This window comes from Oncorhynchus tshawytscha, unplaced genomic scaffold (assembly GCF_018296145.1).
Source record: "Oncorhynchus tshawytscha isolate Ot180627B unplaced genomic scaffold, Otsh_v2.0 Un_scaffold_328_pilon_pilon, whole genome shotgun sequence".
Lineage (NCBI taxonomy): Eukaryota > Metazoa > Chordata > Actinopteri > Salmoniformes > Salmonidae > Oncorhynchus > Oncorhynchus tshawytscha.
In genome coordinates this window covers 1-66,091 of record NW_024609553.1, presented here as the reverse complement: position 1 = coordinate 66,091, position 66,091 = coordinate 1, and the positions used below count along the sequence as shown (strand labels likewise).

General features: G+C 42.2%; 54 non-coding genes across 54 annotated transcripts; all 54 read right to left on the bottom strand.

Moving 5' to 3' along the window:
• Positions 1-14,887: 14,887 nt before the first annotated feature.
• Positions 14,888-14,994, bottom strand: LOC121845084. The gene has a single exon (XR_006082337.1). It is a non-coding gene; the product is annotated as a U6 spliceosomal RNA (small nuclear RNA).
• Positions 14,995-15,849: 855 nt separating this feature from the next.
• Positions 15,850-15,956, bottom strand: LOC121845083. The gene has a single exon (XR_006082335.1). It is a non-coding gene; the product is annotated as a U6 spliceosomal RNA (small nuclear RNA).
• An 855-nt stretch (positions 15,957-16,811) lies between these two features.
• LOC112240712 lies at positions 16,812-16,918 on the bottom strand. The gene has a single exon (XR_002952106.2). It is a non-coding gene; the product is annotated as a U6 spliceosomal RNA (small nuclear RNA).
• Positions 16,919-17,775: 857 nt separating this feature from the next.
• Positions 17,776-17,882, bottom strand: LOC121845134. The gene has a single exon (XR_006082387.1). It is a non-coding gene; the product is annotated as a U6 spliceosomal RNA (small nuclear RNA).
• Positions 17,883-18,739: 857 nt separating this feature from the next.
• Positions 18,740-18,846, bottom strand: LOC121845133. Its single transcript, XR_006082386.1, has one exon. It is a non-coding gene; the product is annotated as a U6 spliceosomal RNA (small nuclear RNA).
• Positions 18,847-19,701: 855 nt separating this feature from the next.
• LOC112240713 lies at positions 19,702-19,808 on the bottom strand. The gene has a single exon (XR_002952107.2). It is a non-coding gene; the product is annotated as a U6 spliceosomal RNA (small nuclear RNA).
• An 856-nt stretch (positions 19,809-20,664) lies between these two features.
• LOC121845132 lies at positions 20,665-20,771 on the bottom strand. The gene has a single exon (XR_006082385.1). It is a non-coding gene; the product is annotated as a U6 spliceosomal RNA (small nuclear RNA).
• An 855-nt stretch (positions 20,772-21,626) lies between these two features.
• On the bottom strand, positions 21,627-21,733 carry LOC121845131. The gene has a single exon (XR_006082384.1). It is a non-coding gene; the product is annotated as a U6 spliceosomal RNA (small nuclear RNA).
• Positions 21,734-22,589: 856 nt separating this feature from the next.
• LOC121845129 lies at positions 22,590-22,696 on the bottom strand. The gene has a single exon (XR_006082382.1). It is a non-coding gene; the product is annotated as a U6 spliceosomal RNA (small nuclear RNA).
• An 854-nt stretch (positions 22,697-23,550) lies between these two features.
• LOC121845128 lies at positions 23,551-23,657 on the bottom strand. Its single transcript, XR_006082381.1, has one exon. It is a non-coding gene; the product is annotated as a U6 spliceosomal RNA (small nuclear RNA).
• An 855-nt stretch (positions 23,658-24,512) lies between these two features.
• Positions 24,513-24,619, bottom strand: LOC121845127. The gene has a single exon (XR_006082380.1). It is a non-coding gene; the product is annotated as a U6 spliceosomal RNA (small nuclear RNA).
• Positions 24,620-25,474: 855 nt separating this feature from the next.
• LOC121845126 lies at positions 25,475-25,581 on the bottom strand. Its single transcript, XR_006082379.1, has one exon. It is a non-coding gene; the product is annotated as a U6 spliceosomal RNA (small nuclear RNA).
• An 856-nt stretch (positions 25,582-26,437) lies between these two features.
• On the bottom strand, positions 26,438-26,544 carry LOC121845125. Its single transcript, XR_006082378.1, has one exon. It is a non-coding gene; the product is annotated as a U6 spliceosomal RNA (small nuclear RNA).
• An 854-nt stretch (positions 26,545-27,398) lies between these two features.
• On the bottom strand, positions 27,399-27,505 carry LOC121845124. The gene has a single exon (XR_006082377.1). It is a non-coding gene; the product is annotated as a U6 spliceosomal RNA (small nuclear RNA).
• Positions 27,506-28,358: 853 nt separating this feature from the next.
• Positions 28,359-28,465, bottom strand: LOC121845123. The gene has a single exon (XR_006082376.1). It is a non-coding gene; the product is annotated as a U6 spliceosomal RNA (small nuclear RNA).
• An 855-nt stretch (positions 28,466-29,320) lies between these two features.
• Positions 29,321-29,427, bottom strand: LOC121845122. The gene has a single exon (XR_006082375.1). It is a non-coding gene; the product is annotated as a U6 spliceosomal RNA (small nuclear RNA).
• An 857-nt stretch (positions 29,428-30,284) lies between these two features.
• LOC121845121 lies at positions 30,285-30,391 on the bottom strand. The gene has a single exon (XR_006082374.1). It is a non-coding gene; the product is annotated as a U6 spliceosomal RNA (small nuclear RNA).
• Positions 30,392-31,247: 856 nt separating this feature from the next.
• LOC121845120 lies at positions 31,248-31,354 on the bottom strand. Its single transcript, XR_006082373.1, has one exon. It is a non-coding gene; the product is annotated as a U6 spliceosomal RNA (small nuclear RNA).
• An 859-nt stretch (positions 31,355-32,213) lies between these two features.
• LOC121845118 lies at positions 32,214-32,320 on the bottom strand. The gene has a single exon (XR_006082371.1). It is a non-coding gene; the product is annotated as a U6 spliceosomal RNA (small nuclear RNA).
• Positions 32,321-33,175: 855 nt separating this feature from the next.
• Positions 33,176-33,282, bottom strand: LOC121845117. The gene has a single exon (XR_006082370.1). It is a non-coding gene; the product is annotated as a U6 spliceosomal RNA (small nuclear RNA).
• Positions 33,283-34,135: 853 nt separating this feature from the next.
• On the bottom strand, positions 34,136-34,242 carry LOC121845116. The gene has a single exon (XR_006082369.1). It is a non-coding gene; the product is annotated as a U6 spliceosomal RNA (small nuclear RNA).
• An 856-nt stretch (positions 34,243-35,098) lies between these two features.
• Positions 35,099-35,205, bottom strand: LOC121845115. Its single transcript, XR_006082368.1, has one exon. It is a non-coding gene; the product is annotated as a U6 spliceosomal RNA (small nuclear RNA).
• Positions 35,206-36,066: 861 nt separating this feature from the next.
• LOC121845114 lies at positions 36,067-36,173 on the bottom strand. The gene has a single exon (XR_006082367.1). It is a non-coding gene; the product is annotated as a U6 spliceosomal RNA (small nuclear RNA).
• An 854-nt stretch (positions 36,174-37,027) lies between these two features.
• LOC121845113 lies at positions 37,028-37,134 on the bottom strand. The gene has a single exon (XR_006082366.1). It is a non-coding gene; the product is annotated as a U6 spliceosomal RNA (small nuclear RNA).
• An 854-nt stretch (positions 37,135-37,988) lies between these two features.
• LOC121845112 lies at positions 37,989-38,095 on the bottom strand. The gene has a single exon (XR_006082365.1). It is a non-coding gene; the product is annotated as a U6 spliceosomal RNA (small nuclear RNA).
• An 857-nt stretch (positions 38,096-38,952) lies between these two features.
• LOC121845111 lies at positions 38,953-39,059 on the bottom strand. Its single transcript, XR_006082364.1, has one exon. It is a non-coding gene; the product is annotated as a U6 spliceosomal RNA (small nuclear RNA).
• An 856-nt stretch (positions 39,060-39,915) lies between these two features.
• LOC121845110 lies at positions 39,916-40,022 on the bottom strand. Its single transcript, XR_006082363.1, has one exon. It is a non-coding gene; the product is annotated as a U6 spliceosomal RNA (small nuclear RNA).
• An 859-nt stretch (positions 40,023-40,881) lies between these two features.
• Positions 40,882-40,990, bottom strand: LOC121845085. Its single transcript, XR_006082338.1, has one exon. It is a non-coding gene; the product is annotated as a U6 spliceosomal RNA (small nuclear RNA).
• An 855-nt stretch (positions 40,991-41,845) lies between these two features.
• LOC121845109 lies at positions 41,846-41,952 on the bottom strand. Its single transcript, XR_006082362.1, has one exon. It is a non-coding gene; the product is annotated as a U6 spliceosomal RNA (small nuclear RNA).
• An 854-nt stretch (positions 41,953-42,806) lies between these two features.
• Positions 42,807-42,913, bottom strand: LOC121845107. The gene has a single exon (XR_006082360.1). It is a non-coding gene; the product is annotated as a U6 spliceosomal RNA (small nuclear RNA).
• Positions 42,914-43,768: 855 nt separating this feature from the next.
• On the bottom strand, positions 43,769-43,875 carry LOC121845106. The gene has a single exon (XR_006082359.1). It is a non-coding gene; the product is annotated as a U6 spliceosomal RNA (small nuclear RNA).
• Positions 43,876-44,731: 856 nt separating this feature from the next.
• On the bottom strand, positions 44,732-44,838 carry LOC121845105. Its single transcript, XR_006082358.1, has one exon. It is a non-coding gene; the product is annotated as a U6 spliceosomal RNA (small nuclear RNA).
• An 855-nt stretch (positions 44,839-45,693) lies between these two features.
• On the bottom strand, positions 45,694-45,800 carry LOC121845104. Its single transcript, XR_006082357.1, has one exon. It is a non-coding gene; the product is annotated as a U6 spliceosomal RNA (small nuclear RNA).
• Positions 45,801-46,655: 855 nt separating this feature from the next.
• On the bottom strand, positions 46,656-46,762 carry LOC121845103. The gene has a single exon (XR_006082356.1). It is a non-coding gene; the product is annotated as a U6 spliceosomal RNA (small nuclear RNA).
• An 856-nt stretch (positions 46,763-47,618) lies between these two features.
• LOC121845102 lies at positions 47,619-47,725 on the bottom strand. The gene has a single exon (XR_006082355.1). It is a non-coding gene; the product is annotated as a U6 spliceosomal RNA (small nuclear RNA).
• An 856-nt stretch (positions 47,726-48,581) lies between these two features.
• On the bottom strand, positions 48,582-48,688 carry LOC121845101. Its single transcript, XR_006082354.1, has one exon. It is a non-coding gene; the product is annotated as a U6 spliceosomal RNA (small nuclear RNA).
• Positions 48,689-49,543: 855 nt separating this feature from the next.
• Positions 49,544-49,650, bottom strand: LOC121845100. Its single transcript, XR_006082353.1, has one exon. It is a non-coding gene; the product is annotated as a U6 spliceosomal RNA (small nuclear RNA).
• An 856-nt stretch (positions 49,651-50,506) lies between these two features.
• On the bottom strand, positions 50,507-50,613 carry LOC121845099. The gene has a single exon (XR_006082352.1). It is a non-coding gene; the product is annotated as a U6 spliceosomal RNA (small nuclear RNA).
• An 859-nt stretch (positions 50,614-51,472) lies between these two features.
• LOC121845098 lies at positions 51,473-51,579 on the bottom strand. The gene has a single exon (XR_006082351.1). It is a non-coding gene; the product is annotated as a U6 spliceosomal RNA (small nuclear RNA).
• An 856-nt stretch (positions 51,580-52,435) lies between these two features.
• LOC121845096 lies at positions 52,436-52,542 on the bottom strand. The gene has a single exon (XR_006082349.1). It is a non-coding gene; the product is annotated as a U6 spliceosomal RNA (small nuclear RNA).
• An 856-nt stretch (positions 52,543-53,398) lies between these two features.
• On the bottom strand, positions 53,399-53,505 carry LOC121845095. Its single transcript, XR_006082348.1, has one exon. It is a non-coding gene; the product is annotated as a U6 spliceosomal RNA (small nuclear RNA).
• An 853-nt stretch (positions 53,506-54,358) lies between these two features.
• Positions 54,359-54,465, bottom strand: LOC121845094. The gene has a single exon (XR_006082346.1). It is a non-coding gene; the product is annotated as a U6 spliceosomal RNA (small nuclear RNA).
• Positions 54,466-55,321: 856 nt separating this feature from the next.
• On the bottom strand, positions 55,322-55,428 carry LOC121845093. Its single transcript, XR_006082345.1, has one exon. It is a non-coding gene; the product is annotated as a U6 spliceosomal RNA (small nuclear RNA).
• An 856-nt stretch (positions 55,429-56,284) lies between these two features.
• Positions 56,285-56,391, bottom strand: LOC121845092. Its single transcript, XR_006082344.1, has one exon. It is a non-coding gene; the product is annotated as a U6 spliceosomal RNA (small nuclear RNA).
• An 855-nt stretch (positions 56,392-57,246) lies between these two features.
• Positions 57,247-57,353, bottom strand: LOC121845091. Its single transcript, XR_006082343.1, has one exon. It is a non-coding gene; the product is annotated as a U6 spliceosomal RNA (small nuclear RNA).
• An 855-nt stretch (positions 57,354-58,208) lies between these two features.
• LOC121845089 lies at positions 58,209-58,315 on the bottom strand. Its single transcript, XR_006082342.1, has one exon. It is a non-coding gene; the product is annotated as a U6 spliceosomal RNA (small nuclear RNA).
• An 858-nt stretch (positions 58,316-59,173) lies between these two features.
• Positions 59,174-59,280, bottom strand: LOC121845088. Its single transcript, XR_006082341.1, has one exon. It is a non-coding gene; the product is annotated as a U6 spliceosomal RNA (small nuclear RNA).
• Positions 59,281-60,135: 855 nt separating this feature from the next.
• Positions 60,136-60,242, bottom strand: LOC121845087. The gene has a single exon (XR_006082340.1). It is a non-coding gene; the product is annotated as a U6 spliceosomal RNA (small nuclear RNA).
• Positions 60,243-61,102: 860 nt separating this feature from the next.
• Positions 61,103-61,209, bottom strand: LOC121845086. The gene has a single exon (XR_006082339.1). It is a non-coding gene; the product is annotated as a U6 spliceosomal RNA (small nuclear RNA).
• An 859-nt stretch (positions 61,210-62,068) lies between these two features.
• LOC121845130 lies at positions 62,069-62,175 on the bottom strand. The gene has a single exon (XR_006082383.1). It is a non-coding gene; the product is annotated as a U6 spliceosomal RNA (small nuclear RNA).
• Positions 62,176-63,032: 857 nt separating this feature from the next.
• LOC121845119 lies at positions 63,033-63,139 on the bottom strand. The gene has a single exon (XR_006082372.1). It is a non-coding gene; the product is annotated as a U6 spliceosomal RNA (small nuclear RNA).
• Positions 63,140-63,992: 853 nt separating this feature from the next.
• Positions 63,993-64,099, bottom strand: LOC121845108. Its single transcript, XR_006082361.1, has one exon. It is a non-coding gene; the product is annotated as a U6 spliceosomal RNA (small nuclear RNA).
• Positions 64,100-64,959: 860 nt separating this feature from the next.
• Positions 64,960-65,066, bottom strand: LOC121845097. Its single transcript, XR_006082350.1, has one exon. It is a non-coding gene; the product is annotated as a U6 spliceosomal RNA (small nuclear RNA).
• Positions 65,067-65,925: 859 nt separating this feature from the next.
• Positions 65,926-66,032, bottom strand: LOC121845082. Its single transcript, XR_006082334.1, has one exon. It is a non-coding gene; the product is annotated as a U6 spliceosomal RNA (small nuclear RNA).
• Positions 66,033-66,091: the final 59 nt, after the last annotated feature.

The following is a 66,091-nucleotide window of genomic DNA, read 5'->3' as shown; positions in this document are numbered from 1 at the left end:
ATGGGGTTAGTGGATACCAGCAGTAAATAGGACCTGATGGGGTTAGTGGATACCAGCAGTACATAGGACCTGATGGGATTAGTGGATACCAGCAGTAAATAGGACCTGATGGGATTAGTGGATACCAGCAGTAAATAGGACCTGATGGGATTAGTGGATACCAGCAGTAAATAGGACCTGATGGGGTTAGTGGATACCAGCAGTACATAGGACCTGATGGGATTAGTGGATACCAGCAGTAAATAGGACCTGATGGGATTAGTGGATACCAGCAGTAACTAGGACCTGATGGGGTAACAATATATTGTGTGGTGTGTTCAATAAGACACTAATGCCTGTTTGTCCTTCTGTAAACAAGAACCTGATGCCAGCTCCAACCGGAAGGTCGTTAACCCCCCCCCCACCCCTGAAATTCAGCCGTCCATGTTGGCCCCCAGTTCTGAAGAAGATGGCCATGGATCTTTTGTGCAGGGCCCCAAACAAAAACAAAAAAACATTTTACGTGTGCTTTGATCTTGTGTATTGTGAACTATGTAACTCCTATCTTCTGATAATTTCAACATAATCTCCCAGATGTCTTCTTTCCAAATATACCAAGTTTTTGCATGTCAGAATGATGTAATTACACATATATAGAAGTTACTTTTGGGTATATCTATTTAGGTTGGAAAATCTACATTTTGCCACTTTCTCTCGTGATTTCAGGCCCTCTGGAAATGTTTTTCCACAATGAGAGCAGTGGTATGTCTTTTCCTGTCTGTATTTTGTCATGCTCTTTCAAGTCCCTTATCTGAACAAAACTCTTTTCACACTGGGAGCAGAGGTGAGGCTACCCTCCTTTATGTGTCACCTCATGCGTTTTCAGGTTCCCTAACCTGGTAAAACGCCTTCCACACTGAGAACATTGGAATGGCTTCTCTCCTGTGTGTGTCATCTCATGCGTTTTCAAGTTCCCTAACCGGGTATGTCTCTTTCCACACTGCAAGCATTTGAATGGCTTCTCTACAGAGTGTTTTCTCTCGTGCTTTTTAATGTCCCCTAATGATAAATAGGTATTTTCACACTGGGGGCAATGATAGGGCTTATCTCCTGTGTGTGCATATATCTTATGTGATTTAAGGGACCCCAACCTTGTAAAACTCTTTCCACACTGGGAGCAGTGGTAAGGCTTCACCCCGGTGTGTGTTCTCTCATGCTCGTTCAGTTGTCCTGACCAGCTAAAACTACTTTTACAATGGGAACAGTGATAAGTCTTTTCCCCTGTGTGTGTTCTCTCATGGGATTTCCGGTCCCCTGATCGAGAAAATGTCCTTCCACACTGAGAGCATTGGAATGGTTTTTCTCCTGTGTGTGTTCTCTTATGCTCGTGCAGATGTGTTGACTGGATAAATCTCTTTCCACACTGGAAGCAATGGTAACGCTTGTCTCCTGTGTGTATTCTTTTATGTATTTCAAGGCTCCCTAACCATGTAAAACTCTTTCCACACTGAGAGCAGTGATAAGGCTTTCCCCTGTGTGTGTTCTCTCGTGTGATTTCAGGTTCCTTGATAGGGAAATCTATTTTTACACTGGGAGCATTGGAAAAGCTTCTCCCCCGTGTGTGTCATCTCATGCTTTCTCAGATTCCATACTTGGGTAAAACTCTTTCCACATGGAGAGCAGTTGTAAGACTTCTTCTCTGCATGTGTTCTCTTATGGTTTATCAGGCTCCATAAACGGGTATAACTCTTTCCACACTGGGAACACTGGTGTCGTCTCACTGGTTCAGACGTCTCTGGTTCCTCTGAGTCGGGTCTCTCTTCTGCCAAAGACAAACAGAGTGGTTAAAACAGGGAGACCTGCATGGAATCTCCACATACATTTTAGTAATTTAGTCAGACCCTCTTATCCAGAGAGACTTACAGTCAAGTGCTCTTAGCATGTGATGCATGTGCTCCATTGTCTCTTAGCATGTGATGCATGTGCTCCATTGTCTCTTAGCATGTGATGCATGTGCTCCATTGTCTCTTAGCATGTGATGCATGTGCTCCATTGTTTACATGACCCATGTACTTTACACTGTGTGGCTTTAACCTCTAGCGACGAGCAATCCCGTATCCGGGAGCGTAATCATAGACTCAAGCGCATTACCATAACGCAACGTTTCCTATTCATGAAAATCGCAAATGAAATGAAATAAATATATTCAAACACAAGCTTAGCCTTTTGTTAACAACACTGTCATCTCAGATTTTCAAAATATGCGTTACATCCAACGCTAGACAAGCATTTGTGTAAGTTTAGCATGGCATAATGCTATGTAAGGGATTACCCCCCTGAAATGGACAAAAATGAATGGGAAGTCATTGGCATTGGACAAACCATATACACGGTGTCCAATACCACCCAATTCGGCGTTGATTCATGCAAAGTTTATTGCAAATGCCATATGGCAAATGCCAGTTGTAACACTTCAAAAATCCAACAGGTGGCGAGTCCGCTCCACCATGGTTTTTCATATTGGAAATGTCACCCAAGTCAACATCCAAAAGCAAAATTTTGAAAAAATGATTTTTTTTGTCAAAAACTTACCACCCGTTAAAAAAGTGCTTTCTGGACCGTTTTTCGAAATTCTTTCGATTTTTTTGTCAATTACACATGTGTAAGAACTGTATGAATATACTTTTGTCCAATTTTATCATCATATTTTTTTTTTTTTTTACATGCGCATAAGTAATATGTTTTGTCCATTTTCAATATGATTTCATAGGAAGTCAAAAGTCAAAAGTCAAAAATGTCAAAATTTTGTAAAAAACTTCACACACCCTTAAAAAAGTGCTTTCTGGACCGTTTTTCGAAATTCTTTCGAATTTTTTGTCAATTACGCATGTGTAAGAACTGTATAAATACACTTTTGTCCAATTTTATTATCATATTTTTTTTTTTACATGCGCATAAGTAATATGTTTTGTCCATTTTCAATATGATTTCATAGGAAGTCAAAAGTCAAAAGTCAAAAATGTCAAAATTTTGTAAAAAACTTCACACACCCTTAAAAAAGTGCTTTCTGGACCGTTTTTCAAAATTCTTTCAAATTTTGTGTCAATTACACACGTATAAGAACTGTATCAACATACTTTAGTTGTATTTTATTATCATAATTTTTTTACTTGTGCATAAGGAATATGATTTGTCCATTTACAATATGATTTCATAGGAAGTCAAAAGTCAAAGTCAAAAGTCACTTTTTTTGGGGCCAAATGCCATAAGAAATTTGACATGCTCAAAAATCCTGCAGAAATGCAAAATTGACTGGCCTGATGAACACAGGATGGCCTGGCAGTGATAGTTGCTCCCTTTCAACGCTCGTTGGGTTGACTTCATCATGTCCATTTTGTGATGTTTTTTCACTGTTGAATCATATTGCAAGTGCACGTGCATTTGCAATATGGTTCAATGGGCATTTACCATATGAAATTTGACATGCTCAAAAATGCAAAATTGACTGGCCTGATGAACACAGGATGGCCGAGCAGTGATAGTTGTTCCTTTCCATCACTCGTTGTGTTGATTTCATCATGTCCATTTGGTGATGTTTTTTCACTATACAATCATATTGCAAGTGCACGTGCATTTGCAATATGTTTCAATGGGCATGTACCATCACGAATTTGGCATGGTCAAAAATCCTGCAGAAATGCAAAATTGACTGGCCTGATGAACACAGGATGGCCGGGCAGTGACAGTTGTTCCTTTCCATCACTCGTTGTGTTGATTTCATCATGTCCATTTGGTGATGTTTTTTTCACTATTGAATCATATTGCAAATGCAGGTGCATTGTTGTGCAACTGGTAACCCAAAAATAAAAATATGGTGATTTCATTATGTCCATTTGTTTATGTTTTCTTACTTTTGCAAAGTCACTGTGCATTTGCAATATGGTTCAATGGGCAGGTACCATCACGAATTTGTCATGCTATAAAAATCCTGCAGGAATGTGAAATTGATTGGCCCGATGAACTCGGGATGGCTGGGCAGTGATTCTGGTTCATCTCAATCGCTCGTTAGGGTTGATTTCAGAATGTCATTTTGGTGATGGTACCTCACTGTTTAAACATATTGCAAATGGACAAGAGTCACCAGCAAGTCACCGTCCATTAGTCAATTAGATATCATTCTGACACCAAACTGATACAAACTGACACCAAACCCACTTTTTCCAACTCGTTTAGTAGCCAACTATCACATACTTCAGAGCTGGCCCAAAATTCACAATGCCTTCGGTTCAAACCATAGAAAAACCATAAAACACATAGTTACGTTCTAGCTGCGGGTCCATTTCTTATGTTATGTGTAGGCCTAGCTGAGGCGACCCCGAATCCCAAGTTTCGGCTCGATCGGTCATTTGGTGTCCGAGCAAAACCCTAATTGGTGCTGAAAATCCACTTTTTCCATGACTTGCTACGGGGTCCTTGAATGAGCTATCGGACAGAAACGTTGGGGTCCGTCTCTATGGGCCGAGACGGTCGCAATGCACCTAGTCTTGTGTCTCTGAGACTTTTCTAAATGTCGTCATTTTCGTAATGGTCAAAATGAATTGAAGTCATTGCAAATGTACGAGGCTGTTTCTCGGTCCGAGAACCTTCTAGAGCCACGTAACTCACCACGCACTATCGACCGGAGGTCTAGAACAGGATTCTACAGTTTCGGAACTCTAGGTCTGACGGTTCTTTTTTAGCTCGAACAAAGCTATCTATTGCAGTCACTGTGTGTCTCTACGCACCCGAATACGTCCCTCCTTCCAAATCAAATCAAATCAAATCAAATTTTATTTGTCACATACACATGGTTAGCAGATGTTAATGCGAGTGTAGCGAAATGCTTGTGCTTCTAGTTCCGACAATGCAGTAATAACGAGCAAGTAATCTAACTAACAATTCCAAAAAAAACTACTGTCATACACAGTGTAAGGGGATAAAAAATATGTACATAAGGATATATGAATGAGTGATGGTACAGAGCAGCATAGGCTAGATACAGTAGATGATATCGAGTACAGTATATACATATGAGATAAGTATGTAAACCAAGTGGCATAGTTAAAGTGGCTAGTGATACATGTATTACATAAGGATGCAGTCGATGATATAGAGTACAGTATCAACGTATGCATATGAGATGAACAATGTAGGGTAAGTAACATTATATAAGGTAGCATTGTTTAAAGTGGCTAGTGATATATTTACATCATTTCCCATCGATTCCCATGATTAAAGTGGCTGATGTAGAGTCAGTGTCATTGACAGTGTGTTGGCAGTAGCCACTCAATGTTAGTGGTGGCTGTTTAACAGTCTGATGGCCTTGAGATAGAAGCTGTTTTTCAGTCTCTCGGTCCCAGCTTTGATGCACCTGTACTGACCTCGCCTTCTGGATGGCAGCGGGGTGAACAGGCAGTGGCTCGGTGGTTGATGTCCTTGATGATCTTTATGGCCTTCCTGTAGCATCGGGTGGTGTAGGTGTCCTGGAGGGCAGGTAGTTTGCCCCCGGTGATGCGTTGTGCAGACCTCACTACCCTCTGGAGAGCCTTACGGTTGAGGGCGGTGCAGTTGCCATACCAGGCGGTGATACAGCCCGCCAGGATGCTCTCGATTGTGCATCTGTAGAAGTTTGTGAGTGCTTTTGGTGACAAGCCGAATTTCTTCAGCCTCCTGAGGTTGAAGAGGCGCTGCTGCGCCTTCCTCACGATGCTGTCTGTGTGAGTGGACCAATTCAGTTTGTCTGTGATGTGTATGCCGAGGAACTTAAAACTTGCTACCCTCTCCACTACTGTTCCATCGATGTGGATGGGGGGGTGTTCCCTCTGCTGTTTCCTGAAGTCCACAATCATCTCCTTAGTTTTGTTGACGTTGAGTGTGAGGTTATTTTCCTGACACCACACTCCGAGGGCCCTCACCTCCTCCCCTGTAGGCCGTCTCGTCGTTGTTGGTAATCAAGCCTACCACTGTTGTGTCGTCCGCAAACTTGATGATTGAGTTGGAGGCGTGCATGGCCACGCAGTCGTGGGTGAACAGGGAGTACAGGAGAGGGCTCAGAACGCACCCTTGTGGGGGCCCCAGTGTTGAGGATCAGCGGGGAGGAGATGTTGTTGCCTACCCTCACCACCTGGGGGCGGCCCGTCAGGAAGTCCAGTACCCAGTTGCACAGGGCGGGGTCGAGACCCAGGGTCTCGAGCTTGATGACGAGCTTGGAGGGTACTATGGTGTTGAATGCCGAGCTGTAGTCGATGAACAGCATTCTCACATAGGTATTCCTCTTGTCCAGATGGGTTAGGGCAGTGTGCAGTGTGGTTGAGATTGCATCGTCTGTGGACCTATTTGGGCGGTAAGCAAATTGGAGTGGGTCAAGGGTGTCAGGTAGGGTGGAGGTGATATGGTCCTTGACTAGTCTCTCAAAGCACTTCATGATGACGGATGTGAGTGCTACGGGGCGGTAGTCGTTTAGCTCAGTTACCTTAGCTTTCTTGGGAACAGGAACAATGGTGGCCCTCTTGAAGCATGTGGGAACAGCAGACTGGTATAGGGATTGATTGAGTATGTCCGTAAACACACCGGCCAGCTGGTCTGCGCATGCTATGAGGGCGCGGCTGGGGATGCCGTCTGGGCCTGCAGCCTTGCGAGGGTTAACACGTTTAAATGTCTTACTCACTTCGGCTGCAGTGAAGGAGAGACCGCATGTTTCCGTTGCAGGCCGTGTCAGTGGCACTGTATTGTCCTCAAAGCGGGCAAAAAAGTTATTTAGTCTGCCTGGGAGCAAGACATCCTGGTCCGTGACTGGGCTGGGTTTCTTCCTGTAGTCCGTGATTGACTGTAGACCCTGCCACATACCTCTTGTGTCTGAGCCGTTGAATTGAGATTCTACTTTGTCTCTGTACTGGCGCTTAGCTTGTTTGATAGCCTTGGGAGGGAATAGCTGCACTGTTTGTATTCAGCCATGTTACCAGACACCTTGCCCTGATTAAAAGCAGTGGTTCGTGCCTTCAGTTTCACACGAATGCTGCCATCAATCCACGGTTTCTGGTTAGGGAATGTTTTAATCGTTGCTATGGGAACGACATCTTCAACGCACGTTCTAATGAACTCGCACACCGTATCAGCGTATTCGTCAATGTTGTTGTCTGACGCAATACGAAACATCTCCCAGTCCACGTGATGGAAGCAGTCTTGGAGTGTGGAGTCAGCTTGGTCGGACCAGCGTTGGACAGACCTCAGTGTGGGAGCTTCTTGTTTTAGTTTCTGTCTGTAGGCAGGGATCAACAAAATGGAGTCGTGGTCAGCTTTTCCGAAAGGGGGGCGGGGCAGGGCCTTATATGCGTCGCGGAAGTTAGAGTAACAATGATCCAGGGTCTTTCCACCCCTGGTTGCGCAATCGATATGCTGATAAAATTTAGGGAGTCTTGTTTTCAGATTAGCCTTGTTAAAATCCCCAGCTACAATGAATGCAGCCTCCGGATAAATCGTTTCCAGTTTGCAGAGAGTTAAATAAAGTTCGTTCAGAGCCATCGATGTGTCTGCTTGGGGGGGATATATACGGCTGTGATTATAATCGAAGAGAATTCTCTTGGTAGATAATGCGGTCTACATTTGATTGTGAGGAATTCTAAATCAGGTGAACAGAAGGATTTGAGTTCCTGTATGTTTCTTTCATCACACCATGTCACGTTGGCCATAAGACATACGCCCCCGCCCCTCTTCTTACCAGAAAGATGTTTGTTTCTGTCGGCGCGATGCGTGGAGAAACCCGCTGGCTGCACCGCTTCGGATTGCGTCTCTCCAGTTAGCCATGTTTCCGTGAAGCAGAGAACGTTACAGTCTCTGATGTCCCTCTGGAATGCTACCCTTGCTCGGATTTCATCAACCTTGTTGTCAAGAGACTGGACATTGGCAAGAAGAATGCTAGGGAGTGGTGCACGATGTGCCCGTCTCCGGAGTCTGACCAGAAGACCGCTTCGTTTCCCTCTTTTTCTGAGTCGTTTTTTTTTTTTTTGGTCGCTGCATGTGATCCACTCGGTTACACTGGTTGTAAGGCAGAACACAGGATCCGCGTCGCGAAAAACATATTCTTGGTCGTACTGATGGTGAGTTGACGCTGATCTTATATTCAGTAGTTCTTGTCGGCTGTATGTAAAGAAACCTAAGATGACCTGGGGTACTAGTGTAAGAAATAACACGTAAAAAAACAAAAAACTGCATAGTTTCCTAGGAACGCGAAGCGAGGCGGCCATCTCTGTCGGCGCCGGAAGTAAGTTGTTCCAAGTTGTGTTTTAGTGTGATTTATTTTTCCTTTGAAATTTTATGGGAAACATGACTGATTTACAGTTCATGGGGGTTGCCTAATCACATATATGAAGTTTTGGAAAGATCTGACTTTTTTAACCCCTCGAAACAGCCCCTGAGACACCAATTATGGCACTTCCGGTTGTCACAGGAAGCTATAAGTCAACACATATCCTCATTGGGGTATGCCTTTACAGAATCCTGAGTTTTAAGTCTTTACGTTAAGAATTGACTGATTTACACAGGGTTGAATGCACTATGTCTATCAAACTGCAGGCAGGGTATGGATATACACTTTTAGGGCGATTTTAACCACTTCCGGTTGCTCAAGGAAGCTTAGAATCAACACAGGTAGACCTCATAGTGGCCTGATGGACTGTTACGGAAGACAGGTTCATACGGCATTCATAACCCATATAGACTTCAGGTTGAATTTAGGGGTGCAGGCAATGTATTCCTATGGGGAGAGAAGTCAATGCAAACTGTTTGATGTAAACACCTTCTTTTAACTGTTAAGGGTTAATGCCACACGGTCAAGGTTAGGCTTGCACGGATCGGAAGGACCTTAGGAACATTCCTGTGGTTGAATTTTCCTTCTAAACCTAACGGTTCTGCCGCTGTCACCCAAAAGCAAATGACGTTGTGGGGCAGGCTTCATATTGGGCCTACTTTTCAAATGGTCGCTGCGCTCAGACCGAGCGAGCTACGGTCAAGCGGGATATCTCGTTGAACTCGGCACGGCCTAGGGATTATGGTAATGCCATTGCCTGCTCTCTGTGTCTTTAAGCACCGCACTTTGTCACTCCATCCTTGCTGTGTGTGTGTATGAGAGCTTTTCTTTGACATCTCCTGGGGGAAATTACTGATTTACAGTTTAGGAGGGTTACCTAGTCACACATATGAAGTTTTGGAGAGATGTGACTTTTCTAACCCTTCAAAACAGACAGTGTGACCCAATTAAAGGCACTTCCGGTTGGCACAGGAAGCTATAGGTAAACACATGTCTTGACTGAGGTAGCCTCTTACAGAATCCTGAGTTTTAAGTCTTTAAGTTAAGAATTGACTGATCTACACAGGGTTGAATGGACTCATTTTCACCTTTGAAGGTGATGTACATCAAAACACCTTTTGGGTCAATTTAACCACTTCCGGTTGCTCCAGGAAGCTTAGAATCGACACAGGTAGACCTCATAGTGGTCTGATGGACTGTCATAGAAGACAGGTTCATAAGGCATTCATACCCCACATAGGCTTCAGGTTGAATTTAGAGGTGCAGGCAATGTATTCCTATGGGGAGAGAAGTCAAAGCAAGCTGTTTGAAGTAAACACCTTCTTTTAACTGTTAAGGGTTAATGCCACACGGTCAAGGTTAGGCTTGCACAGATCGGGAGGACCTTAGGAACGTACCTGAGGTCGATTTGTGCTTCTCACCCTAACGGTTCTCTCACTGCCACCCAAAATCCAATGACATTGTGGGGCAGGCTTCATTTTGGGCCTTCTTTTTTTCAAGGTCGCTGCACTCAGAACGAGATACGGTCAAGCGGGGCGTCTCGTTGAACTCGGCACAGTCTGGAGACTATGGTGATGCCATTTTTTGTGTTGATTTCAGAATGCCATTTTGGTGATGGGCCCTCTCTGTTTAAACACATTGCAAATGTACAAAAGTCAACTAGCAAGTCAGTGTCCATCAGTCAATTAGATGTCATTATGACACCAAACTGATATCAATTGACACCAAACCCACTTTTTCCTACTCATTTAGAAGCCAACTATCACATATGTCAGAGCAGGCCCATAATTCACAGCGCCTTCGGTTTAAAACATAATAAAAACGTAAAACACATAGTTACGTTCTAGCTGCGGGTCCAGGTCGGACATTATGTGAAGGCCTATGTGAGGCGACCCCGAATCCAGAGTTTCGGCTCAATAGGTCCTTCGGTGCCCGAGTAAAACCCTAATTGGTGCTGAAAATCCACTTTTTTCCATGCCTTGCTACGGGGTCCTTGAATGAGCTATCGGACAGAAACGTTGGGGTCTGCCTCTATGGGCCGAGCCGGTTTCAATGCACCTAGCCTTGCATCTCTGAGACTTTTCTAAATGTCGTCATTTTCGTAATGGTCAAAATGAATTGAAATCATTGCAAATGTACGAGGCTGTTTCTCGGTCCGAGAACCTTCTAGAGCCACCTAACTCACCACGCACTATCGACCTGAGGTCTAGAACAGGTTTCTAAAGTTTTGGAACTCTAGGTCTGACGGTTCTTTTTTAGCTCGAACAAAGCTAACTATTGCAGTCACTGTCTGTCTCTACGCACCCCAATACGTCCCTCCTTCCAAGTTGTGAATTAGTGTGATTTATTTTTCCTTTGAAATTTTATGGGAAAAATGACTGATTTACAGTTCATGGGGGTTGCCTAATCACATATATGAAGTTTTGGAAAGATCTGACTTTTTTAACCCCTCGAAACAGCCCCTGAGACACCAATTATGGCACTTCCGGTTGGCACAGGAAGCTATAAATCAACACATATCCTCATTGGGGTATGCTTTTATAGAATCCTGAGTTTTAAGTCCTTACGTTAAGAATTGACTGATTTACACAGGGTTGAATGCACTATGTCTATCAAACTGCAGGCAGGGTATGGATATACACTTTTAGGGGGATTTGAACCACTTCCGGTTGGTCCAGGAAGCTTAGAATCAACACAGGTAGACCTCATAGTGGCCTGATGGACTGTTACGGAAGACAGGTTCATACGGCATTCATAACCCATATAGACTTCAGGTTGAATTTAGGGTTGCAGGCAATGTATTCCTATGGGGAGAGAAGTCAATGCAAACTGTTTGATGTAAACACCTTCTTTTAACTGTTAAGGGTTAATGCCACACGGTCAAGGTTAGGCTTGCACGGATCGGACGGACCTTAGGAACATTACTGTGGTTGAATTTTCCTTCTAAACCTAACGGTTCTGCCGCTGTCACCCAAAAGCAAATGACGTTGTGGGGCAGGCTTCATATTGGGCCTACTTTTCAAATGGTCGCTGCGCTCAGACCGAGCGAGCTACGGTCAAGCGGGATATCTCGTTGAACTCGGCACGGCCTAGGGATTATGGTAATGCCATTGCCTGCTCTCTGTGTCTTTAAGCACCGCACTTTGTCACTCCATCCTTGCTGTGTGTGTGTGTGAGAGCTTTTCTTTGACATCTGTTGGGAGAAATGACTGACTTACAGTTTATGGGGATTGCCTAATCACACATATGAAGTTTTGAAAAGATCTGACCTATTTAACCCTTGGAAACTGCCACTATGACATCATTTAAGGCACTTCCGGTTGGCACAGGAAGCTATAAATAAACCCATATCCTGATTGGGGTATGCCTTTACAGAATCCTGAGTTTTAAGTCTTTACGTTAAGAACTGAGTTATTTACGGAGGGGTTAGTGAGTGTGTGTTATTTCAGAAAATCACAGAAATCTCGCAGAGCTCCGCAGCACACTTTAAAAAGATTTGTAAGAACACCCTGCAACTGAATCTGTAACCGTTGAAAAAAAAACACCTATCCGTGAACATCACCAATCTGTCATTGTACGATTTCTCTTAAATGACGATAGATAAATGGCTGGTTCTTTTTTTATTGACACCGGAGGCTCCTTGACTTTGACATGAAGTGGCAAAATAATTTCTCTATTTTCATTTTGGACCTTTAATCCCAGATAAATGGCCATAACTCAAAAACCGTTGAGGCCTAGACGCCATCTTGTTCGGGGCCAACTGCCCATTATGCCAAACCTACGCTCACCGAGTTTCGGCTTCGAAATATTTTCAGTTTTCGAGATAATCCCCCGTCGTGATTCGTGATATTTTGTCCAATTGCAATATGATTGCTTATGCCCTCTTGTGGGATTTTCCGGGACAGCGGAAAAATGACCAAAATTTCATTATTTTATAAAACGGAAACCGAATGTCCGACAAAGTTCATTTGATGACTTCCCGGTAGGTCCGGCCCTGCCGCTCGGCCCGACGCCGTCCGCAAATTTTACAAACTTTTTCGGACGTCTAGTAAGGGACCGTACATTTGCAATATGGACTTTCTCACTAACCATACAGCAAATGTCAAAATGTTCCCTTAAGATATGCTAGGCTGTGCTGGCAGCAGGCAACATTTTCACAAAAATAAGAAAAGCAACCAAATTAAATCATTTACCTTTGAAGAACTTCAGATGCATTCACTCAGGAGACTCCCAGTTAGATAGCAAATGTTCCTTTTTTCCAAAAATAATATTTTTGTAGGCGAAAAACGTCACGTTTGTTCATCCTGCTTGGCTGAGAAATCGACAGAAAAATACTTCAACTATAATGCATTAGCATAACGCAACTTTTTCTATTCATGAAAATTGCAAATGAAATGAAATAAATATATTGAAACACAAGCTTAGTCTTTTGTTAACAACACTGTCATATCAGATTTTCAAAATATGCTTTTCAACCAAAGCTACACAAGCATTTGTGTAAGATTATTGATAGCCTAGCATAGCATTAAGCCTAGCATTCAAAAAAAGAAAATTCATTCATTACAACGCCGAACGTTTTTCCAAATTAACTCCATAATATCGACAGAAACATGGCAAACGTTGTTTAGAATCATCCCCAAGGTGTTTTTCACATATCTATTCGATGATAAATCATTCGTGGCAGTTGGGTTTCTCCTCGGAAGCAAATGGAAAAATACACACAGCTGGAGATTACGCAATAATTGCAACGGAGGACACCAAGCGACCACCTGGTAAATGTAGTTTCTTATGGTCAATCTTCCAATGATATGCCTACAAATACGTCACAATGCTGCAGACACCTTGGGGAAAACGTGGAAAACGTAAGCTGACTACTAGCTCCTCCACAGCCATATAAGGAGTCATTGCCATGAGGCGGTTTCAAAAAATGCGGCACTTCCTGATTGGATTTTTATCTGTTTTTTTTCTGTAACATCAGTTCTGTGGCACTCACAGACAATATCTTTGCAGTTTTGGAAACATCAGAGTGTTTTCTATCCAAAGCTGTCAATTATATGCATAGTCGAGCATCTTTTCGTGACAAAATATTTTGTTGGGAACGTTTTTCATCCAAAAGTTAAAATAGCGCCCCCTATATCCAACTGGTTAAGGGAATAGTATGGTCACTATCCAGAGCAACTTGCAGTTAGTGCTTCCATCAGGTTAAGGTAGCTTGGTGAGACAACCACAACAGTGATAGTAAATACAGTTTCCCTCAGTTAGTGCATCCATCTTAAGGTAGCTCAACTCAATTTGGTTGAAACTAAGTTTGGCTATTGAGCAATTAAGCTGGCTAGCTAACGCTACCTTACCCGAAAATATCCGATGGCGGAGTGAAGAAAAAACGTTGGAACAGTGACACATCAAGCTCTTCAACATTCCAATAATCCTTCACAAGGTTTCTCAGTTGGTACCAAATTGGGACACTTACCGACCAGAGCCTACTGGACAAAATATGTTTCAGAGGACATGAAAATTCTAGTCTCCCCTCCCATCAACAATATAAATCCAAAGTATAACATTTTCCCACCATCTGCCATGTAGTTGCCTTCCTTGCCATAACCCAAAACCTTGCAACACCATCAAAGTCGGTACGCCGTTTGCCCAGCTGAAGCCACCTGACACCTGAGTTCGGCCTCATCCCTGGTGCCAGCTGGGAAACCTACCAAGGAGACCACCACCATAGTTTATATAATACAAGCGCAGCTAACTGTGTTCTGAGGTCAAGTGTTAAAAATATTACAAAGAAAATTTCCACCACTTTATACTATAACCAGTTAAACTACAACTCCCAGACTGCATTGCAATGCCCCACTGGAAAATATTAGTCCAACTGACTAAAACATAACTAAAATCAAAGGACATCATGACAACTGCAGGCAGGGTAGCCTAGTGGTTAGAATGTTGGACTAGTAACCGCAAGAACGAATCCCAGAGCTAACAAGGTAAAAATATGTCGTTCTAACCCTGATTAAGCCAACTAACCCACTGTTCCTAGGCCATCATTGAAAATAAGAAATTGTTCTTAAATGACTATTATCTTTCTCTCCTTTTCTCTTTCAGTCTCTGAGTTTGACTTTGATATGTCTGTTTAAAATGTTGTGACATTCAAGTTTGTTATGTTTAATACAACTGGACTAAAATTGAACCCAAGTCTCTCTCCAATTCATTTGTAGATATTGAATAAAGTTGGACTCAGAGTGCAACCTTGTCTCACTCCCCAATTCATTTCTAAACTTTGAATAAAGTTGAACTCAGACTGCAACCGTGCCTAACTCGCCAATTATTTGTCTACATGTTGAATAAAGTTGGTCTCAGGCTGCAACCTTGTCTCACTCCCCATTTCAAAATAAGGAAGGCTTCACAAATGTTCCTGTCATTCTACTGTAGACTGAGCTTCTCTCATCCAGCATTTCCCCTCCTCCTTAGACTAGACTGAGGGGAATGGACAATTTATTATCCCCGGGTCACTACCGCCCAATCTTCTCTGTATGGTTCCAATTTCTCTGTGTCTCAACGTGTGAGGAAAATAAGGAGCGCTTCACGGATTTGCGTGTCATCCTTTCGCAGGGGCCATGCTAATCTTCTCTGTATCGATCCAATTTTAGTATATGTGCTGCCAAAGCGAGCACAACACAAAGCTATGAGAGGCCCTCATATATAGATCACATCCCCTCTGAAGGTTCTGGTCATGGTTGGGGTCAAACAGAGTTCAGACCCTCAAAACCACCCCTAGAATATTGCTGTGATGTTTCAACTTTATTTGGAGATGTAGAACTTGAAATAGAATTGACTTTAGATTTTTTTAAAGATTGATCTTAGACTAAAATATAGTTTATAAAAACAAAGCCTTTTATGATTCAGGACTCTTGGTCTGTAACCCCTCCTTCACCTGCTGCTTTTAGTTGCTCCTCCCCAAGTCTTTGTTCCCCTGCCCCGACCACTTCCCACCCTTCCCCCGTTTTCTGCAACATGGCCTGGCCAAGGATACTTATAACTAACTCCCCAATTAGTAGAGGGAGAGAGAGTCTGAGTCTGACTTTGATATGTCTGTTTAAAATGTTGTGACATTCAAGTTTGTTATGTTTAATACAACTGGACTAAAATTGAACCCAAGTCTCTCTCCAATTCATTTGTAGATATTGAATAAAGTTGGACTCAGAGTGCAACCTTGTCTCACTCCCCAATTCATTTCTAAACTTTGAATAAAGTTGAACTCAGACTGCAACCGTGCCTAACTCGCCAATTATTTGTCTACATGTTGAATAAAGTTGGTCTCAGGCTGCAACCTTGTCTCACTCCCCATTTCAAAATAAGGAAGGCTTCACAAATGTTCCTGTCATTCTACTGTAGACTGAGCTTCTCTCATCCAGCATTTCCCCTCCTCCTTAGACTAGACTGAGGGAATGGACAATTTATTATCCCCGGGTCACTACCGCCCAATCTTCTCTGTATGGTTCCAATTTCTCTGTGTCTCAACGTGTGAGGAAAATAAGGAGCGCTTCACGGATTTGCGTGTCATCCTTTCGCAGGGGCCATGCTAATCTTCTCTGTATCGATCCAATTTTAGTATATGTGCTGCCAAAGCGAGCACAACACAAAGCTATGAGAGGCCCTCATATATAGATCACATCCCCTCTGAAGGTTCTGGTCATGGTTGGGGTCAAACAGAGTTCAGACCCTCAAAACCACCCCTAGAATATTGCTGTGATGTTTCAACTTTATTTGGAGATGTAGAACTTGAAATAGAATTGACTTTAGATTTTTTAAAGATTGATCTTAGACTAAAATATAGTTTATAAAAACAAAGCCTTTTATGATTCAGGACTCTTGGTCTGTAACCCCTCCTTCACCTGCTGCTTTTAGTTGCTCCTCCCCAAGTCTTTGTTCCCCTGCCCCGACCACTTCCCACCCTTCCCCCGTTTTCTGCAACATGGCCTGGCCAAGGATACTTATAACTAACTCCCCAATTAGTAGAGGGAGAGAGAGTCTGAGTCTGACTTTGATATGTCTGTTTAAAATGTTGTGACATTCAAGTTTGTTATGTTTAATACAACTGGACTAAAATTGAACCCAAGTCTCTCTCCAATTCATTTGTAGATATTGAATAAAGTTGGACTCAGAGTGCAACCTTGTCTCACTCCCCAATTCATTTCTAAACTTTGAATAAAGTTGAACTCAGACTGCAACCGTGCCTAACTCGCCAATTATTTGTCTACATGTTGAATAAAGTTGGTCTCAGGCTGCAACCTTGTCTCACTCCCCATTTCAAAATAAGGAAGGCTTCACAAATGTTCCTGTCATTCTACTGTAGACTGAGCTTCTCTCATCCAGCATTTCCCCTCCTCCTTAGACTAGACTGAGGGGAATGGACAATTTATTATCCCCGGGTCACTACCGCCCAATCTTCTCTGTATGGTTCCAATTTCTCTGTGTCTCAACGTGTGAGGAAAATAAGGAGCGCTTCACGGATTTGCGTGTCATCCTTTCGCAGGGGCCATGCTAATCTTCTCTGTATCGATCCAATTTTAGTATATGTGCTGCCAAAGCGAGCACAACACAAAGCTATGAGAGGCCCTCATATATAGATCACATCCCCTCTGAAGGTTCTGGTCATGGTTGGGGTCAAACAGAGTTCAGACCCTCAAAAACCACCCCTAGAATATTGCTGTGATGTTTCAACTTTATTTGGAGATGTAGAACTTGAAATAGAATTGACTTTAGATTTTTTAAAAGATTGATCTTAGACTAAAATATAGTTTATAAAAACAAAGCCTTTTATGATTCAGGACTCTTGGTCTGTAACCCCTCCTTCACCTGCTGCTTTTAGTTGCTCCTCCCCAAGTCTTTGTTCCCCTGCCCCGACCACTTCCCACCCTTCCCCCGTTTTCTGCAACATGGCCTGGCCAAGGATACTTATAACTAACTCCCCAATTAGTAGAGGGAGAGAGAGTCTGAGTCTGACTTTGATATGTCTGTTTAAAATGTTGTGACATTCAAGTTTGTTATGTTTAATACAACTGGACTAAAATTGAACCCAAGTCTCTCTCCAATTCATTTGTAGATATTGAATAAAGTTGGACTCAGAGTGCAACCTTGTCTCACTCCCCAATTCATTTCTAAACTTTGAATAAAGTTGAACTCAGACTGCAACCGTGCCTAACTCGCCAATTATTTGTCTACATGTTGAATAAAGTTGGTCTCAGGCTGCAACCTTGTCTCACTCCCCATTTCAAAATAAGGAAGGCTTCACAAATGTTCCTGTCATTCTACTGTAGACTGAGCTTCTCTCATCCAGCATTTCCCCTCCTCCTTAGACTAGACTGAGGGGAATGGACAATTTATTATCCCCGGGTCACTACCGCCCAATCTTCTCTGTATGGTTCCAATTTCTCTGTGTCTCAACGTGTGAGGAAAATAAGGAGCGCTTCACGGATTTGCGTGTCATCCTTTCGCAGGGGCCATGCTAATCTTCTCTGTATCGATCCAATTTTAGTATATGTGCTGCCAAAGCGAGCACAACACAAAGCTATGAGAGGCCCTCATATATAGATCACATCCCCTCTGAAGGTTCTGGTCATGGTTGGGGTCAAACAGAGTTCAGACCCTCAAAAACCACCCCTAGAATATTGCTGTGATGTTTCAACTTTATTTGGAGATGTAGAACTTGAAATAGAATTGACTTTAGATTTTTTAAAAGATTGATCTTAGACTAAAATATAGTTTATAAAAACAAAGCCTTTTATGATTCAGGACTCTTGGTCTGTAACCCCTCCTTCACCTGCTGCTTTTAGTTGCTCCTCCCCAAGTCTTTGTTCCCCTGCCCCGACCACTTCCCACCCTTCCCCCGTTTTCTGCAACATGGCCTGGCCAAGGATACTTATAACTAACTCCCCAATTAGTAGAGGGAGAGAGAGTCTGAGTCTGACTTTGATATGTCTGTTTAAAATGTTGTGACATTCAAGTTTGTTATGTTTAATACAACTGGACTAAAATTGAACCCAAGTCTCTCTCCAATTCATTTGTAGATATTGAATAAAGTTGGACTCAGAGTGCAACCTTGTCTCACTCCCCAATTCATTTCTAAACTTTGAATAAAGTTGAACTCAGACTGCAACCGTGCCTAACTCGCCAATTATTTGTCTACATGTTGAATAAAGTTGGTCTCAGGCTGCAACCTTGTCTCACTCCCCATTTCAAAATAAGGAAGGCTTCACAAATGTTCCTGTCATTCTACTGTAGACTGAGCTTCTCTCATCCAGCATTTCCCCTCCTCCTTAGACTAGACTGAGGGGAATGGACAATTTATTATCCCCGGGTCACTACCGCCCAATCTTCTCTGTATGGTTCCAATTTCTCTGTGTCTCAACGTGTGAGGAAAATAAGGAGCGCTTCACGGATTTGCGTGTCATCCTTTCGCAGGGGCCATGCTAATCTTCTCTGTATCGATCCAATTTTAGTATATGTGCTGCCAAAGCGAGCACAACACAAAGCTATGAGAGGCCCTCATATATAGATCACATCCCCTCTGAAGGTTCTGGTCATGGTTGGGGTCAAACAGAGTTCAGACCCTCAAAAACCACCCCTAGAATATTGCTGTGATGTTTCAACTTTATTTGGAGATGTAGAACTTGAAATAGAATTGACTTTAGATTTTTTAAAGATTGATCTTAGACTAAAATATAGTTTATAAAAACAAAGCCTTTTATGATTCAGGACTCTTGGTCTGTAACCCCTCCTTCACCTGCTGCTTTTAGTTGCTCCTCCCCAAGTCTTTGTTCCCCTGCCCCGACCACTTCCCACCCTTCCCCGTTTTCTGCAACATGGCCTGGCCAAGGATACTTATAACTAACTCCCCAATTAGTAGAGGGAGAGAGAGTCTGAGTCTGACTTTGATATGTCTGTTTAAAATGTTGTGACATTCAAGTTTGTTATGTTTAATACAACTGGACTAAAATTGAACCCAAGTCTCTCTCCAATTCATTTGTAGATATTGAATAAAGTTGGACTCAGAGTGCAACCTTGTCTCACTCCCCAATTCATTTCTAAACTTTGAATAAAGTTGAACTCAGACTGCAACCGTGCCTAACTCGCCAATTATTTGTCTACATGTTGAATAAAGTTGGTCTCAGGCTGCAACCTTGTCTCACTCCCCATTTCAAAATAAGGAAGGCTTCACAAATGTTCCTGTCATTCTACTGTAGACTGAGCTTCTCTCATCCAGCATTTCCCCTCCTCCTTAGACTAGACTGAGGGGAATGGACAATTTATTATCCCCGGGTCACTACCGCCCAATCTTCTCTGTATGGTTCCAATTTCTCTGTGTCTCAACGTGTGAGGAAAATAAGGAGCGCTTCACGGATTTGCGTGTCATCCTTTCGCAGGGGCCATGCTAATCTTCTCTGTATCGATCCAATTTTAGTATATGTGCTGCCAAAGCGAGCACAACACAAAGCTATGAGAGGCCCTCATATATAGATCACATCCCCTCTGAAGGTTCTGGTCATGGTTGGGGTCAAACAGAGTTCAGACCCTCAAAAACCACCCCTAGAATATTGCTGTGATGTTTCAACTTTATTTGGAGATGTAGAACTTGAAATAGAATTGACTTTAGATTTTTTAAAGATTGATCTTAGACTAAAATATAGTTTATAAAAACAAAGCCTTTTATGATTCAGGACTCTTGGTCTGTAACCCCTCCTTCACCTGCTGCTTTTAGTTGCTCCTCCCCAAGTCTTTGTTCCCCTGCCCCGACCACTTCCCACCCTTCCCCCGTTTTCTGCAACATGGCCTGGCCAAGGATACTTATAACTAACTCCCCAATTAGTAGAGGGAGAGAGAGTCTGAGTCTGACTTTGATATGTCTGTTTAAAATGTTGTGACATTCAAGTTTGTTATGTTTAATACAACTGGACTAAAATTGAACCCAAGTCTCTCTCCAATTCATTTGTAGATATTGAATAAAGTTGGACTCAGAGTGCAACCTTGTCTCACTCCCCAATTCATTTCTAAACTTTGAATAAAGTTGAACTCAGACTGCAACCGTGCCTAACTCGCCAATTATTTGTCTACATGTTGAATAAAGTTGGTCTCAGGCTGCAACCTTGTCTCACTCCCCATTTCAAAATAAGGAAGGCTTCACAAATGTTCCTGTCATTCTACTGTAGACTGAGCTTCTCTCATCCAGCATTTCCCCTCCTCCTTAGACTAGACTGAGGGGAATGGACAATTTATTATCCCCGGGTCACTACCGCCCAATCTTCTCTGTATGGTTCCAATTTCTCTGTGTCTCAACGTGTGAGGAAAATAAGGAGCGCTTCACGGATTTGCGTGTCATCCTTTCGCAGGGGCCATGCTAATCTTCTCTGTATCGATCCAATTTTAGTATATGTGCTGCCAAAGCGAGCACAACACAAAGCTATGAGAGGCCCTCATATATAGATCACATCCCCTCTGAAGGTTCTGGTCATGGTTGGGGTCAAACAGAGTTCAGACCCTCAAAAACCACCCCTAGAATATTGCTGTGATGTTTCAACTTTATTTGGAGATGTAGAACTTGAAATAGAATTGACTTTAGATTTTTTAAAGATTGATCTTAGACTAAAATATAGTTTATAAAAACAAAGCCTTTTATGATTCAGGACTCTTGGTCTGTAACCCCTCCTTCACCTGCTGCTTTTAGTTGCTCCTCCCCAAGTCTTTGTTCCCCTGCCCCGACCACTTCCCACCCTTCCCCGTTTTCTGCAACATGGCCTGGCCAAGGATACTTATAACTAACTCCCCAATTAGTAGAGGGAGAGAGAGTCTGAGTCTGACTTTGATATGTCTGTTTAAAATGTTGTGACATTCAAGTTTGTTATGTTTAATACAACTGGACTAAAATTGAACCCAAGTCTCTCTCCAATTCATTTGTAGATATTGAATAAAGTTGGACTCAGAGTGCAACCTTGTCTCACTCCCCAATTCATTTCTAAACTTTGAATAAAGTTGAACTCAGACTGCAACCGTGCCTAACTCGCCAATTATTTGTCTACATGTTGAATAAAGTTGGTCTCAGGCTGCAACCTTGTCTCACTCCCCATTTCAAAATAAGGAAGGCTTCACAAATGTTCCTGTCATTCTACTGTAGACTGAGCTTCTCTCATCCAGCATTTCCCCTCCTCCTTAGACTAGACTGAGGGGAATGGACAATTTATTATCCCCGGGTCACTACCGCCCAATCTTCTCTGTATGGTTCCAATTTCTCTGTGTCTCAACGTGTGAGGAAAATAAGGAGCGCTTCACGGATTTGCGTGTCATCCTTTCGCAGGGGCCATGCTAATCTTCTCTGTATCGATCCAATTTTAGTATATGTGCTGCCAAAGCGAGCACAACACAAAGCTATGAGAGGCCCTCATATATAGATCACATCCCCTCTGAAGGTTCTGGTCATGGTTGGGGTCAAACAGAGTTCAGACCCTCAAAAACCACCCCTAGAATATTGCTGTGATGTTTCAACTTTATTTGGAGATGTAGAACTTGAAATAGAATTGACTTTAGATTTTTTAAAGATTGATCTTAGACTAAAATATAGTTTATAAAAACAAAGCCTTTTATGATTCAGGACTCTTGGTCTGTAACCCCTCCTTCACCTGCTGCTTTTAGTTGCTCCTCCCCAAGTCTTTGTTCCCCTGCCCCGACCACTTCCCACCCTTCCCCCGTTTTCTGCAACATGGCCTGGCCAAGGATACTTATAACTAACTCCCCAATTAGTAGAGGGAGAGAGAGTCTGAGTCTGACTTTGATATGTCTGTTTAAAATGTTGTGACATTCAAGTTTGTTATGTTTAATACAACTGGACTAAAATTGAACCCAAGTCTCTCTCCAATTCATTTGTAGATATTGAATAAAGTTGGACTCAGAGTGCAACCTTGTCTCACTCCCCAATTCATTTCTAAACTTTGAATAAAGTTGAACTCAGACTGCAACCGTGCCTAACTCGCCAATTATTTGTCTACATGTTGAATAAAGTTGGTCTCAGGCTGCAACCTTGTCTCACTCCCCATTTCAAAATAAGGAAGGCTTCACAAATGTTCCTGTCATTCTACTGTAGACTGAGCTTCTCTCATCCAGCATTTCCCCTCCTCCTTAGACTAGACTGAGGGGAATGGACAATTTATTATCCCCGGGTCACTACCGCCCAATCTTCTCTGTATGGTTCCAATTTCTCTGTGTCTCAACGTGTGAGGAAAATAAGGAGCGCTTCACGGATTTGCGTGTCATCCTTTCGCAGGGGCCATGCTAATCTTCTCTGTATCGATCCAATTTTAGTATATGTGCTGCCAAAGCGAGCACAACACAAAGCTATGAGAGGCCCTCATATATAGATCACATCCCCTCTGAAGGTTCTGGTCATGGTTGGGGTCAAACAGAGTTCAGACCCTCAAAACCACCCCTAGAATATTGCTGTGATGTTTCAACTTTATTTGGAGATGTAGAACTTGAAATAGAATTGACTTTAGATTTTTTAAAGATTGATCTTAGACTAAAATATAGTTTATAAAAACAAAGCCTTTTATGATTCAGGACTCTTGGTCTGTAACCCCTCCTTCACCTGCTGCTTTTAGTTGCTCCTCCCCAAGTCTTTGTTCCCCTGCCCCGACCACTTCCCACCCTTCCCCGTTTTCTGCAACATGGCCTGGCCAAGGATACTTATAACTAACTCCCCAATTAGTAGAGGGAGAGAGAGTCTGAGTCTGACTTTGATATGTCTGTTTAAAATGTTGTGACATTCAAGTTTGTTATGTTTAATACAACTGGACTAAAATTGAACCCAAGTCTCTCTCCAATTCATTTGTAGATATTGAATAAAGTTGGACTCAGAGTGCAACCTTGTCTCACTCCCCAATTCATTTCTAAACTTTGAATAAAGTTGAACTCAGACTGCAACCGTGCCTAACTCGCCAATTATTTGTCTACATGTTGAATAAAGTTGGTCTCAGGCTGCAACCTTGTCTCACTCCCCATTTCAAAATAAGGAAGGCTTCACAAATGTTCCTGTCATTCTACTGTAGACTGAGCTTCTCTCATCCAGCATTTCCCCTCCTCCTTAGACTAGACTGAGGGGAATGGACAATTTATTATCCCCGGGTCACTACCGCCCAATCTTCTCTGTATGGTTCCAATTTCTCTGTGTCTCAACGTGTGAGGAAAATAAGGAGCGCTTCACGGATTTGCGTGTCATCCTTTCGCAGGGGCCATGCTAATCTTCTCTGTATCGATCCAATTTTAGTATATGTGCTGCCAAAGCGAGCACAACACAAAGCTATGAGAGGCCCTCATATATAGATCACATCCCCTCTGAAGGTTCTGGTCATGGTTGGGGTCAAACAGAGTTCAGACCCTCAAAAACCACCCCTAGAATATTGCTGTGATGTTTCAACTTTATTTGGAGATGTAGAACTTGAAATAGAATTGACTTTAGATTTTTTAAAGATTGATCTTAGACTAAAATATAGTTTATAAAAACAAAGCCTTTTATGATTCAGGACTCTTGGTCTGTAACCCCTCCTTCACCTGCTGCTTTTAGTTGCTCCTCCCCAAGTCTTTGTTCCCCTGCCCCGACCACTTCCCACCCTTCCCCGTTTTCTGCAACATGGCCTGGCCAAGGATACTTATAACTAACTCCCCAATTAGTAGAGGGAGAGAGAGTCTGAGTCTGACTTTGATATGTCTGTTTAAAATGTTGTGACATTCAAGTTTGTTATGTTTAATACAACTGGACTAAAATTGAACCCAAGTCTCTCTCCAATTCATTTGTAGATATTGAATAAAGTTGGACTCAGAGTGCAACCTTGTCTCACTCCCCAATTCATTTCTAAACTTTGAATAAAGTTGAACTCAGACTGCAACCGTGCCTAACTCGCCAATTATTTGTCTACATGTTGAATAAAGTTGGTCTCAGGCTGCAACCTTGTCTCACTCCCCATTTCAAAATAAGGAAGGCTTCACAAATGTTCCTGTCATTCTACTGTAGACTGAGCTTCTCTCATCCAGCATTTCCCCTCCTCCTTAGACTAGACTGAGGGGAATGGACAATTTATTATCCCCGGGTCACTACCGCCCAATCTTCTCTGTATGGTTCCAATTTCTCTGTGTCTCAACGTGTGAGGAAAATAAGGAGCGCTTCACGGATTTGCGTGTCATCCTTTCGCAGGGGCCATGCTAATCTTCTCTGTATCGATCCAATTTTAGTATATGTGCTGCCAAAGCGAGCACAACACAAAGCTATGAGAGGCCCTCATATATAGATCACATCCCCTCTGAAGGTTCTGGTCATGGTTGGGGTCAAACAGAGTTCAGACCCTCAAAACCACCCCTAGAATATTGCTGTGATGTTTCAACTTTATTTGGAGATGTAGAACTTGAAATAGAATTGACTTTAGATTTTTTAAAGATTGATCTTAGACTAAAATATAGTTTATAAAAACAAAGCCTTTTATGATTCAGGACTCTTGGTCTGTAACCCCTCCTTCACCTGCTGCTTTTAGTTGCTCCTCCCCAAGTCTTTGTTCCCCTGCCCCGACCACTTCCCACCCTTCCCCCGTTTTCTGCAACATGGCCTGGCCAAGGATACTTATAACTAACTCCCCAATTAGTAGAGGGAGAGAGAGTCTGAGTCTGACTTTGATATGTCTGTTTAAAATGTTGTGACATTCAAGTTTGTTATGTTTAATACAACTGGACTAAAATTGAACCCAAGTCTCTCTCCAATTCATTTGTAGATATTGAATAAAGTTGGACTCAGAGTGCAACCTTGTCTCACTCCCCAATTCATTTCTAAACTTTGAATAAAGTTGAACTCAGACTGCAACCGTGCCTAACTCGCCAATTATTTGTCTACATGTTGAATAAAGTTGGTCTCAGGCTGCAACCTTGTCTCACTCCCCATTTCAAAATAAGGAAGGCTTCACAAATGTTCCTGTCATTCTACTGTAGACTGAGCTTCTCTCATCCAGCATTTCCCCTCCTCCTTAGACTAGACTGAGGGGAATGGACAATTTATTATCCCCGGGTCACTACCGCCCAATCTTCTCTGTATGGTTCCAATTTCTCTGTGTCTCAACGTGTGAGGAAAATAAGGAGCGCTTCACGGATTTGCGTGTCATCCTTTCGCAGGGGCCATGCTAATCTTCTCTGTATCGATCCAATTTTAGTATATGTGCTGCCAAAGCGAGCACAACACAAAGCTATGAGAGGCCCTCATATATAGATCACATCCCCTCTGAAGGTTCTGGTCATGGTTGGGGTCAAACAGAGTTCAGACCCTCAAAAACCACCCCTAGAATATTGCTGTGATGTTTCAACTTTATTTGGAGATGTAGAACTTGAAATAGAATTGACTTTAGATTTTTTTAAAGATTGATCTTAGACTAAAATATAGTTTATAAAAACAAAGCCTTTTATGATTCAGGACTCTTGGTCTGTAACCCCTCCTTCACCTGCTGCTTTTAGTTGCTCCTCCCCAAGTCTTTGTTCCCCTGCCCCGACCACTTCCCACCCTTCCCCGTTTTCTGCAACATGGCCTGGCCAAGGATACTTATAACTAACTCCCCAATTAGTAGAGGGAGAGAGAGTCTGAGTCTGACTTTGATATGTCTGTTTAAAATGTTGTGACATTCAAGTTTGTTATGTTTAATACAACTGGACTAAAATTGAACCCAAGTCTCTCTCCAATTCATTTGTAGATATTGAATAAAGTTGGACTCAGAGTGCAACCTTGTCTCACTCCCCAATTCATTTCTAAACTTTGAATAAAGTTGAACTCAGACTGCAACCGTGCCTAACTCGCCAATTATTTGTCTACATGTTGAATAAAGTTGGTCTCAGGCTGCAACCTTGTCTCACTCCCCATTTCAAAATAAGGAAGGCTTCACAAATGTTCCTGTCATTCTACTGTAGACTGAGCTTCTCTCATCCAGCATTTCCCCTCCTCCTTAGACTAGACTGAGGGGAATGGACAATTTATTATCCCCGGGTCACTACCGCCCAATCTTCTCTGTATGGTTCCAATTTCTCTGTGTCTCAACGTGTGAGGAAAATAAGGAGCGCTTCACGGATTTGCGTGTCATCCTTTCGCAGGGGCCATGCTAATCTTCTCTGTATCGATCCAATTTTAGTATATGTGCTGCCAAAGCGAGCACAACACAAAGCTATGAGAGGCCCTCATATATAGATCACATCCCCTCTGAAGGTTCTGGTCATGGTTGGGGTCAAACAGAGTTCAGACCCTCAAAACCACCCCTAGAATATTGCTGTGATGTTTCAACTTTATTTGGAGATGTAGAACTTGAAATAGAATTGACTTTAGATTTTTTTAAAGATTGATCTTAGACTAAAATATAGTTTATAAAAACAAAGCCTTTTATGATTCAGGACTCTTGGTCTGTAACCCCTCCTTCACCTGCTGCTTTTAGTTGCTCCTCCCCAAGTCTTTGTTCCCCTGCCGACCACTTCCCACCCTTCCCCCGTTTTCTGCAACATGGCCTGGCCAAGGATACTTATAACTAACTCCCCAATTAGTAGAGGGAGAGAGAGTCTGAGTCTGACTTTGATATGTCTGTTTAAAATGTTGTGACATTCAAGTTTGTTATGTTTAATACAACTGGACTAAAATTGAACCCAAGTCTCTCTCCAATTCATTTGTAGATATTGAATAAAGTTGGACTCAGAGTGCAACCTTGTCTCACTCCCCAATTCATTTCTAAACTTTGAATAAAGTTGAACTCAGACTGCAACCGTGCCTAACTCGCCAATTATTTGTCTACATGTTGAATAAAGTTGGTCTCAGGCTGCAACCTTGTCTCACTCCCCATTTCAAAATAAGGAAGGCTTCACAAATGTTCCTGTCATTCTACTGTAGACTGAGCTTCTCTCATCCAGCATTTCCCCTCCTCCTTAGACTAGACTGAGGGGAATGGACAATTTATTATCCCCGGGTCACTACCGCCCAATCTTCTCTGTATGGTTCCAATTTCTCTGTGTCTCAACGTGTGAGGAAAATAAGGAGCGCTTCACGGATTTGCGTGTCATCCTTTCGCAGGGGCCATGCTAATCTTCTCTGTATCGATCCAATTTTAGTATATGTGCTGCCAAAGCGAGCACAACACAAAGCTATGAGAGGCCCTCATATATAGATCACATCCCCTCTGAAGGTTCTGGTCATGGTTGGGGTCAAACAGAGTTCAGACCCTCAAAAACCACCCCTAGAATATTGCTGTGATGTTTCAACTTTATTTGGAGATGTAGAACTTGAAATAGAATTGACTTTAGATTTTTTAAAGATTGATCTTAGACTAAAATATAGTTTATAAAAACAAAGCCTTTTATGATTCAGGACTCTTGGTCTGTAACCCCTCCTTCACCTGCTGCTTTTAGTTGCTCCTCCCCAAGTCTTTGTTCCCTGCCCCGACCACTTCCCACCCTTCCCCGTTTTCTGCAACATGGCCTGGCCAAGGATACTTATAACTAACTCCCCAATTAGTAGAGGGAGAGAGAGTCTGAGTCTGACTTTGATATGTCTGTTTAAAATGTTGTGACATTCAAGTTTGTTATGTTTAATACAACTGGACTAAAATTGAACCCAAGTCTCTCTCCAATTCATTTGTAGATATTGAATAAAGTTGGACTCAGAGTGCAACCTTGTCTCACTCCCCAATTCATTTCTAAACTTTGAATAAAGTTGAACTCAGACTGCAACCGTGCCTAACTCGCCAATTATTTGTCTACATGTTGAATAAAGTTGGTCTCAGGCTGCAACCTTGTCTCACTCCCCATTTCAAAATAAGGAAGGCTTCACAAATGTTCCTGTCATTCTACTGTAGACTGAGCTTCTCTCATCCAGCATTTCCCTCCTCCTTAGACTAGACTGAGGGGAATGGACAATTTATTATCCCCGGGTCACTACCGCCCAATCTTCTCTGTATGGTTCCAATTTCTCTGTGTCTCAACGTGTGAGGAAAATAAGGAGCGCTTCACGGATTTGCGTGTCATCCTTTCGCAGGGGCCATGCTAATCTTCTCTGTATCGATCCAATTTTAGTATATGTGCTGCCAAAGCGAGCACAACACAAAGCTATGAGAGGCCCTCATATATAGATCACATCCCCTCTGAAGGTTCTGGTCATGGTTGGGGTCAAACAGAGTTCAGACCCTCAAAACCACCCCTAGAATATTGCTGTGATGTTTCAACTTTATTTGGAGATGTAGAACTTGAAATAGAATTGACTTTAGATTTTTTTAAAGATTGATCTTAGACTAAAATATAGTTTATAAAAACAAAGCCTTTTATGATTCAGGACTCTTGGTCTGTAACCCCTCCTTCACCTGCTGCTTTTAGTTGCTCCTCCCCAAGTCTTTGTTCCCCTGCCCCCACCACTTCCCACCCTTCCCCGTTTTCTGCAACATGGCCTGGCCAAGGATACTTATAACTAACTCCCCAATTAGTAGAGGGAGAGAGAGTCTGAGTCTGACTTTGATATGTCTGTTTAAAATGTTGTGACATTCAAGTTTGTTATGTTTAATACAACTGGACTAAAATTGAACCCAAGTCTCTCTCCAATTCATTTGTAGATATTGAATAAAGTTGGACTCAGAGTGCAACCTTGTCTCACTCCCCAATTCATTTCTAAACTTTGAATAAAGTTGAACTCAGACTGCAACCGTGCCTAACTCGCCAATTATTTGTCTACATGTTGAATAAAGTTGGTCTCAGGCTGCAACCTTGTCTCACTCCCCATTTCAAAATAAGGAAGGCTTCACAAATGTTCCTGTCATTCTACTGTAGACTGAGCTTCTCTCATCCAGCATTTCCCCTCCTCCTTAGACTAGACTGAGGGGAATGGACAATTTATTATCCCCGGGTCACTACCGCCCAATCTTCTCTGTATGGTTCCAATTTCTCTGTGTCTCAACGTGTGAGGAAAATAAGGAGCGCTTCACGGATTTGCGTGTCATCCTTTCGCAGGGGCCATGCTAATCTTCTCTGTATCGATCCAATTTTAGTATATGTGCTGCCAAAGCGAGCACAACACAAAGCTATGAGAGGCCCTCATATATAGATCACATCCCCTCTGAAGGTTCTGGTCATGGTTGGGGTCAAACAGAGTTCAGACCCTCAAAAACCACCCCTAGAATATTGCTGTGATGTTTCAACTTTATTTGGAGATGTAGAACTTGAAATAGAATTGACTTTAGATTTTTTTAAAGATTGATCTTAGACTAAAATATAGTTTATAAAAACAAAGCCTTTTATGATTCAGGACTCTTGGTCTGTAACCCCTCCTTCACCTGCTGCTTTTAGTTGCTCCTCCCCAAGTCTTTGTTCCCCTGCCCCGACCACTTCCCACCCTTCCCCCGTTTTCTGCAACATGGCCTGGCCAAGGATACTTATAACTAACTCCCCAATTAGTAGAGGGAGAGAGAGTCTGAGTCTGACTTTGATATGTCTGTTTAAAATGTTGTGACATTCAAGTTTGTTATGTTTAATACAACTGGACTAAAATTGAACCCAAGTCTCTCTCCAATTCATTTGTAGATATTGAATAAAGTTGGACTCAGAGTGCAACCTTGTCTCACTCCCCAATTCATTTCTAAACTTTGAATAAAGTTGAACTCAGACTGCAACCGTGCCTAACTCGCCAATTATTTGTCTACATGTTGAATAAAGTTGGTCTCAGGCTGCAACCTTGTCTCACTCCCCATTTCAAAATAAGGAAGGCTTCACAAATGTTCCTGTCATTCTACTGTAGACTGAGCTTCTCTCATCCAGCATTTCCCCTCCTCCTTAGACTAGACTGAGGGGAATGGACAATTTATTATCCCCGGGTCACTACCGCCCAATCTTCTCTGTATGGTTCCAATTTCTCTGTGTCTCAACGTGTGAGGAAAATAAGGAGCGCTTCACGGATTTGCGTGTCATCCTTTCGCAGGGGCCATGCTAATCTTCTCTGTATCGATCCAATTTTAGTATATGTGCTGCCAAAGCGAGCACAACACAAAGCTATGAGAGGCCCTCATATATAGATCACATCCCCTCTGAAGGTTCTGGTCATGGTTGGGGTCAAACAGAGTTCAGACCCTCAAAAACCACCCCTAGAATATTGCTGTGATGTTTCAACTTTATTTGGAGATGTAGAACTTGAAATAGAATTGACTTTAGATTTTTTAAAGATTGATCTTAGACTAAAATATAGTTTATAAAAACAAAGCCTTTTATGATTCAGGACTCTTGGTCTGTAACCCCTCCTTCACCTGCTGCTTTTAGTTGCTCCTCCCCAAGTCTTTGTTCCCCTGCCCCGACCACTTCCCACCCTTCCCCCGTTTTCTGCAACATGGCCTGGCCAAGGATACTTATAACTAACTCCCCAATTAGTAGAGGGAGAGAGAGTCTGAGTCTGACTTTGATATGTCTGTTTAAAATGTTGTGACATTCAAGTTTGTTATGTTTAATACAACTGGACTAAAATTGAACCCAAGTCTCTCTCCAATTCATTTGTAGATATTGAATAAAGTTGGACTCAGAGTGCAACCTTGTCTCACTCCCCAATTCATTTCTAAACTTTGAATAAAGTTGAACTCAGACTGCAACCGTGCCTAACTCGCCAATTATTTGTCTACATGTTGAATAAAGTTGGTCTCAGGCTGCAACCTTGTCTCACTCCCCATTTCAAAATAAGGAAGGCTTCACAAATGTTCCTGTCATTCTACTGTAGACTGAGCTTCTCTCATCCAGCATTTCCCCTCCTCCTTAGACTAGACTGAGGGGAATGGACAATTTATTATCCCCGGGTCACTACCGCCCAATCTTCTCTGTATGGTTCCAATTTCTCTGTGTCTCAACGTGTGAGGAAAATAAGGAGCGCTTCACGGATTTGCGTGTCATCCTTTCGCAGGGGCCATGCTAATCTTCTCTGTATCGATCCAATTTTAGTATATGTGCTGCCAAAGCGAGCACAACACAAAGCTATGAGAGGCCCTCATATATAGATCACATCCCCTCTGAAGGTTCTGGTCATGGTTGGGGTCAAACAGAGTTCAGACCCTCAAAAACCACCCCTAGAATATTGCTGTGATGTTTCAACTTTATTTGGAGATGTAGAACTTGAAATAGAATTGACTTTAGATTTTTTAAAGATTGATCTTAGACTAAAATATAGTTTATAAAAACAAAGCCTTTTATGATTCAGGACTCTTGGTCTGTAACCCCTCCTTCACCTGCTGCTTTTAGTTGCTCCTCCCCAAGTCTTTGTTCCCCTGCCCCGACCACCACTTCCCACCCTTCCCCCGTTTTCTGCAACATGGCCTGGCCAAGGATACTTATAACTAACTCCCCAATTAGTAGAGGGAGAGAGAGTCTGAGTCTGACTTTGATATGTCTGTTTAAAATGTTGTGACATTCAAGTTTGTTATGTTTAATACAACTGGACTAAAATTGAACCCAAGTCTCTCTCCAATTCATTTGTAGATATTGAATAAAGTTGGACTCAGAGTGCAACCTTGTCTCACTCCCCAATTCATTTCTAAACTTTGAATAAAGTTGAACTCAGACTGCAACCGTGCCTAACTCGCCAATTATTTGTCTACATGTTGAATAAAGTTGGTCTCAGGCTGCAACCTTGTCTCACTCCCCATTTCAAAATAAGGAAGGCTTCACAAATGTTCCTGTCATTCTACTGTAGACTGAGCTTCTCTCATCCAGCATTTCCCCTCCTCCTTAGACTAGACTGAGGGGAATGGACAATTTATTATCCCCGGGTCACTACCGCCCAATCTTCTCTGTATGGTTCCAATTTCTCTGTGTCTCAACGTGTGAGGAAAATAAGGAGCGCTTCACGGATTTGCGTGTCATCCTTTCGCAGGGGCCATGCTAATCTTCTCTGTATCGATCCAATTTTAGTATATGTGCTGCCAAAGCGAGCACAACACAAAGCTATGAGAGGCCCTCATATATAGATCACATCCCCTCTGAAGGTTCTGGTCATGGTTGGGGTCAAACAGAGTTCAGACCCTCAAAAACCACCCCTAGAATATTGCTGTGATGTTTCAACTTTATTTGGAGATGTAGAACTTGAAATAGAATTGACTTTAGATTTTTTAAAGATTGATCTTAGACTAAAATATAGTTTATAAAAACAAAGCCTTTTATGATTCAGGACTCTTGGTCTGTAACCCCTCCTTCACCTGCTGCTTTTAGTTGCTCCTCCCCAAGTCTTTGTTCCCCTGCCCCGACCACTTCCCACCCTTCCCCGTTTTCTGCAACATGGCCTGGCCAAGGATACTTATAACTAACTCCCCAATTAGTAGAGGGAGAGAGAGTCTGAGTCTGACTTTGATATGTCTGTTTAAAATGTTGTGACATTCAAGTTTGTTATGTTTAATACAACTGGACTAAAATTGAACCCAAGTCTCTCTCCAATTCATTTGTAGATATTGAATAAAGTTGGACTCAGAGTGCAACCTTGTCTCACTCCCCAATTCATTTCTAAACTTTGAATAAAGTTGAACTCAGACTGCAACCGTGCCTAACTCGCCAATTATTTGTCTACATGTTGAATAAAGTTGGTCTCAGGCTGCAACCTTGTCTCACTCCCCATTTCAAAATAAGGAAGGCTTCACAAATGTTCCTGTCATTCTACTGTAGACTGAGCTTCTCTCATCCAGCATTTCCCCTCCTCCTTAGACTAGACTGAGGGGAATGGACAATTTATTATCCCCGGGTCACTACCGCCCAATCTTCTCTGTATGGTTCCAATTTCTCTGTGTCTCAACGTGTGAGGAAAATAAGGAGCGCTTCACGGATTTGCGTGTCATCCTTTCGCAGGGGCCATGCTAATCTTCTCTGTATCGATCCAATTTTAGTATATGTGCTGCCAAAGCGAGCACAACACAAAGCTATGAGAGGCCCTCATATATAGATCACATCCCCTCTGAAGGTTCTGGTCATGGTTGGGGTCAAACAGAGTTCAGACCCTCAAAACCACCCCTAGAATATTGCTGTGATGTTTCAACTTTATTTGGAGATGTAGAACTTGAAATAGAATTGACTTTAGATTTTTTAAAGATTGATCTTAGACTAAAATATAGTTTATAAAAACAAAGCCTTTTATGATTCAGGACTCTTGGTCTGTAACCCCTCCTTCACCTGCTGCTTTTAGTTGCTCCTCCCCAAGTCTTTGTTCCCCTGCCCCGACCACTTCCCACCCTTCCCCCGTTTTCTGCAACATGGCCTGGCCAAGGATACTTATAACTAACTCCCCAATTAGTAGAGGGAGAGAGAGTCTGAGTCTGACTTTGATATGTCTGTTTAAAATGTTGTGACATTCAAGTTTGTTATGTTTAATACAACTGGACTAAAATTGAACCCAAGTCTCTCTCCAATTCATTTGTAGATATTGAATAAAGTTGGACTCAGAGTGCAACTGTCTCACTCCCCAATTCATTTCTAAACTTTGAATAAAGTTGAACTCAGACTGCAACCGTGCCTAACTCGCCAATTATTTGTCTACATGTTGAATAAAGTTGGTCTCAGGCTGCAACCTTGTCTCACTCCCCATTTCAAAATAAGGAAGGCTTCACAAATGTTCCTGTCATTCTACTGTAGACTGAGCTTCTCTCATCCAGCATTTCCCCTCCTCCTTAGACTAGACTGAGGGGAATGGACAATTTATTATCCCCGGGTCACTACCGCCCAATCTTCTCTGTATGGTTCCAATTTCTCTGTGTCTCAACGTGTGAGGAAAATAAGGAGCGCTTCACGGATTTGCGTGTCATCCTTTCGCAGGGGCCATGCTAATCTTCTCTGTATCGATCCAATTTTAGTATATGTGCTGCCAAAGCGAGCACAACACAAAGCTATGAGAGGCCCTCATATATAGATCACATCCCCTCTGAAGGTTCTGGTCATGGTTGGGGTCAAACAGAGTTCAGACCCTCAAAAACCACCCCTAGAATATTGCTGTGATGTTTCAACTTTATTTGGAGATGTAGAACTTGAAATAGAATTGACTTTAGATTTTTTAAAGATTGATCTTAGACTAAAATATAGTTTATAAAAACAAAGCCTTTTATGATTCAGGACTCTTGGTCTGTAACCCCTCCTTCACCTGCTGCTTTTAGTTGCTCCTCCCCAAGTCTTTGTTCCCCTGCCCCGACCACTTCCCACCCTTCCCCCGTTTTCTGCAACATGGCCTGGCCAAGGATACTTATAACTAACTCCCCAATTAGTAGAGGGAGAGAGAGTCTGAGTCTGACTTTGATATGTCTGTTTAAAATGTTGTGACATTCAAGTTTGTTATGTTTAATACAACTGGACTAAAATTGAACCCAAGTCTCTCTCCAATTCATTTGTAGATATTGAATAAAGTTGGACTCAGAGTGCAACCTTGTCTCACTCCCCAATTCATTTCTAAACTTTGAATAAAGTTGAACTCAGACTGCAACCGTGCCTAACTCGCCAATTATTTGTCTACATGTTGAATAAAGTTGGTCTCAGGCTGCAACCTTGTCTCACTCCCCATTTCAAAATAAGGAAGGCTTCACAAATGTTCCTGTCATTCTACTGTAGACTGAGCTTCTCTCATCCAGCATTTCCCCTCCTCCTTAGACTAGACTGAGGGGAATGGACAATTTATTATCCCCGGGTCACTACCGCCCAATCTTCTCTGTATGGTTCCAATTTCTCTGTGTCTCAACGTGTGAGGAAAATAAGGAGCGCTTCACGGATTTGCGTGTCATCCTTTCGCAGGGGCCATGCTAATCTTCTCTGTATCGATCCAATTTTAGTATATGTGCTGCCAAAGCGAGCACAACACAAAGCTATGAGAGGCCCTCATATATAGATCACATCCCCTCTGAAGGTTCTGGTCATGGTTGGGGTCAAACAGAGTTCAGACCCTCAAAAACCACCCCTAGAATATTGCTGTGATGTTTCAACTTTATTTGGAGATGTAGAACTTGAAATAGAATTGACTTTAGATTTTTTAAAAGATTGATCTTAGACTAAAATATAGTTTATAAAAACAAAGCCTTTTATGATTCAGGACTCTTGGTCTGTAACCCCTCCTTCACCTGCTGCTTTTAGTTGCTCCTCCCCAAGTCTTTGTTCCCCTGCCCCGACCACTTCCCACCCTTCCCCCGTTTTCTGCAACATGGCCTGGCCAAGGATACTTATAACTAACTCCCCAATTAGTAGAGGGAGAGAGAGTCTGAGTCTGACTTTGATATGTCTGTTTAAAATGTTGTGACATTCAAGTTTGTTATGTTTAATACAACTGGACTAAAATTGAACCCAAGTCTCTCTCCAATTCATTTGTAGATATTGAATAAAGTTGGACTCAGAGTGCAACCTTGTCTCACTCCCCAATTCATTTCTAAACTTTGAATAAAGTTGAACTCAGACTGCAACCAACCGTGCCTAACTCGCCAATTATTTGTCTACATGTTGAATAAAGTTGGTCTCAGGCTGCAACCTTGTCTCACTCCCCATTTCAAAATAAGGAAGGCTTCACAAATGTTCCTGTCATTCTACTGTAGACTGAGCTTCTCTCATCCAGCATTTCCCCTCCTCCTTAGACTAGACTGAGGGGAATGGACAATTTATTATCCCCGGGTCACTACCGCCCAATCTTCTCTGTATGGTTCCAATTTCTCTGTGTCTCAACGTGTGAGGAAAATAAGGAGCGCTTCACGGATTTGCGTGTCATCCTTTCGCAGGGGCCATGCTAATCTTCTCTGTATCGATCCAATTTTAGTATATGTGCTGCCAAAGCGAGCACAACACAAAGCTATGAGAGGCCCTCATATATAGATCACATCCCCTCTGAAGGTTCTGGTCATGGTTGGGGTCAAACAGAGTTCAGACCCTCAAAAACCACCCCTAGAATATTGCTGTGATGTTTCAACTTTATTTGGAGATGTAGAACTTGAAATAGAATTGACTTTAGATTTTTTAAAGATTGATCTTAGACTAAAATATAGTTTATAAAAACAAAGCCTTTTATGATTCAGGACTCTTGGTCTGTAACCCCTCCTTCACCTGCTGCTTTTAGTTGCTCCTCCCCAAGTCTTTGTTCCCCTGCCCCGACCACTTCCCACCCTTCCCCCGTTTTCTGCAACATGGCCTGGCCAAGGATACTTATAACTAACTCCCCAATTAGTAGAGGGAGAGAGAGTCTGAGTCTGACTTTGATATGTCTGTTTAAAATGTTGTGACATTCAAGTTTGTTATGTTTAATACAACTGGACTAAAATTGAACCCAAGTCTCTCTCCAATTCATTTGTAGATATTGAATAAAGTTGGACTCAGAGTGCAACCTTGTCTCACTCCCCAATTCATTTCTAAACTTTGAATAAAGTTGAACTCAGACTGCAACCGTGCCTAACTCGCCAATTATTTGTCTACATGTTGAATAGTTGGTCTCAGGCTGCAACCTTGTCTCACTCCCCATTTCAAAATAAGGAAGGCTTCACAAATGTTCCTGTCATTCTACTGTAGACTGAGCTTCTCTCATCCAGCATTTCCCCTCCTCCTTAGACTAGACTGAGGGGAATGGACAATTTATTATCCCCGGGTCACTACCGCCCAATCTTCTCTGTATGGTTCCAATTTCTCTGTGTCTCAACGTGTGAGGAAAATAAGGAGCGCTTCACGGATTTGCGTGTCATCCTTTCGCAGGGGCCATGCTAATCTTCTCTGTATCGATCCAATTTTAGTATATGTGCTGCCAAAGCGAGCACAACACAAAGCTATGAGAGGCCCTCATATATAGATCACATCCCCTCTGAAGGTTCTGGTCATGGTTGGGGTCAAACAGAGTTCAGACCCTCAAAAACCACCCCTAGAATATTGCTGTGATGTTTCAACTTTATTTGGAGATGTAGAACTTGAAATAGAATTGACTTTAGATTTTTTTAAAGATTGATCTTAGACTAAAATATAGTTTATAAAAACAAAGCCTTTTATGATTCAGGACTCTTGGTCTGTAACCCCTCCTTCACCTGCTGCTTTTAGTTGCTCCTCCCCAAGTCTTTGTTCCCCTGCCCCACCACTTCCCACCCTTCCCCGTTTTCTGCAACATGGCCTGGCCAAGGATACTTATAACTAACTCCCCAATTAGTAGAGGGAGAGAGAGTCTGAGTCTGACTTTGATATGTCTGTTTAAAATGTTGTGACATTCAAGTTTGTTATGTTTAATACAACTGGACTAAAATTGAACCCAAGTCTCTCTCCAATTCATTTGTAGATATTGAATAAAGTTGGACTCAGAGTGCAACCTTGTCTCACTCCCCAATTCATTTCTAAACTTTGAATAAAGTTGAACTCAGACTGCAACCGTGCCTAACTCGCCAATTATTTGTCTACATGTTGAATAAAGTTGGTCTCAGGCTGCAACCTTGTCTCACTCCCATTTCAAAATAAGGAAGGCTTCACAAATGTTCCTGTCATTCTACTGTAGACTGAGCTTCTCTCATCCAGCATTTCCCCTCCTCCTTAGACTAGACTGAGGGGAATGGACAATTTATTATCCCCGGGTCACTACCGCCCAATCTTCTCTGTATGGTTCCAATTTCTCTGTGTCTCAACGTGTGAGGAAAATAAGGAGCGCTTCACGGATTTGCGTGTCATCCTTTCGCAGGGGCCATGCTAATCTTCTCTGTATCGATCCAATTTTAGTATATGTGCTGCCAAAGCGAGCACAACACAAAGCTATGAGAGGCCCTCATATATAGATCACATCCCCTCTGAAGGTTCTGGTCATGGTTGGGGTCAAACAGAGTTCAGACCCTCAAAAACCACCCCTAGAATATTGCTGTGATGTTTCAACTTTATTTGGAGATGTAGAACTTGAAATAGAATTGACTTTAGATTTTTTTAAAGATTGATCTTAGACTAAAATATAGTTTATAAAAACAAAGCCTTTTATGATTCAGGACTCTTGGTCTGTAACCCCTCCTTCACCTGCTGCTTTTAGTTGCTCCTCCCCAAGTCTTTGTTCCCCTGCCCCGACCACTTCCCACCCTTCCCCCGTTTTCTGCAACATGGCCTGGCCAAGGATACTTATAACTAACTCCCCAATTAGTAGAGGGAGAGAGAGTCTGAGTCTGACTTTGATATGTCTGTTTAAAATGTTGTGACATTCAAGTTTGTTATGTTTAATACAACTGGACTAAAATTGAACCCAAGTCTCTCTCCAATTCATTTGTAGATATTGAATAAAGTTGGACTCAGAGTGCAACCTTGTCTCACTCCCCAATTCATTTCTAAACTTTGAATAAAGTTGAACTCAGACTGCAACCGTGCCTAACTCGCCAATTATTTGTCTACATGTTGAATAAAGTTGGTCTCAGGCTGCAACCTTGTCTCACTCCCCATTTCAAAATAAGGAAGGCTTCACAAATGTTCCTGTCATTCTACTGTAGACTGAGCTTCTCTCATCCAGCATTTCCCCTCCTCCTTAGACTAGACTGAGGGGAATGGACAATTTATTATCCCCGGGTCACTACCGCCCAATCTTCTCTGTATGGTTCCAATTTCTCTGTGTCTCAACGTGTGAGGAAAATAAGGAGCGCTTCACGGATTTGCGTGTCATCCTTTCGCAGGGGCCATGCTAATCTTCTCTGTATCGATCCAATTTTAGTATATGTGCTGCCAAAGCGAGCACAACACAAAGCTATGAGAGGCCCTCATATATAGATCACATCCCCTCTGAAGGTTCTGGTCATGGTTGGGGTCAAACAGAGTTCAGACCCTCAAAAACCACCCCTAGAATATTGCTGTGATGTTTCAACTTTATTTGGAGATGTAGAACTTGAAATAGAATTGACTTTAGATTTTTTAAAGATTGATCTTAGACTAAAATATAGTTTATAAAAACAAAGCCTTTTATGATTCAGGACTCTTGGTCTGTAACCCCTCCTTCACCTGCTGCTTTTAGTTGCTCCTCCCCAAGTCTTTGTTCCCCTGCCCCGACCACTTCCCACCCTTCCCCCGTTTTCTGCAACATGGCCTGGCCAAGGATACTTATAACTAACTCCCCAATTAGTAGAGGGAGAGAGAGTCTGAGTCTGACTTTGATATGTCTGTTTAAAATGTTGTGACATTCAAGTTTGTTATGTTTAATACAACTGGACTAAAATTGAACCCAAGTCTCTCTCCAATTCATTTGTAGATATTGAATAAAGTTGGACTCAGAGTGCAACCTTGTCTCACTCCCCAATTCATTTCTAAACTTTGAATAAAGTTGAACTCAGACTGCAACCGTGCCTAACTCGCCAATTATTTGTCTACATGTTGAATAAAGTTGGTCTCAGGCTGCAACCTTGTCTCACTCCCCATTTCAAAATAAGGAAGGCTTCACAAATGTTCCTGTCATTCTACTGTAGACTGAGCTTCTCTCATCCAGCATTTCCCCTCCTCCTTAGACTAGACTGAGGGGAATGGACAATTTATTATCCCCGGGTCACTACCGCCCAATCTTCTCTGTATGGTTCCAATTTCTCTGTGTCTCAACGTGTGAGGAAAATAAGGAGCGCTTCACGGATTTGCGTGTCATCCTTTCGCAGGGGCCATGCTAATCTTCTCTGTATCGATCCAATTTTAGTATATGTGCTGCCAAAGCGAGCACAACACAAAGCTATGAGAGGCCCTCATATATAGATCACATCCCCTCTGAAGGTTCTGGTCATGGTTGGGGTCAAACAGAGTTCAGACCCTCAAAAACCACCCCTAGAATATTGCTGTGATGTTTCAACTTTATTTGGAGATGTAGAACTTGAAATAGAATTGACTTTAGATTTTTTAAAGATTGATCTTAGACTAAAATATAGTTTATAAAAACAAAGCCTTTTATGATTCAGGACTCTTGGTCTGTAACCCCTCCTTCACCTGCTGCTTTTAGTTGCTCCTCCCCAAGTCTTTGTTCCCCTGCCCCGACCACCACTTCCCACCCTTCCCCCGTTTTCTGCAACATGGCCTGGCCAAGGATACTTATAACTAACTCCCCAATTAGTAGAGGGAGAGAGAGTCTGAGTCTGACTTTGATATGTCTGTTTAAAATGTTGTGACATTCAAGTTTGTTATGTTTAATACAACTGGACTAAAATTGAACCCAAGTCTCTCTCCAATTCATTTGTAGATATTGAATAAAGTTGGACTCAGAGTGCAACCTTGTCTCACTCCCCAATTCATTTCTAAACTTTGAATAAAGTTGAACTCAGACTGCAACCGTGCCTAACTCGCCAATTATTTGTCTACATGTTGAATAAAGTTGGTCTCAGGCTGCAACCTTGTCTCACTCCCCATTTCAAAATAAGGAAGGCTTCACAAATGTTCCTGTCATTCTACTGTAGACTGAGCTTCTCTCATCCAGCATTTCCCCTCCTCCTTAGACTAGACTGAGGGGAATGGACAATTTATTATCCCCGGGTCACTACCGCCCAATCTTCTCTGTATGGTTCCAATTTCTCTGTGTCTCAACGTGTGAGGAAAATAAGGAGCGCTTCACGGATTTGCGTGTCATCCTTTCGCAGGGGCCATGCTAATCTTCTCTGTATCGATCCAATTTTAGTAGTATATGTGCTGCAAAGCGAGCACAACACAAAGCTATGAGAGGCCCTCATATATAGATCACATCCCCTCTGAAGGTTCTGGTCATGGTTGGGGTCAAACAGAGTTCAGACCCTCAAAAACCACCCCTAGAATATTGCTGTGATGTTTCAACTTTATTTGGAGATGTAGAACTTGAAATAGAATTGACTTTAGATTTTTTAAAGATTGATCTTAGACTAAAATATAGTTTATAAAAACAAAGCCTTTTATGATTCAGGACTCTTGGTCTGTAACCCCTCCTTCACCTGCTGCTTTTAGTTGCTCCTCCCCAAGTCTTTGTTCCCTGCCCCGACCACTTCCCACCCTTCCCCCGTTTTCTGCAACATGGCCTGGCCAAGGATACTTATAACTAACTCCCCAATTAGTAGAGGGAGAGAGAGTCTGAGTCTGACTTTGATATGTCTGTTTAAAATGTTGTGACATTCAAGTTTGTTATGTTTAATACAACTGGACTAAAATTGAACCCAAGTCTCTCTCCAATTCATTTGTAGATATTGAATAAAGTTGGACTCAGAGTGCAACCTTGTCTCACTCCCCAATTCATTTCTAAACTTTGAATAAAGTTGAACTCAGACTGCAACCGTGCCTAACTCGCCAATTATTTGTCTACATGTTGAATAAAGTTGGTCTCAGGCTGCAACCTTGTCTCACTCCCCATTTCAAAATAAGGAAGGCTTCACAAATGTTCCTGTCATTCTACTGTAGACTGAGCTTCTCTCATCCAGCATTTCCCCTCCTCCTTAGACTAGACTGAGGGGAATGGACAATTTATTATCCCCGGGTCACTACCGCCCAATCTTCTCTGTATGGTTCCAATTTCTCTGTGTCTCAACGTGTGAGGAAAATAAGGAGCGCTTCACGGATTTGCGTGTCATCCTTTCGCAGGGGCCATGCTAATCTTCTCTGTATCGATCCAATTTTAGTATATGTGCTGCCAAAGCGAGCACAACACAAAGCTATGAGAGGCCCTCATATATAGATCACATCCCCTCTGAAGGTTCTGGTCATGGTTGGGGTCAAACAGAGTTCAGACCCTCAAAAACCACCCCTAGAATATTGCTGTGATGTTTCAACTTTATTTGGAGATGTAGAACTTGAAATAGAATTGACTTTAGATTTTTTAAAGATTGATCTTAGACTAAAATATAGTTTATAAAAACAAAGCCTTTTATGATTCAGGACTCTTGGTCTGTAACCCCTCCTTCACCTGCTGCTTTTAGTTGCTCCTCCCCAAGTCTTTGTTCCCCTGCCCCGACCACTTCCCACCCTTCCCCTTTTCTGCAACATGGCCTGGCCAAGGATACTTATAACTAACTCCCCAATTAGTAGAGGGAGAGAGAGTCTGAGTCTGACTTTGATATGTCTGTTTAAAATGTTGTGACATTCAAGTTTGTTATGTTTAATACAACTGGACTAAAATTGAACCCAAGTCTCTCTCCAATTCATTTGTAGATATTGAATAAAGTTGGACTCAGAGTGCAACCTTGTCTCACTCCCCAATTCATTTCTAAACTTTGAATAAAGTTGAACTCAGACTGCAACCGTGCCTAACTCGCCAATTATTTGTCTACATGTTGAATAAAGTTGGTCTCAGGCTGCAACCTTGTCTCACTCCCCATTTCAAAATAAGGAAGGCTTCACAAATGTTCCTGTCATTCTACTGTAGACTGAGCTTCTCTCATCCAGCATTTCCCCTCCTCCTTAGACTAGACTGAGGGGAATGGACAATTTATTATCCCCGGGTCACTACCGCCCAATCTTCTCTGTATGGTTCCAATTTCTCTGTGTCTCAACGTGTGAGGAAAATAAGGAGCGCTTCACGGATTTGCGTGTCATCCTTTCGCAGGGGCCATGCTAATCTTCTCTGTATCGATCCAATTTTAGTATATGTGCTGCCAAAGCGAGCACAACACAAAGCTATGAGAGGCCCTCATATATAGATCACATCCCCTCTGAAGGTTCTGGTCATGGTTGGGGTCAAACAGAGTTCAGACCCTCAAAAACCACCCCTAGAATATTGCTGTGATGTTTCAACTTTATTTGGAGATGTAGAACTTGAAATAGAATTGACTTTAGATTTTTTAAAGATTGATCTTAGACTAAAATATAGTTTATAAAAACAAAGCCTTTTATGATTCAGGACTCTTGGTCTGTAACCCCTCCTTCACCTGCTGCTTTTAGTTGCTCCTCCCCAAGTCTTTGTTCCCCTGCCCCGACCACTTCCCACCCTTCCCCGTTTTCTGCAACATGGCCTGGCCAAGGATACTTATAACTAACTCCCCAATTAGTAGAGGGAGAGAGAGTCTGAGTCTGACTTTGATATGTCTGTTTAAAATGTTGTGACATTCAAGTTTGTTATGTTTAATACAACTGGACTAAAATTGAACCCAAGTCTCTCTCCAATTCATTTGTAGATATTGAATAAAGTTGGACTCAGAGTGCAACCTTGTCTCACTCCCCAATTCATTTCTAAACTTTGAATAAAGTTGAACTCAGACTGCAACCGTGCCTAACTCGCCAATTATTTGTCTACATGTTGAATAAAGTTGGTCTCAGGCTGCAACCTTGTCTCACTCCCCATTTCAAAATAAGGAAGGCTTCACAAATGTTCCTGTCATTCTACTGTAGACTGAGCTTCTCTCATCCAGCATTTCCCCTCCTCCTTAGACTAGACTGAGGGGAATGGACAATTTATTATCCCCGGGTCACTACCGCCCAATCTTCTCTGTATGGTTCCAATTTCTCTGTGTCTCAACGTGTGAGGAAAATAAGGAGCGCTTCACGGATTTGCGTGTCATCCTTTCGCAGGGGCCATGCTAATCTTCTCTGTATCGATCCAATTTTAGTATATGTGCTGCCAAAGCGAGCACAACACAAAGCTATGAGAGGCCCTCATATATAGATCACATCCCCTCTGAAGGTTCTGGTCATGGTTGGGGTCAAACAGAGTTCAGACCCTCAAAAACCACCCCTAGAATATTGCTGTGATGTTTCAACTTTATTTGGAGATGTAGAACTTGAAATAGAATTGACTTTAGATTTTTTAAAGATTGATCTTAGACTAAAATATAGTTTATAAAAACAAAGCCTTTTATGATTCAGGACTCTTGGTCTGTAACCCCTCCTTCACCTGCTGCTTTTAGTTGCTCCTCCCCAAGTCTTTGTTCCCCTGCCCCGACCACTTCCCACCCTTCCCCCGTTTTCTGCAACATGGCCTGGCCAAGGATACTTATAACTAACTCCCCAATTAGTAGAGGGAGAGAGAGTCTGAGTCTGACTTTGATATGTCTGTTTAAAATGTTGTGACATTCAAGTTTGTTATGTTTAATACAACTGGACTAAAATTGAACCCAAGTCTCTCTCCAATTCATTTGTAGATATTGAATAAAGTTGGACTCAGAGTGCAACCTTGTCTCACTCCCCAATTCATTTCTAAACTTTGAATAAAGTTGAACTCAGACTGCAACCGTGCCTAACTCGCCAATTATTTGTCTACATGTTGAATAAAGTTGGTCTCAGGCTGCAACCTTGTCTCACTCCCCATTTCAAAATAAGGAAGGCTTCACAAATGTTCCTGTCATTCTACTGTAGACTGAGCTTCTCTCATCCAGCATTTCCCCTCCTCCTTAGACTAGACTGAGGGGAATGGACAATTTATTATCCCCGGGTCACTACCGCCCAATCTTCTCTGTATGGTTCCAATTTCTCTGTGTCTCAACGTGTGAGGAAAATAAGGAGCGCTTCACGGATTTGCGTGTCATCCTTTCGCAGGGGCCATGCTAATCTTCTCTGTATCGATCCAATTTTAGTATATGTGCTGCCAAAGCGAGCACAACACAAAGCTATGAGAGGCCCTCATATATAGATCACATCCCCTCTGAAGGTTCTGGTCATGGTTGGGGTCAAACAGAGTTCAGACCCTCAAAACCACCCCTAGAATATTGCTGTGATGTTTCAACTTTATTTGGAGATGTAGAACTTGAAATAGAATTGACTTTAGATTTTTTAAAGATTGATCTTAGACTAAAATATAGTTTATAAAAACAAAGCCTTTTATGATTCAGGACTCTTGGTCTGTAACCCCTCCTTCACCTGCTGCTTTTAGTTGCTCCTCCCCAAGTCTTTGTTCCCCTGCCCCGACCACTTCCCACCCTTCCCCCGTTTTCTGCAACATGGCCTGGCCAAGGATACTTATAACTAACTCCCCAATTAGTAGAGGGAGAGAGAGTCTGAGTCTGACTTTGATATGTCTGTTTAAAATGTTGTGACATTCAAGTTTGTTATGTTTAATACAACTGGACTAAAATTGAACCCAAGTCTCTCTCCAATTCATTTGTAGATATTGAATAAAGTTGGACTCAGAGTGCAACCTTGTCTCACTCCCCAATTCATTTCTAAACTTTGAATAAAGTTGAACTCAGACTGCAACCGTGCCTAACTCGCCAATTATTTGTCTACATGTTGAATAAAGTTGGTCTCAGGCTGCAACCTTGTCTCACTCCCCATTTCAAAATAAGGAAGGCTTCACAAATGTTCCTGTCATTCTACTGTAGACTGAGCTTCTCTCATCCAGCATTTCCCCTCCTCCTTAGACTAGACTGAGGGGAATGGACAATTTATTATCCCCGGGTCACTACCGCCCAATCTTCTCTGTATGGTTCCAATTTCTCTGTGTCTCAACGTGTGAGGAAAATAAGGAGCGCTTCACGGATTTGCGTGTCATCCTTTCGCAGGGGCCATGCTAATCTTCTCTGTATCGATCCAATTTTAGTATATGTGCTGCCAAAGCGAGCACAACACAAAGCTATGAGAGGCCCTCATATATAGATCACATCCCCTCTGAAGGTTCTGGTCATGGTTGGGGTCAAACAGAGTTCAGACCCTCAAAACCACCCCTAGAATATTGCTGTGATGTTTCAACTTTATTTGGAGATGTAGAACTTGAAATAGAATTGACTTTAGATTTTTTAAAGATTGATCTTAGACTAAAATATAGTTTATAAAAACAAAGCCTTTTATGATTCAGGACTCTTGGTCTGTAACCCCTCCTTCACCTGCTGCTTTTAGTTGCTCCTCCCCAAGTCTTTGTTCCCCTGCCCCGACCACTTCCCACCCTTCCCCCGTTTTCTGCAACATGGCCTGGCCAAGGATACTTATAACTAACTCCCCAATTAGTAGAGGGAGAGAGAGTCTGAGTCTGACTTTGATATGTCTGTTTAAAATGTTGTGACATTCAAGTTTGTTATGTTTAATACAACTGGACTAAAATTGAACCCAAGTCTCTCTCCAATTCATTTGTAGATATTGAATAAAGTTGGACTCAGAGTGCAACCTTGTCTCACTCCCCAATTCATTTCTAAACTTTGAATAAAGTTGAACTCAGACTGCAACCGTGCCTAACTCGCCAATTATTTGTCTACATGTTGAATAAAGTTGGTCTCAGGCTGCAACCTTGTCTCACTCCCCATTTCAAAATAAGGAAGGCTTCACAAATGTTCCTGTCATTCTACTGTAGACTGAGCTTCTCTCATCCAGCATTTCCCCTCCTCCTTAGACTAGACTGAGGGGAATGGACAATTTATTATCCCCGGGTCACTACCGCCCAATCTTCTCTGTATGGTTCCAATTTCTCTGTGTCTCAACGTGTGAGGAAAATAAGGAGCGCTTCACGGATTTGCGTGTCATCCTTTCGCAGGGGCCATGCTAATCTTCTCTGTATCGATCCAATTTTAGTATATGTGCTGCCAAAGCGAGCACAACACAAAGCTATGAGAGGCCCTCATATATAGATCACATCCCCTCTGAAGGTTCTGGTCATGGTTGGGGTCAAACAGAGTTCAGACCCTCAAAAACCACCCCTAGAATATTGCTGTGATGTTTCAACTTTATTTGGAGATGTAGAACTTGAAATAGAATTGACTTTAGATTTTTTAAAGATTGATCTTAGACTAAAATATAGTTTATAAAAACAAAGCCTTTTATGATTCAGGACTCTTGGTCTGTAACCCCTCCTTCACCTGCTGCTTTTAGTTGCTCCTCCCCAAGTCTTTGTTCCCCTGCCCCGACCACTTCCCACCCTTCCCCCGTTTTCTGCAACATGGCCTGGCCAAGGATACTTATAACTAACTCCCCAATTAGTAGAGGGAGAGAGAGTCTGAGTCTGACTTTGATATGTCTGTTTAAAATGTTGTGACATTCAAGTTTGTTATGTTTAATACAACTGGACTAAAATTGAACCCAAGTCTCTCTCCAATTCATTTGTAGATATTGAATAAAGTTGGACTCAGAGTGCAACCTTGTCTCACTCCCCAATTCATTTCTAAACTTTGAATAAAGTTGAACTCAGACTGCAACCGTGCCTAACTCGCCAATTATTTGTCTACATGTTGAATAAAGTTGGTCTCAGGCTGCAACCTTGTCTCACTCCCCATTTCAAAATAAGGAAGGCTTCACAAATGTTCCTGTCATTCTACTGTAGACTGAGCTTCTCTCATCCAGCATTTCCCCTCCTCCTTAGACTAGACTGAGGGGAATGGACAATTTATTATCCCCGGGTCACTACCGCCCAATCTTCTCTGTATGGTTCCAATTTCTCTGTGTCTCAACGTGTGAGGAAAATAAGGAGCGCTTCACGGATTTGCGTGTCATCCTTTCGCAGGGGCCATGCTAATCTTCTCTGTATCGATCCAATTTTAGTATATGTGCTGCCAAAGCGAGCACAACACAAAGCTATGAGAGGCCCTCATATATAGATCACATCCCCTCTGAAGGTTCTGGTCATGGTTGGGGTCAAACAGAGTTCAGACCCTCAAAAACCACCCCTAGAATATTGCTGTGATGTTTCAACTTTATTTGGAGATGTAGAACTTGAAATAGAATTGACTTTAGATTTTTTAAAGATTGATCTTAGACTAAAATATAGTTTATAAAAACAAAGCCTTTTATGATTCAGGACTCTTGGTCTGTAACCCCTCCTTCACCTGCTGCTTTTAGTTGCTCCTCCCCAAGTCTTTGTTCCCCTGCCCCGACCACTTCCCACCCTTCCCCCGTTTTCTGCAACATGGCCTGGCCAAGGATACTTATAACTAACTCCCCAATTAGTAGAGGGAGAGAGAGTCTGAGTCTGACTTTGATATGTCTGTTTAAAATGTTGTGACATTCAAGTTTGTTATGTTTAATACAACTGGACTAAAATTGAACCCAAGTCTCTCTCCAATTCATTTGTAGATATTGAATAAAGTTGGACTCAGAGTGCAACCTTGTCTCACTCCCCAATTCATTTCTAAACTTTGAATAAAGTTGAACTCAGACTGCAACCGTGCCTAACTCGCCAATTATTTGTCTACATGTTGAATAAAGTTGGTCTCAGGCTGCAACCTTGTCTCACTCCCCATTTCAAAATAAGGAAGGCTTCACAAATGTTCCTGTCATTCTACTGTAGACTGAGCTTCTCTCATCCAGCATTTCCCCTCCTCCTTAGACTAGACTGAGGGGAATGGACAATTTATTATCCCCGGGTCACTACCGCCCAATCTTCTCTGTATGGTTCCAATTTCTCTGTGTCTCAACGTGTGAGGAAAATAAGGAGCGCTTCACGGATTTGCGTGTCATCCTTTCGCAGGGGCCATGCTAATCTTCTCTGTATCGATCCAATTTTAGTATATGTGCTGCCAAAGCGAGCACAACACAAAGCTATGAGAGGCCCTCATATATAGATCACATCCCCTCTGAAGGTTCTGGTCATGGTTGGGGTCAAACAGAGTTCAGACCCTCAAAACCACCCCTAGAATATTGCTGTGATGTTTCAACTTTATTTGGAGATGTAGAACTTGAAATAGAATTGACTTTAGATTTTTTAAAGATTGATCTTAGACTAAAATATAGTTTATAAAAACAAAGCCTTTTATGATTCAGGACTCTTGGTCTGTAACCCCTCCTTCACCTGCTGCTTTTAGTTGCTCCTCCCCAAGTCTTTGTTCCCCTGCCCCGACCACTTCCCACCCTTCCCCCGTTTTCTGCAACATGGCCTGGCCAAGGATACTTATAACTAACTCCCCAATTAGTAGAGGGAGAGAGAGTCTGAGTCTGACTTTGATATGTCTGTTTAAAATGTTGTGACATTCAAGTTTGTTATGTTTAATACAACTGGACTAAAATTGAACCCAAGTCTCTCTCCAATTCATTTGTAGATATTGAATAAAGTTGGACTCAGAGTGCAACCTTGTCTCACTCCCCAATTCATTTCTAAACTTTGAATAAAGTTGAACTCAGACTGCAACCGTGCCTAACTCGCCAATTATTTGTCTACATGTTGAATAAAGTTGGTCTCAGGCTGCAACCTTGTCTCACTCCCCATTTCAAAATAAGGAAGGCTTCACAAATGTTCCTGTCATTCTACTGTAGACTGAGCTTCTCTCATCCAGCATTTCCCCTCCTCCTTAGACTAGACTGAGGGGAATGGACAATTTATTATCCCCGGGTCACTACCGCCCAATCTTCTCTGTATGGTTCCAATTTCTCTGTGTCTCAACGTGTGAGGAAAATAAGGAGCGCTTCACGGATTTGCGTGTCATCCTTTCGCAGGGGCCATGCTAATCTTCTCTGTATCGATCCAATTTTAGTATATGTGCTGCCAAAGCGAGCACAACACAAAGCTATGAGAGGCCCTCATATATAGATCACATCCCCTCTGAAGGTTCTGGTCATGGTTGGGGTCAAACAGAGTTCAGACCCTCAAAAACCACCCCTAGAATATTGCTGTGATGTTTCAACTTTATTTGGAGATGTAGAACTTGAAATAGAATTGACTTTAGATTTTTTAAAGATTGATCTTAGACTAAAATATAGTTTATAAAAACAAAGCCTTTTATGATTCAGGACTCTTGGTCTGTAACCCCTCCTTCACCTGCTGCTTTTAGTTGCTCCTCCCCAAGTCTTTGTTCCCCTGCCCCGACCACTTCCCACCCTTCCCCCGTTTTCTGCAACATGGCCTGGCCAAGGATACTTATAACTAACTCCCCAATTAGTAGAGGGAGAGAGAGTCTGAGTCTGACTTTGATATGTCTGTTTAAAATGTTGTGACATTCAAGTTTGTTATGTTTAATACAACTGGACTAAAATTGAACCCAAGTCTCTCTCCAATTCATTTGTAGATATTGAATAAAGTTGGACTCAGAGTGCAACCTTGTCTCACTCCCCAATTCATTTCTAAACTTTGAATAAAGTTGAACTCAGACTGCAACCGTGCCTAACTCGCCAATTATTTGTCTACATGTTGAATAAAGTTGGTCTCAGGCTGCAACCTTGTCTCACTCCCCATTTCAAAATAAGGAAGGCTTCACAAATGTTCCTGTCATTCTACTGTAGACTGAGCTTCTCTCATCCAGCATTTCCCCTCCTCCTTAGACTAGACTGAGGGGAATGGACAATTTATTATCCCCGGGTCACTACCGCCCAATCTTCTCTGTATGGTTCCAATTTCTCTGTGTCTCAACGTGTGAGGAAAATAAGGAGCGCTTCACGGATTTGCGTGTCATCCTTTCGCAGGGGCCATGCTAATCTTCTCTGTATCGATCCAATTTTAGTATATGTGCTGCCAAAGCGAGCACAACACAAAGCTATGAGAGGCCCTCATATATAGATCACATCCCCTCTGAAGGTTCTGGTCATGGTTGGGGTCAAACAGAGTTCAGACCCTCAAAACCACCCCTAGAATATTGCTGTGATGTTTCAACTTTATTTGGAGATGTAGAACTTGAAATAGAATTGACTTTAGATTTTTTAAAGATTGATCTTAGACTAAAATATAGTTTATAAAAACAAAGCCTTTTATGATTCAGGACTCTTGGTCTGTAACCCCTCCTTCACCTGCTGCTTTTAGTTGCTCCTCCCCAAGTCTTTGTTCCCCTGCCCCGACCACTTCCCACCCTTCCCCCGTTTTCTGCAACATGGCCTGGCCAAGGATACTTATAACTAACTCCCCAATTAGTAGAGGGAGAGAGAGTCTGAGTCTGACTTTGATATGTCTGTTTAAAATGTTGTGACATTCAAGTTTGTTATGTTTAATACAACTGGACTAAAATTGAACCCAAGTCTCTCTCCAATTCATTTGTAGATATTGAATAAAGTTGGACTCAGAGTGCAACCTTGTCTCACTCCCCAATTCATTTCTAAACTTTGAATAAAGTTGAACTCAGACTGCAACCAACCGTGCCTAACTCGCCAATTATTTGTCTACATGTTGAATAAAGTTGGTCTCAGGCTGCAACCTTGTCTCACTCCCCATTTCAAAATAAGGAAGGCTTCACAAATGTTCCTGTCATTCTACTGTAGACTGAGCTTCTCTCATCCAGCATTTCCCCTCCTCCTTAGACTAGACTGAGGGGAATGGACAATTTATTATCCCCGGGTCACTACCGCCCAATCTTCTCTGTATGGTTCCAATTTCTCTGTGTCTCAACGTGTGAGGAAAATAAGGAGCGCTTCACGGATTTGCGTGTCATCCTTTCGCAGGGGCCATGCTAATCTTCTCTGTATCGATCCAATTTTAGTATATGTGCTGCCAAAGCGAGCACAACACAAAGCTATGAGAGGCCCTCATATATAGATCACATCCCCTCTGAAGGTTCTGGTCATGGTTGGGGTCAAACAGAGTTCAGACCCTCAAAAACCACCCCTAGAATATTGCTGTGATGTTTCAACTTTATTTGGAGATGTAGAACTTGAAATAGAATTGACTTTAGATTTTTTAAAGATTGATCTTAGACTAAAATATAGTTTATAAAAACAAAGCCTTTTATGATTCAGGACTCTTGGTCTGTAACCCCTCCTTCACCTGCTGCTTTTAGTTGCTCCTCCCCAAGTCTTTGTTCCCCTGCCCCGACCACTTCCCACCCTTCCCCCGTTTTCTGCAACATGGCCTGGCCAAGGATACTTATAACTAACTCCCCAATTAGTAGAGGGAGAGAGAGTCTGAGTCTGACTTTGATATGTCTGTTTAAAATGTTGTGACATTCAAGTTTGTTATGTTTAATACAACTGGACTAAAATTGAACCCAAGTCTCTCTCCAATTCATTTGTAGATATTGAATAAAGTTGGACTCAGAGTGCAACCTTGTCTCACTCCCCAATTCATTTCTAAACTTTGAATAAAGTTGAACTCAGACTGCAACCGTGCCTAACTCGCCAATTATTTGTCTACATGTTGAATAAAGTTGGTCTCAGGCTGCAACCTTGTCTCACTCCCCATTTCAAAATAAGGAAGGCTTCACAAATGTTCCTGTCATTCTACTGTAGACTGAGCTTCTCTCATCCAGCATTTCCCCTCCTCCTTAGACTAGACTGAGGGGAATGGACAATTTATTATCCCCGGGTCACTACCGCCCAATCTTCTCTGTATGGTTCCAATTTCTCTGTGTCTCAACGTGTGAGGAAAATAAGGAGCGCTTCACGGATTTGCGTGTCATCCTTTCGCAGGGGCCATGCTAATCTTCTCTGTATCGATCCAATTTTAGTATATGTGCTGCCAAAGCGAGCACAACACAAAGCTATGAGAGGCCCTCATATATAGATCACATCCCCTCTGAAGGTTCTGGTCATGGTTGGGGTCAAACAGAGTTCAGACCCTCAAAAACCACCCCTAGAATATTGCTGTGATGTTTCAACTTTATTTGGAGATGTAGAACTTGAAATAGAATTGACTTTAGATTTTTTAAAGATTGATCTTAGACTAAAATATAGTTTATAAAAACAAAGCCTTTTATGATTCAGGACTCTTGGTCTGTAACCCCTCCTTCACCTGCTGCTTTTAGTTGCTCCTCCCCAAGTCTTTGTTCCCCTGCCCCGACCACTTCCCACCCTTCCCCCGTTTTCTGCAACATGGCCTGGCCAAGGATACTTATAACTAACTCCCCAATTAGTAGAGGGAGAGAGAGTCTGAGTCTGACTTTGATATGTCTGTTTAAAATGTTGTGACATTCAAGTTTGTTATGTTTAATACAACTGGACTAAAATTGAACCCAAGTCTCTCTCCAATTCATTTGTAGATATTGAATAAAGTTGGACTCAGAGTGCAACCTTGTCTCACTCCCCAATTCATTTCTAAACTTTGAATAAAGTTGAACTCAGACTGCAACCGTGCCTAACTCGCCAATTATTTGTCTACATGTTGAATAAAGTTGGTCTCAGGCTGCAACCTTGTCTCACTCCCCATTTCAAAATAAGGAAGGCTTCACAAATGTTCCTGTCATTCTACTGTAGACTGAGCTTCTCTCATCCAGCATTTCCCCTCCTCCTTAGACTAGACTGAGGGGAATGGACAATTTATTATCCCCGGGTCACTACCGCCCAATCTTCTCTGTATGGTTCCAATTTCTCTGTGTCTCAACGTGTGAGGAAAATAAGGAGCGCTTCACGGATTTGCGTGTCATCCTTTCGCAGGGGCCATGCTAATCTTCTCTGTATCGATCCAATTTTAGTATATGTGCTGCCAAAGCGAGCACAACACAAAGCTATGAGAGGCCCTCATATATAGATCACATCCCCTCTGAAGGTTCTGGTCATGGTTGGGGTCAAACAGAGTTCAGACCCTCAAAACCACCCCTAGAATATTGCTGTGATGTTTCAACTTTATTTGGAGATGTAGAACTTGAAATAGAATTGACTTTAGATTTTTTAAAGATTGATCTTAGACTAAAATATAGTTTATAAAAACAAAGCCTTTATGATTCAGGACTCTTGGTCTGTAACCCCTCCTTCACCTGCTGCTTTTAGTTGCTCCTCCCCAAGTCTTTGTTCCCCTGCCCCGACCACTTCCCACCCTTCCCCGTTTTCTGCAACATGGCCTGGCCAAGGATACTTATAACTAACTCCCCAATTAGTAGAGGGAGAGAGAGTCTGAGTCTGACTTTGATATGTCTGTTTAAAATGTTGTGACATTCAAGTTTGTTATGTTTAATACAACTGGACTAAAATTGAACCCAAGTCTCTCTCCAATTCATTTGTAGATATTGAATAAAGTTGGACTCAGAGTGCAACCTTGTCTCACTCCCCAATTCATTTCTAAACTTTGAATAAAGTTGAACTCAGACTGCAACCGTGCCTAACTCGCCAATTATTTGTCTACATGTTGAATAAAGTTGGTCTCAGGCTGCAACCTTGTCTCACTCCCCATTTCAAAATAAGGAAGGCTTCACAAATGTTCCTGTCATTCTACTGTAGACTGAGCTTCTCTCATCCAGCATTTCCCCTCCTCCTTAGACTAGACTGAGGGGAATGGACAATTTATTATCCCCGGGTCACTACCGCCCAATCTTCTCTGTATGGTTCCAATTTCTCTGTGTCTCAACGTGTGAGGAAAATAAGGAGCGCTTCACGGATTTGCGTGTCATCCTTTCGCAGGGGCCATGCTAATCTTCTCTGTATCGATCCAATTTTAGTATATGTGCTGCCAAAGCGAGCACAACACAAAGCTATGAGAGGCCCTCATATATAGATCACATCCCCTCTGAAGGTTCTGGTCATGGTTGGGGTCAAACAGAGTTCAGACCCTCAAAACCACCCCTAGAATATTGCTGTGATGTTTCAACTTTATTTGGAGATGTAGAACTTGAAATAGAATTGACTTTAGATTTTTTAAAAGATTGATCTTAGACTAAAATATAGTTTATAAAAACAAAGCCTTTTATGATTCAGGACTCTTGGTCTGTAACCCCTCCTTCACCTGCTGCTTTTAGTTGCTCCTCCCCAAGTCTTTGTTCCCCTGCCCCGACCACTTCCCACCCTTCCCCCGTTTTCTGCAACATGGCCTGGCCAAGGATACTTATAACTAACTCCCCAATTAGTAGAGGGAGAGAGAGTCTGAGTCTGACTTTGATATGTCTGTTTAAAATGTTGTGACATTCAAGTTTGTTATGTTTAATACAACTGGACTAAAATTGAACCCAAGTCTCTCTCCAATTCATTTGTAGATATTGAATAAAGTTGGACTCAGAGTGCAACCTTGTCTCACTCCCCAATTCATTTCTAAACTTTGAATAAAGTTGAACTCAGACTGCAACCGTGCCTAACTCGCCAATTATTTGTCTACATGTTGAATAAAGTTGGTCTCAGGCTGCAACCTTGTCTCACTCCCCATTTCAAAATAAGGAAGGCTTCACAAATGTTCCTGTCATTCTACTGTAGACTGAGCTTCTCTCATCCAGCATTTCCCCTCCTCCTTAGACTAGACTGAGGGGAATGGACAATTTATTATCCCCGGGTCACTACCGCCCAATCTTCTCTGTATGGTTCCAATTTCTCTGTGTCTCAACGTGTGAGGAAAATAAGGAGCGCTTCACGGATTTGCGTGTCATCCTTTCGCAGGGGCCATGCTAATCTTCTCTGTATCGATCCAATTTTAGTATATGTGCTGCCAAAGCGAGCACAACACAAAGCTATGAGAGGCCCTCATATATAGATCACATCCCCTCTGAAGGTTCTGGTCATGGTTGGGGTCAAACAGAGTTCAGACCCTCAAAAACCACCCCTAGAATATTGCTGTGATGTTTCAACTTTATTTGGAGATGTAGAACTTGAAATAGAATTGACTTTAGATTTTTTAAAGATTGATCTTAGACTAAAATATAGTTTATAAAAACAAAGCCTTTTATGATTCAGGACTCTTGGTCTGTAACCCCTCCTTCACCTGCTGCTTTTAGTTGCTCCTCCCCAAGTCTTTGTTCCCCTGCCCCGACCACTTCCCACCCTTCCCCCGTTTTCTGCAACATGGCCTGGCCAAGGATACTTATAACTAACTCCCCAATTAGTAGAGGGAGAGAGAGTCTGAGTCTGACTTTGATATGTCTGTTTAAAATGTTGTGACATTCAAGTTTGTTATGTTTAATACAACTGGACTAAAATTGAACCCAAGTCTCTCTCCAATTCATTTGTAGATATTGAATAAAGTTGGACTCAGAGTGCAACCTTGTCTCACTCCCCAATTCATTTCTAAACTTTGAATAAAGTTGAACTCAGACTGCAACCGTGCCTAACTCGCCAATTATTTGTCTACATGTTGAATAAAGTTGGTCTCAGGCTGCAACCTTGTCTCACTCCCCATTTCAAAATAAGGAAGGCTTCACAAATGTTCCTGTCATTCTACTGTAGACTGAGCTTCTCTCATCCAGCATTTCCCCTCCTCCTTAGACTAGACTGAGGGGAATGGACAATTTATTATCCCCGGGTCACTACCGCCCAATCTTCTCTGTATGGTTCCAATTTCTCTGTGTCTCAACGTGTGAGGAAAATAAGGAGCGCTTCACGGATTTGCGTGTCATCCTTTCGCAGGGGCCATGCTAATCTTCTCTGTATCGATCCAATTTTAGTATATGTGCTGCCAAAGCGAGCACAACACAAAGCTATGAGAGGCCCTCATATATAGATCACATCCCCTCTGAAGGTTCTGGTCATGGTTGGGGTCAAACAGAGTTCAGACCCTCAAAACCACCCCTAGAATATTGCTGTGATGTTTCAACTTTATTTGGAGATGTAGAACTTGAAATAGAATTGACTTTAGATTTTTTAAAGATTGATCTTAGACTAAAATATAGTTTATAAAAACAAAGCCTTTTATGATTCAGGACTCTTGGTCTGTAACCCCTCCTTCACCTGCTGCTTTTAGTTGCTCCTCCCCAAGTCTTTGTTCCCCTGCCCCGACCACTTCCCACCCTTCCCCCGTTTTCTGCAACATGGCCTGGCCAAGGATACTTATAACTAACTCCCCAATTAGTAGAGGGAGAGAGAGTCTGAGTCTGACTTTGATATGTCTGTTTAAAATGTTGTGACATTCAAGTTTGTTATGTTTAATACAACTGGACTAAAATTGAACCCAAGTCTCTCTCCAATTCATTTGTAGATATTGAATAAAGTTGGACTCAGAGTGCAACCTTGTCTCACTCCCCAATTCATTTCTAAACTTTGAATAAAGTTGAACTCAGACTGCAACCGTGCCTAACTCGCCAATTATTTGTCTACATGTTGAATAAAGTTGGTCTCAGGCTGCAACCTTGTCTCACTCCCCATTTCAAAATAAGGAAGGCTTCACAAATGTTCCTGTCATTCTACTGTAGACTGAGCTTCTCTCATCCAGCATTTCCCCTCCTCCTTAGACTAGACTGAGGGGAATGGACAATTTATTATCCCCGGGTCACTACCGCCCAATCTTCTCTGTATGGTTCCAATTTCTCTGTGTCTCAACGTGTGAGGAAAATAAGGAGCGCTTCACGGATTTGCGTGTCATCCTTTCGCAGGGGCCATGCTAATCTTCTCTGTATCGATCCAATTTTAGTATATGTGCTGCCAAAGCGAGCACAACACAAAGCTATGAGAGGCCCTCATATATAGATCACATCCCCTCTGAAGGTTCTGGTCATGGTTGGGGTCAAACAGAGTTCAGACCCTCAAAACCACCCCTAGAATATTGCTGTGATGTTTCAACTTTATTTGGAGATGTAGAACTTGAAATAGAATTGACTTTAGATTTTTTAAAGATTGATCTTAGACTAAAATATAGTTTATAAAAACAAAGCCTTTTATGATTCAGGACTCTTGGTCTGTAACCCCTCCTTCACCTGCTGCTTTTAGTTGCTCCTCCCCAAGTCTTTGTTCCCCTGCCCCGACCACTTCCCACCCTTCCCCCGTTTTCTGCAACATGGCCTGGCCAAGGATACTTATAACTAACTCCCCAATTAGTAGAGGGAGAGAGAGTCTGAGTCTGACTTTGATATGTCTGTTTAAAATGTTGTGACATTCAAGTTTGTTATGTTTAATACAACTGGACTAAAATTGAACCCAAGTCTCTCTCCAATTCATTTGTAGATATTGAATAAAGTTGGACTCAGAGTGCAACCTTGTCTCACTCCCCAATTCATTTCTAAACTTTGAATAAAGTTGAACTCAGACTGCAACCGTGCCTAACTCGCCAATTATTTGTCTACATGTTGAATAAAGTTGGTCTCAGGCTGCAACCTTGTCTCACTCCCCATTTCAAAATAAGGAAGGCTTCACAAATGTTCCTGTCATTCTACTGTAGACTGAGCTTCTCTCATCCAGCATTTCCCCTCCTCCTTAGACTAGACTGAGGGGAATGGACAATTTATTATCCCCGGGTCACTACCGCCCAATCTTCTCTGTATGGTTCCAATTTCTCTGTGTCTCAACGTGTGAGGAAAATAAGGAGCGCTTCACGGATTTGCGTGTCATCCTTTCGCAGGGGCCATGCTAATCTTCTCTGTATCGATCCAATTTTAGTATATGTGCTGCCAAAGCGAGCACAACACAAAGCTATGAGAGGCCCTCATATATAGATCACATCCCCTCTGAAGGTTCTGGTCATGGTTGGGGTCAAACAGAGTTCAGACCCTCAAAACCACCCCTAGAATATTGCTGTGATGTTTCAACTTTATTTGGAGATGTAGAACTTGAAATAGAATTGACTTTAGATTTTTTAAAGATTGATCTTAGACTAAAATATAGTTTATAAAAACAAAGCCTTTTATGATTCAGGACTCTTGGTCTGTAACCCCTCCTTCACCTGCTGCTTTTAGTTGCTCCTCCCCAAGTCTTTGTTCCCCTGCCCCGACCACTTCCCACCCTTCCCCGTTTTCTGCAACATGGCCTGGCCAAGGATACTTATAACTAACTCCCCAATTAGTAGAGGGAGAGAGAGTCTGAGTCTGACTTTGATATGTCTGTTTAAAATGTTGTGACATTCAAGTTTGTTATGTTTAATACAACTGGACTAAAATTGAACCCAAGTCTCTCTCCAATTCATTTGTAGATATTGAATAAAGTTGGACTCAGAGTGCAACCTTGTCTCACTCCCCAATTCATTTCTAAACTTTGAATAAAGTTGAACTCAGACTGCAACCAACCGTGCCTAACTCGCCAATTATTTGTCTACATGTTGAATAAAGTTGGTCTCAGGCTGCAACCTTGTCTCACTCCCCATTTCAAAATAAGGAAGGCTTCACAAATGTTCCTGTCATTCTACTGTAGACTGAGCTTCTCTCATCCAGCATTTCCCCTCCTCCTTAGACTAGACTGAGGGGAATGGACAATTTATTATCCCCGGGTCACTACCGCCCAATCTTCTCTGTATGGTTCCAATTTCTCTGTGTCTCAACGTGTGAGGAAAATAAGGAGCGCTTCACGGATTTGCGTGTCATCCTTTCGCAGGGGCCATGCTAATCTTCTCTGTATCGATCCAATTTTAGTATATGTGCTGCCAAAGCGAGCACAACACAAAGCTATGAGAGGCCCTCATATATAGATCACATCCCCTCTGAAGGTTCTGGTCATGGTTGGGGTCAAACAGAGTTCAGACCCTCAAAACCACCCCTAGAATATTGCTGTGATGTTTCAACTTTATTTGGAGATGTAGAACTTGAAATAGAATTGACTTTAGATTTTTTAAAGATTGATCTTAGACTAAAATATAGTTTATAAAAACAAAGCCTTTTATGATTCAGGACTCTTGGTCTGTAACCCCTCCTTCACCTGCTGCTTTTAGTTGCTCCTCCCCAAGTCTTTGTTCCCCTGCCCCGACCACTTCCCACCCTTCCCCCGTTTTCTGCAACATGGCCTGGCCAAGGATACTTATAACTAACTCCCCAATTAGTAGAGGGAGAGAGAGTCTGAGTCTGACTTTGATATGTCTGTTTAAAATGTTGTGACATTCAAGTTTGTTATGTTTAATACAACTGGACTAAAATTGAACCCAAGTCTCTCTCCAATTCATTTGTAGATATTGAATAAAGTTGGACTCAGAGTGCAACCTTGTCTCACTCCCCAATTCATTTCTAAACTTTGAATAAAGTTGAACTCAGACTGCAACCGTGCCTAACTCGCCAATTATTTGTCTACATGTTGAATAAAGTTGGTCTCAGGCTGCAACCTTGTCTCACTCCCCATTTCAAAATAAGGAAGGCTTCACAAATGTTCCTGTCATTCTACTGTAGACTGAGCTTCTCTCATCCAGCATTTCCCCTCCTCCTTAGACTAGACTGAGGGGAATGGACAATTTATTATCCCCGGGTCACTACCGCCCAATCTTCTCTGTATGGTTCCAATTTCTCTGTGTCTCAACGTGTGAGGAAAATAAGGAGCGCTTCACGGATTTGCGTGTCATCCTTTCGCAGGGGCCATGCTAATCTTCTCTGTATCGATCCAATTTTAGTATATGTGCTGCCAAAGCGAGCACAACACAAAGCTATGAGAGGCCCTCATATATAGATCACATCCCCTCTGAAGGTTCTGGTCATGGTTGGGGTCAAACAGAGTTCAGACCCTCAAAAACCACCCCTAGAATATTGCTGTGATGTTTCAACTTTATTTGGAGATGTAGAACTTGAAATAGAATTGACTTTAGATTTTTTAAAAGATTGATCTTAGACTAAAATATAGTTTATAAAAACAAAGCCTTTTATGATTCAGGACTCTTGGTCTGTAACCCCTCCTTCACCTGCTGCTTTTAGTTGCTCCTCCCCAAGTCTTTGTTCCCCTGCCCCGACCACTTCCCACCCTTCCCCGTTTTCTGCAACATGGCCTGGCCAAGGATACTTATAACTAACTCCCCAATTAGTAGAGGGAGAGAGAGTCTGAGTCTGACTTTGATATGTCTGTTTAAAATGTTGTGACATTCAAGTTTGTTATGTTTAATACAACTGGACTAAAATTGAACCCAAGTCTCTCTCCAATTCATTTGTAGATATTGAATAAAGTTGGACTCAGAGTGCAACCTTGTCTCACTCCCCAATTCATTTCTAAACTTTGAATAAAGTTGAACTCAGACTGCAACCAACCGTGCCTAACTCGCCAATTATTTGTCTACATGTTGAATAAAGTTGGTCTCAGGCTGCAACCTTGTCTCACTCCCCATTTCAAAATAAGGAAGGCTTCACAAATGTTCCTGTCATTCTACTGTAGACTGAGCTTCTCTCATCCAGCATTTCCCCTCCTCCTTAGACTAGACTGAGGGGAATGGACAATTTATTATCCCCGGGTCACTACCGCCCAATCTTCTCTGTATGGTTCCAATTTCTCTGTGTCTCAACGTGTGAGGAAAATAAGGAGCGCTTCACGGATTTGCGTGTCATCCTTTCGCAGGGGCCATGCTAATCTTCTCTGTATCGATCCAATTTTAGTATATGTGCTGCCAAAGCGAGCACAACACAAAGCTATGAGAGGCCCTCATATATAGATCACATCCCCTCTGAAGGTTCTGGTCATGGTTGGGGTCAAACAGAGTTCAGACCCTCAAAAACCACCCCTAGAATATTGCTGTGATGTTTCAACTTTATTTGGAGATGTAGAACTTGAAATAGAATTGACTTTAGATTTTTTAAAGATTGATCTTAGACTAAAATATAGTTTATAAAAACAAAGCCTTTTATGATTCAGGACTCTTGGTCTGTAACCCCTCCTTCACCTGCTGCTTTTAGTTGCTCCTCCCCAAGTCTTTGTTCCCCTGCCCCGACCACTTCCCACCCTTCCCCGTTTTCTGCAACATGGCCTGGCCAAGGATACTTATAACTAACTCCCCAATTAGTAGAGGGAGAGAGAGTCTGAGTCTGACTTTGATATGTCTGTTTAAAATGTTGTGACATTCAAGTTTGTTATGTTTAATACAACTGGACTAAAATTGAACCCAAGTCTCTCTCCAATTCATTTGTAGATATTGAATAAAGTTGGACTCAGAGTGCAACCTTGTCTCACTCCCCAATTCATTTCTAAACTTTGAATAAAGTTGAACTCAGACTGCAACCAACCGTGCCTAACTCGCCAATTATTTGTCTACATGTTGAATAAAGTTGGTCTCAGGCTGCAACCTTGTCTCACTCCCCATTTCAAAATAAGGAAGGCTTCACAAATGTTCCTGTCATTCTACTGTAGACTGAGCTTCTCTCATCCAGCATTTCCCCTCCTCCTTAGACTAGACTGAGGGGAATGGACAATTTATTATCCCCGGGTCACTACCGCCCAATCTTCTCTGTATGGTTCCAATTTCTCTGTGTCTCAACGTGTGAGGAAAATAAGGAGCGCTTCACGGATTTGCGTGTCATCCTTTCGCAGGGGCCATGCTAATCTTCTCTGTATCGATCCAATTTTAGTATATGTGCTGCCAAAGCGAGCACAACACAAAGCTATGAGAGGCCCTCATATATAGATCACATCCCCTCTGAAGGTTCTGGTCATGGTTGGGGTCAAACAGAGTTCAGACCCTCAAAAACCACCCCTAGAATATTGCTGTGATGTTTCAACTTTATTTGGAGATGTAGAACTTGAAATAGAATTGACTTTAGATTTTTTAAAGATTGATCTTAGACTAAAATATAGTTTATAAAAACAAAGCCTTTTATGATTCAGGACTCTTGGTCTGTAACCCCTCCTTCACCTGCTGCTTTTAGTTGCTCCTCCCAAGTCTTTGTTCCCCTGCCCCGACCACTTCCCACCCTTCCCCCGTTTTCTGCAACATGGCCTGGCCAAGGATACTTATAACTAACTCCCCAATTAGTAGAGGGAGAGAGTCTGAGTCTGACTTTGATATGTCTGTTTAAAATGTTGTGACATTCAAGTTTGTTATGTTTAATACAACTGGACTAAAATTGAACCCAAGTCTCTCTCCAATTCATTTGTAGATATTGAATAAAGTTGGACTCAGAGTGCAACCTTGTCTCACTCCCCAATTCATTTCTAAACTTTGAATAAAGTTGAACTCAGACTGCAACCAACCGTGCCTAACTCGCCAATTATTTGTCTACATGTTGAATAAAGTTGGTCTCAGGCTGCAACCTTGTCTCACTCCCCATTTCAAAATAAGGAAGGCTTCACAAATGTTCCTGTCATTCTACTGTAGACTGAGCTTCTCTCATCCAGCATTTCCCCTCCTCCTTAGACTAGACTGAGGGGAATGGACAATTTATTATCCCCGGGTCACTACCGCCCAATCTTCTCTGTATGGTTCCAATTTCTCTGTGTCTCAACGTGTGAGGAAAATAAGGAGCGCTTCACGGATTTGCGTGTCATCCTTTCGCAGGGGCCATGCTAATCTTCTCTGTATCGATCCAATTTTAGTATATGTGCTGCCAAAGCGAGCACAACACAAAGCTATGAGAGGCCCTCATATATAGATCACATCCCCTCTGAAGGTTCTGGTCATGGTTGGGGTCAAACAGAGTTCAGACCCTCAAAACCACCCCTAGAATATTGCTGTGATGTTTCAACTTTATTTGGAGATGTAGAACTTGAAATAGAATTGACTTTAGATTTTTTAAAGATTGATCTTAGACTAAAATATAGTTTATAAAAACAAAGCCTTTTATGATTCAGGACTCTTGGTCTGTAACCCCTCCTTCACCTGCTGCTTTTAGTTGCTCCTCCCCAAGTCTTTGTTCCCCTGCCCCACCACTTCCCACCCTTCCCCGTTTTCTGCAACATGGCCTGGCCAAGGATACTTATAACTAACTCCCCAATTAGTAGAGGGAGAGAGAGTCTGAGTCTGACTTTGATATGTCTGTTTAAAATGTTGTGACATTCAAGTTTGTTATGTTTAATACAACTGGACTAAAATTGAACCCAAGTCTCTCTCCAATTCATTTGTAGATATTGAATAAAGTTGGACTCAGAGTGCAACCTTGTCTCACTCCCCAATTCATTTCTAAACTTTGAATAAAGTTGAACTCAGACTGCAACCGTGCCTAACTCGCCAATTATTTGTCTACATGTTGAATAAAGTTGGTCTCAGGCTGCAACCTTGTCTCACTCCCCATTTCAAAATAAGGAAGGCTTCACAAATGTTCCTGTCATTCTACTGTAGACTGAGCTTCTCTCATCCAGCATTTCCCCTCCTCCTTAGACTAGACTGAGGGGAATGGACAATTTATTATCCCCGGGTCACTACCGCCCAATCTTCTCTGTATGGTTCCAATTTCTCTGTGTCTCAACGTGTGAGGAAAATAAGGAGCGCTTCACGGATTTGCGTGTCATCCTTTCGCAGGGGCCATGCTAATCTTCTCTGTATCGATCCAATTTTAGTATATGTGCTGCCAAAGCGAGCACAACACAAAGCTATGAGAGGCCCTCATATATAGATCACATCCCCTCTGAAGGTTCTGGTCATGGTTGGGGTCAAACAGAGTTCAGACCCTCAAAAACCACCCCTAGAATATTGCTGTGATGTTTCAACTTTATTTGGAGATGTAGAACTTGAAATAGAATTGACTTTAGATTTTTTAAAGATTGATCTTAGACTAAAATATAGTTTATAAAAACAAAGCCTTTTATGATTCAGGACTCTTGGTCTGTAACCCCTCCTTCACCTGCTGCTTTTAGTTGCTCCTCCCCAAGTCTTTGTTCCCCTGCCCCGACCACTTCCCACCCTTCCCCCGTTTTCTGCAACATGGCCTGGCCAAGGATACTTATAACTAACTCCCCAATTAGTAGAGGGAGAGAGAGTCTGAGTCTGACTTTGATATGTCTGTTTAAAATGTTGTGACATTCAAGTTTGTTATGTTTAATACAACTGGACTAAAATTGAACCCAAGTCTCTCTCCAATTCATTTGTAGATATTGAATAAAGTTGGACTCAGAGTGCAACCTTGTCTCACTCCCCAATTCATTTCTAAACTTTGAATAAAGTTGAACTCAGACTGCAACCAACCGTGCCTAACTCGCCAATTATTTGTCTACATGTTGAATAAAGTTGGTCTCAGGCTGCAACCTTGTCTCACTCCCCATTTCAAAATAAGGAAGGCTTCACAAATGTTCCTGTCATTCTACTGTAGACTGAGCTTCTCTCATCCAGCATTTCCCCTCCTCCTTAGACTAGACTGAGGGGAATGGACAATTTATTATCCCCGGGTCACTACCGCCCAATCTTCTCTGTATGGTTCCAATTTCTCTGTGTCTCAACGTGTGAGGAAAATAAGGAGCGCTTCACGGATTTGCGTGTCATCCTTTCGCAGGGGCCATGCTAATCTTCTCTGTATCGATCCAATTTTAGTATATGTGCTGCCAAAGCGAGCACAACACAAAGCTATGAGAGGCCCTCATATATAGATCACATCCCCTCTGAAGGTTCTGGTCATGGTTGGGGTCAAACAGAGTTCAGACCCTCAAAAACCACCCCTAGAATATTGCTGTGATGTTTCAACTTTATTTGGAGATGTAGAACTTGAAATAGAATTGACTTTAGATTTTTTAAAGATTGATCTTAGACTAAAATATAGTTTATAAAAACAAAGCCTTTTATGATTCAGGACTCTTGGTCTGTAACCCCTCCTTCACCTGCTGCTTTTAGTTGCTCCTCCCCAAGTCTTTGTTCCCCTGCCCCGACCACTTCCCACCCTTCCCCCGTTTTCTGCAACATGGCCTGGCCAAGGATACTTATAACTAACTCCCCAATTAGTAGAGGGAGAGAGAGTCTGAGTCTGACTTTGATATGTCTGTTTAAAATGTTGTGACATTCAAGTTTGTTATGTTTAATACAACTGGACTAAAATTGAACCCAAGTCTCTCTCCAATTCATTTGTAGATATTGAATAAAGTTGGACTCAGAGTGCAACCTTGTCTCACTCCCCAATTCATTTCTAAACTTTGAATAAAGTTGAACTCAGACTGCAACCAACCGTGCCTAACTCGCCAATTATTTGTCTACATGTTGAATAAAGTTGGTCTCAGGCTGCAACCTTGTCTCACTCCCCATTTCAAAATAAGGAAGGCTTCACAAATGTTCCTGTCATTCTACTGTAGACTGAGCTTCTCTCATCCAGCATTTCCCCTCCTCCTTAGACTAGACTGAGGGGAATGGACAATTTATTATCCCGGGTCACTACCGCCCAATCTTCTCTGTATGGTTCCAATTTCTCTGTGTCTCAACGTGTGAGGAAAATAAGGAGCGCTTCACGGATTTGCGTGTCATCCTTTCGCAGGGGCCATGCTAATCTTCTCTGTATCGATCCAATTTTAGTATATGTGCTGCCAAAGCGAGCACAACACAAAGCTATGAGAGGCCCTCATATATAGATCACATCCCCTCTGAAGGTTCTGGTC